General features: G+C 39.0%; 1 pseudogene; it reads right to left on the reverse strand.

The window, feature by feature from the left end:
* Positions 1–25277: 25277 nt before the first annotated feature.
* LOC124975444 (C2 domain-containing protein 2-like) lies at positions 25278–26951 on the reverse strand (annotated as a pseudogene).
* Between the last annotated feature and the right edge of the window lie 45138 nt (positions 26952–72089).

The raw sequence follows: 72089 nt of genomic DNA on the forward strand, positions 1-72089 counted from the left end.
TCCCATTTCTCAACAGAAACCCTAACGTCCAGGAGGCTTGCAACAATGTATTCCAAGGCTTGCAAAACAATAACAATCAACCAAGACCATTGTACTCAATAAACCATCAGAATTGTACTACCAGAATTGAAGAAGAAATAAAAAACCTTTCAAGGTGAGTATAAATGAAATGGATTCATTATTACTATGCCAGCATTGCAAAAGACATTTAGAAGAATTCTACTCATAGAAGAAGATTAAAAAACACCAAGAGATATTGGATGAGAAGGAATTACATTAGAAGTGTGGATGAACATGTAACAATTAGTATAGAAGCAATCATTAAATGTAAATCAATATGACAAGAAGAAACACATTTCTCACTATAATAACACTGAATATAAAAGGTCTCATTTCTCCAAATAATAGACATAGATCAGAAGACTGGACTAAAAAACAAGAACCAAGTATTGTTGCCTGCAAGAAACCCACATATGGTCAAAGATATTCACAAGTAAAAGAATGAAAACTGACATTTCATGTAAATTAAACCTGAAAGCCAGATGAATGCTTATTTATACCTAAGAAACCAATTTCAAGCAAAATTAGTTAGAGGACAAAAAGGTCTCCACGTCCTGATGAAGGGAAAAATCCAACAAGAAACAAAAGGATGATTATTATGTATGCCCCAAACTCTGGTGCACCTAAGGACATAAAACACTATGCAACATAAAGGTTCATATAGTCCACAATACAATTTTGTCAGGTGATTTCAATATAAGTCTCTCACTAATACATAGGTCATCCACACACAAAATCAACAAAGGTAATACAGAGCTAAATCAAACTAAATCAAATGGATTGAACAGATATTACAGAATCTTTCATCCAACAATAGCTGAAAACACATTTTTCAGCTTTCTCCAAAATAGATATTTTAGAAAACAAAGTGTTAGCAACTCTGAAAATGTTGAAATAGTTCCATGTCTTCTATTCCAATGATAATGGGATGAAATTAAAAATCAACAGCAAGGAGAAAACTGCAGACTGCAAACAAAGACATGCATATCGAGAAATACACATTTCGATTTTTTTCAAGATGGCGGATTAGAGGGCGGCTGCATTTCATGTTGCTCCAGGATGCAGGATTCAAAAGAGGAGATAGTGAGAGACTTGGGACCAACTCAAAGCCACCAGGTGAGTCTCTCCCATTGGGGAGGTGTCCCAGATGGGCCGGTAGCCCCGGGATGCAGGGAACTTTGTGAAGGAGAGTTGCCCGGCAACACGCCCCTCCCCTCAATGGAGCAGTAAACATGGACAACTGGGATCATAGTAGAGGAGGCAGCTCAGCACAGCGCTTGGACTCGGAGCAACCACTGGGTCTCCGGGCGGCTGCCTGAGGAGGAGCTGTGGGGCGAGCTGTTTGGACTCAGTGCAATTGCTTCTGAACACCAGGGGGTTACCCAGAGGAAGAGGAGAAGTGCGGTGGGTCGCTTGGTCTAGGAGTGACTGCATCAGAGCCACAGGTGGTTGCCAGAGGAGGAGGCAAGTGGTGAGTTGTTTGGACTCAAAGCGACCGCTCCTGAACACCGGTGGCCTGCCAGGAGGAGGAGCTTGGTGGGTCGCTTGGTCTCTGAGTCACCGCTGCTGAACACCCGGGGAACTACCCCGAGGAGGAGGAGGAACAGGGCGGGTCACTTGGACTCGGAGTGACTGCCTAGGGCTATGGGTAGTTGGTGGGAGGAGGAGACGCGAAGAGAGTTGCTTGGACTCCTAGTGACTACGTCGGAACACTGGGTGGCTGTCTGGAGGAAGAGGTGTGTGGCGGGTCTCTGGGACTTGGAGCTATTGTACGGGGTTCCAGGTGGTGGCTCAGAGGAGAGGCCGCATAACCAGGCGAATACATGCAGAGCAGGGTCTCAGGACTAGCTTCTTGGTGGAAGAGCTGCACAGAGACACGCCTAGGGGCGGAGCGAAGTTTCCAGGACTGCGGGCAGATTCTCTGAGGAGAGGCAGCCTAAGGAGACTCGTCTGTGAAGGGTGAGGCTCCCAGGCCCACGAGGTAGGTCCGGGCATCTGGGAACATTGCAGAGGAAGACAGCCCAGCCCAGGTGGTAATTGTAGGTTGAGGGGAACCTGTAGGAGGGGAACTGACCAGTGAGACCTCCCCACCGGGTGAGTCTTCCCTGCCGGGTGAGGTTTTCCTGCAAGGACGGTAAAACCAGAGACACAGCCACAAACAGGCCTTGCCTCAGCCCCCAGCCTAGTTCTTCTTTGAATGACCATTGGTCAACAAGTGGAGGCACCTCTGCCCACTAGAAGGGAATATACCCCACCTGAGGGTCACCACCCCAAGAGAGGCAGCTTTCTTGTGGAGCACCGCATTATCAACTTCCTCCAAGACTGCAGACTACTGAAGGATAAGAGGGGATATACTAGCAATCTTCATGGACGTTATAAGTCAATAGAGGAAATCTGCAATATCTTAAAGACCCATTGATTCCTGAACAATATGACAAAACAAGGGAAGAAAATGCCCCAAACAAATCTAGATTTTACATCAATAAAATCCAACGACAGCATGGCAGAAGAAATGACAGAAAGGGAGTTCAGAATGCACATAATTAAAATGATCAGGGAAGCAAACGATGAGATGAAAGAGCAAATGCAGGCATTGAATGATGAGATGAAAGAGGAAATGCAGGCGTTGAATGATCGCACCAATCGACAGTTAAAAGTGTAAATACAGGAAGCAAAAGATCATTTCAATAAAGAGATAGAGATATTGAAAAAAAACCAAACAGAAATCCTTGAAATGAAGGAAACAATAAATCAAATTAAGAACTCCATAGAAAGCATAACCAATAGGATAGAACACCTGGAAGACAGAACCTTAGATATTGAAGACAAAATATTTAAACTTGAAAACAAAGTTGAACAAACATAGAAGATGGTAAGAAATCATGAACAGAATCACCAAGAATTATGGGATATCATGAAAAGGCCAAATTTGAGAGTTATTGGGATTGAGGAAGGCTTAGAGAAACAAACCAAAGGAATGAACAATTTTTCAATGAAATAATATCAGAAAATTTCCCAAATCTGAAGAATGAAATGGAAAATCAAGTTCCAGAGGCTTATAGGACTCCAAATACACAAAATTACAACAGACCCACACCAAGGCACATTATAATGAAAATACCTAACATACAAAATAAAGACAGAATTTTAAAGGCTGTGAGAGAAAAGAACCAAATTACATTCAGGGGGAAACCAATACGGATATCAGCAGATTTTTCACTCCAGACCCTAAAAGCTAGAAGGGCCTGGAACAACATTTTTCAAGCTCTGAAAGAAAATGGATGCCAACCAAGAATCTTTTACCCAGCAAAACTACGCTTCATATTTGACGATGAAATAAAATCATTCCATGTCAAACAAAAGCTAAAAGAATTTACAAAAAGAAAGCCAGCTTTACAGAACATTCTCAGCAAAATATTCCATGAGGAAGAGATAAAAAACAAAGAAGCAAATCAGCAAAGGGTGGAATTATCTTAAAGGAACTGTCAAATAAAGGAGGAACCAAGGTGTGTCAAAAAATAAATAAATAAATAAATAAAATTTTAAAAATGAACCAAATGACCGGGAATACAAATCATTTCTCAATAATAACCCTGAATGTTAATGGCCTGAATTCATCAATCAAAAGAAATAGACTGGCAGATTGGATTAAAAGCAATGATCCAACAATATGTTGCCTGCAAGAGACTCACCTCATAGAAAGAGATACCCGTAGACTAAAGGTGAAAGGATGGGGAAAAACATACCATGCACATGGACTCAGCAAAAAAGCTTGAGTATCCATCCTCATTTCAGATAATGTGGACTTCAAGCCAAAGTTAGTCAGAAGGGATAAAGAAGGACATTTCATACTGCTTAAGGGAAGCATAAATCAGCAAGATATAACAATCATAAATATCTATGCCCCAAACAGTGGCTCATCCATGTATGTCAAACAAATCCTTCTCAATTTTAGAAACCATATAGACCATAACACAATATTTCTAGGTGATTTTAACATGCTTCTCTCACCACTGGACTTACCTTCCAAACAAAAATTGAACAAAGAAACCATAGATCTCAATAACACAATCAATAATATAGACTTAACAGACATTTATAGAATATACCATCCAACCAAGAGCGAACACACTTTCTTCTCAGCAGCACATGGATCCTTCTCTAAAATAGACCATATATTATGCCACAAAGCTAATCTTAGCAAATACAAGAAGATAGAGACACTTCCTTGTATTCTATCAGATCATAATGGATTGAAGTTAGAAATAAATGAAAAAGGAAAAAACAGAAACTACTCCAACACCTGGAGATTAAACAATATGCTATTATATGATGAATGGTTAACAGAAGATATTAGGAAGGAAATTAAAAAATTCTTAGAGGTAAATGAGAACAAAGAAACATCATATCAAAATCTCTGGGACGCTATAAAAGCAGTACTTAGAGGAAGATTTATTTCATGGAGCGCATGTAATAAAAGAAGTAAAACTCAACAAATAAACGACCTAACACTACAGCTCAAAGCCCTAGAAAAAGAAAAACAGACCAACACCAAAAGTAGTAGAAGACAGGAAATAGTTAAACTCAGAGCTGAAATCAACGAAATTGAAACAAAAGAAACAATACAAAAAATTGACAAAATAAATAGTTGGTTCTTCGAAAAAATAAACAAAATTGATAAAACTTTCACCACATACGCAAAGAGAAGATGAGAGAAAACCCAAATCACTAAAATTCGAATGAAAAAGGAAATATCACAACAGACACGACTGAAATACAAAACATGATTAGAAGCTATTTTGAAAATCTATACTCCAACAAAATAGAAAATTTCGAAGACATCAACAGGTTTCTAGAGATATAAGAATTGCCTAAACTGAACGAGGAGGACATACAGAATTTAAATAGACCAATTTCAAGTAATGAAATAGAAGAAGTCATCAAAAGCCTTCCAACAAAGAAAAGTCCAGGACCAGATGGGTTCTCAGCCGAGTTCTACAAAACCTTTAAAGAAGAGCTCATTCCAATACTTCTCAAAGTATTCCATAAAATAGAAGCTGAGGGAACCCTCCCAAACCCATTCTATGAAGCCAATATTACCCTGATACCTAAACCAGACAGAGACACATCGAGGAAAGAAAATTTCAGACCAATATCCTTAATGAACATCGACGCAAAAATTCTCAACTCAAGATCACATGATTATTTCAATAGATGCAGAAAAAGCATTTGATAAAATACAGCATCCCTTCATGCTCAAAACACTAGAAAAAATAGAGATAGTGGGAACATTCCTTAACATTGTACAGGCCATCTACGCTAAGGCCATGGCTAATATCATTCTAAATGGTGAAAAACTGAAAGCATTCCGCCAAAAAACTGGAACAAGGCAGGGATGCCCTCTTTCCCCACTTCGTTTCAATATCATCCTTGAAACTCTAGCCAGAGCAATTAAACAGACCAAAAAAATTAAAGGGATACAAATAGGAAAAGAAGAACTCAAACTATCCATATTTGCTGATGATATGATTATATACTTAGAGGAACCAGGAAATTCCAACAGAAAACTTTTAGATCTCATAAGTGAATTCAGAAAAGTAGTGGGATATAAGATCAATGCACACAAATCTAATGCATTTTTATACATAAGTGATGAATCTTCAGAAAGAGAAATTAGGAAAACTACCCCATTCACAATAGCTTCGAAAAAAATAAAATACTTGGAAATCAATCTCACAAAAGAGGTGAAAGACCTCTACAATGAGAACTACAGAACACTAAAGAAAGAAATTCAAGAAAACCTTAGAAGATGGAAAGATCTCCCATGTTCTTGGATAGGAAGAATTAATATTGTCAAAATGGCCATACTACCAAAAGTTCTATACAGATTCAATGCAATTCCAACTAAAATCCCAATGATGTACCTTACAAAAATAGTGCAAGCAATTATGAAATTCATCTGGAAGAATAAAAAACCCAGAATAGCTAAAGCAATCCTTGGCAGAAAGTGTGAAGCAGGGGTATCGCAATACCAGATCTTCAACTCTACTACAAAGCAATAGTAACAAAAACGGCATGGTATTGGTACCAAAATAGAAAGGTGGATCAATGGTACAGAATAGAGGACATGGACACAAACCCAAATAAATACAATTTTCTCATTCTAGACAAAGGAGCCAAAAATATGCAATGGAGAAAAGATAGCCTCTTCAACAAATGGTGCTGGGAGAATTGGAAATCCATATGCAACAGAATGAAACTAAACCCATATCTCTCACCATGCACGAAACTAAACTCAAAATGGGTTAAGGACCTCGGAATCAGACCAGAGACCTTGCATCTTATAGAAGAGAAAATAGGTCCAGAACTTCAACATGTCGTCTTAGGACCTGACTTCCTCAACAGGATTCCAATAACACAAGAAATAAAAGCAAGAATCAATAACCGGGATAGATTCAAACTAAAAAGCTTTCTCTCAGCAAAGGAAACTATCAGCAGTTCGAATAAAGAGCCTGCAGAGTGGGAGAAAATCTTTGCCAATCATACTTCAGATAGAACACTAATCTCCAGAATCTTTAAAGAACTCAAAAAACTCTACACCAAGAATGCAAATAATCCAATCAACAAATGGGCTCAGGAAATGAATAGACACTTCACAGAAGAAGATATACAAGCAATCAACAAACATATGGGAAAATGTTCAACATCTCTAGTAATAAGAGAAATGCAAATCAAAACCACCCTAAGATTCCATCTCACCCCAATTAGAATGGCGATTATCAAGAATACAAGCAACAACAGGTGTTGGCGAGGATGTGGGGAGAAATGTACACTCATACAGTGCTGGTGGGGCTGCAAATTAGTGCAGCCACTCTGGAAAACAGTGTGGAGACTCCTTAGAAAACTTGGAATGCAACCACCATTTGACCCAGCTATCCCACTCCTTGGCCTATACCCAAAGGACTTAAAATCAGCATATTAGAGAGATACAGCCACATCAATGTTCATAGCTGCTCAGTTCACAATAGCCAGATTGTGGAACCAACCTAGATGTCCTTCAATTGACGAATGGATAAAGAAACTGTGGTATATATATACAATGGAATATTACTCAGCCATAAAGAATGATAAAATTATGGTATTTGCAGGCAAATGGATGAAATTGGAGAATACCATGCTAAGTGAGATCAGCCAATCTCAAAAAACCAATGGACGAATGATATCACTAATAAGTGGATGATGACACATAATGGGGGGTGGGAGGGTTAGTGTTAGGGTTAGAGTTAGGGTTAGGGAGGGGGGTAAGAATGGAGGAAGGAAGGGCTGTATAGAGGGAAAAGAGTGGTGGGAGGGTTGGGGGGGAAGGGAAAAATAACAGAATGAATCAAACAACATTACCCTATGTAAATTTATGATTACAAAAATGGTATGCCTTTACGCCATGTACAAACAGAGAAACAACATGTATCTCATTTGTTTACAATAAAAAAAAGAAAAATACACATTTCAATGATGAGTGGATCATTAAGATTCTGAGAAGAAACTGAAAAATTCTAAGAATCAAATAATAGAAATACAACATACCAAAATCTTGAGGACAAAATGAAGGCAGTTGTGAGTGGAAAGTTTATAGCTATGACTGCCCTCGTTTAAAAATTAGAAAGATTCCAAATAACTCAAATACTCATATATATTGTAGTCTTCTATATATAAGAAGAAACCATCCTTAAATTTCAGAGCTGAAATCAAAGAAATACAGAATTTTAAAAGAGGGAATAAAAAATATGACAGAAAAATACAATGAAGAATTGATTCTCTCAAAATGATATGTAAGATTGGTGATTTCTTAGCTAATATAACAAAAGAAAAAGAACACTCAAATGAATAAAATGGGACATAGAAATGGAGTTATTAAGGAAGACACTCAAGACATTCAGAGTATCATTGGAGATTAATTTGAAAGCATATATTCCAATAAATTGGAAATAAATTGAAAAAACCCAGGAAAAGTAGACATTTTTGTCACCTACATCATACCAAAATTGAACCAAGAGGATACAGGAAAACCTAAGCAGAATGACAAGCAATGAGTTTGGCAGAGTAATAAAAAGATTTCCAACAATGAAAAGCCTGGGACCAGATAGATTCTCACTTGAATTCTGCCTGAACTTTAAAGAGCAAATGCCAACATTCCTAAAATTATTACATGAAATAGAAATGGAAAAAGCCCTTCCAAACTCATTTTATGAAACCAGTATAATAACCCTGATACAAAACATATCAGAACACTTCAACCTGTTGGAGATTTGAGCCCACTTTTTCTTCGATTTAGTGACAGGTCTCAGGTCAAATTCCTAGAATCTTGATCCATTTTGAGTTGAGTTTTGTACATGGTAAGAGATGGGGGTTTAATTTCATTTTACTACATGTGAATTTTCAGTTTTGCCAGCATCATTTCTTTTCTTTTCTCCATTGTGTTTTTGGCACCTTTGTATAGTATGAGATAATTGTACTTTTTGTGGGTATGTCTCTGTGTCTTCTCTCCTGTACCATTGGTCCAACTGTCTATTTTGGTGACAATACCATGCCATTTGTGCTACCGTTGCTCTACAGTAGAGTTTAAGGTCTTGTATTGTGATATCTCCTGCATCACTCTTCCTGCCCAGAATTGCTTTTGTTGTTCTGGGTCTTTTGTTCTTTCATTTGAATTTCAGACTTGCTTTCTCTATTTCTATGAGAAACATCATTGGGATTTTAACTGGAATTTCATTAAATCTGTATAGTGTCTTTGGAATTATGTCCATTTTGATAATATTAATTCTGCCAATTCAAGAACACAGGAGACTTTTCATCTTCCAAGTTCTTATTCAATTTCTTTCTTTAATGTTCTGTAGTTTTCATTGTACAAATCTTTCAACTCTTTGAATAGATTGATTTCTAGTTTTTTTTTTTTTTTTGAGGCTATTGTGAATGGAGTTGTTTTCCTCATTCCCTTTTAGATGATTCGATGCTTACGAATAAAACTGCTTTAGATTTATGTGTGTTGATTTTATATACTGCTATTTTGCTGAATTCATTTATTAGGTCTAGAAGTCTTCTGGTGTAATTTTTGGGGTCCTCTAAATATAGAACCATGTCACCAGCAAATAGTGACAGCTTGAGTTTGTCTTTTCCTGTTTGTATTCCTGTAATTTCTTTGATTTAATTGTTCTGGCTAGTATTTCAACAATTATGTTGAAGAGAAGTGGTGAAAGAGGGCATCCCTGGCTCCTTCCAGTTTCTAAAGGGAAGGCTTTCAGTTTTCCTCCAGTAAGAATGATGTTGACCATGGGCTTAGCATAGATAACCATCAAAATACTGAGGGGAGAAAAGAAGAATTAAATAACTTTGGATGGTGTAGAGGAAAAGGGACTGGGAGGGCGTGGATGAATTAAAAATAGTAGAATGAGACAGACAGCATTATTCTATATATATGTAAGATTACAAGAATGGTGTGCATCTGCATTGTGTACAACCATAGAAATGAAAAGTTCTACCACATTTATATACAGTGAATCAAAATACAGTCCATAAAAATTTTTTAAAAAATTTTAAAGAGTACTTCAATGGAAGCAAAAATGGAGATATAACTCAGTTGGTAGAGTGCTTGCCTTGCAAGCACAAGGTCCTGGGTTCAATCCCTATCACTGAAAAAAAGGGAAAAAAAAAGACTTCCAACAATGAAAAACCTGGAACCAAATAGATTCTCAGTTGAACGCCACCTGTACTTAAAGGAACAAATGCCAACATTCCTAAAATTATTACATTAAACAGAAAGAGAAAAAACACTTCCAAATTCATTTCATGAAGACACTATAATAAACCTGATATGAAACCCAAATAAGAACAGTTGAAGGCAAGTAAACTACAAACCTAGATGAATATGGATGCAAAAATTCTTAAAATATCAGAAAGTCAAATCAAACTCATCAACACACTAAGAACATTGTACATTGTGATCAAGATGGTTTCAATTCAAGGGTTCAAGAATGTTTCAACATATGGAAATCAAGAAACATAATCCAACACTTAAAAAGACTCAAGGATAAATCTCAACAGATGCAAAAAAAATCCTTTGACAACATTTAATATGCATTCATGATAAAATTACTGAAGGAACCAGGCAAAGAAAGAACTTGCCTAAACATAATAAAGGTCACATATGAGAAACCCAATGCCAACCTTGAAAGGAACAGTGAATACCTGAAGGGATTTTCTCTAAAATCAGGAGCTAGTCAAGTCTGTCTACTCTCACCACTCCTATTCAATATTGTTCCTCAAATGTTAGCCACAGCAATTAGCCAAGAAAAAGAAACAAAAGGAATCAAATAGAAATGAAAAACAGTTGAATTACCTCTATCTGCAGATGATATTATTCTGAACTTAGAAGATCCAAAAAGTTCCACCAGTAAACTTCTAAAGACAATTAAAAATTTCAGCACATTAGCAGGATGCAAAAATCCACATATAGAAATCAATCACTTTCCTATAACTAGAGATTGGTTCTGCTCAGAAAGAATTTAGGAAAAAAATTATAATAATAATAGCTTCCAAGAACACAAAATATCTAGCAACAAATTTAACCAAAAAGATGAAAGATGGTTATAAGGAAAATTTACAAAACACTGAAAAAATAAATCAAATTGAAGAAGACAGTAACAGATGGAGAGATCTCCCATGTCCATGGTTAGGGAGATTTAATATTTTAAAATGGTCATATTATAAAAATCAATCTGTAGATCCAATGCAATTACCATCAAAATACCAATGATATTCTTTTCAAAACCAGAAAAATAATACTAACATTTATACAGAAGGAAAAAAGATCCTGGATGATCAAAGCAAATCTGAGCAAAAAGATGACAGCTGGAGGTATTCACAATGCCTGACTGTCAATTATACTACAGTCAAATTAATAAAATGGGGCGATCCAAGATGGCGGCCTAGAGGGAGACTGCACCTCCGGTCGCTCCACAACCCAGGAGTTAAGAAGGGGAGGCATTGAGAGACTCGGACTGAAGTGGAGCCACGGGTGAGTCTGCCCACTGGGTAAAGCTCGGCCCGGGTGGCAGGCCCAGATAGAGGTGGCTTATCGGAGCCGGGCAGGGCAGCTAGAGTCATCCACAGGCAGTCCTGCGCACTCCGGCGGTGGGCCCCGCCCACACAGCCAGCTTCTCCAGGTTCTCGGAACGGAACTGGCCCCCTAGTGAGAGCCTGTCTGAACAGAGCACGCTCCGAGTCCCGGAGCCCCTGCAGTGCAGTGTACTCCTGCAAAGAACCAGCGGAGAGCCTCGATCTGCAGTCAGCCTCAGGGATAAGAGCAGAGCAGCCGGAGACCTCTTCAGGCGGCTCTGCCCACTCCGGCTGCGGGCTCTCTTCACGGGGCGATCCAAGATGGCGGCCTAGAGGGAGACTGCACCTCCGGTCGCTCCACAACCCAGGAGTTAAGAAGGGGAGGCATTGAGAGACTCGGACTGAAGTGGAGCCACGGGTGAGTCTGCCCACTGGGTAAAGCTCGGCCCGGGTGGCAGGCCCAGATAGAGGTGGCTTATCGGAGCCGGGCAGGGCAGCTAGAGTCATCCACAGGCAGTCCTGCGCACTCCGGCGGTGGGCCCCGCCCACACAGCCAGCTTCTCCAGGTTCTCGGAACGGAACTGGCCCCCTAGTGAGAGCCTGTCTGAACAGAGCACGCTCCGAGTCCCGGAGCCCCTGCAGTGCAGTGTACTCCTGCAAAGAACCAGCGGAGAGCCTCGATCTGCAGTCAGCCTCAGGGATAAGGGCAGAGCAGCCGGAGACCTCTTCAGGCGGCTCTGCCCACTCCGGCTGCGGGCTCTCTTCACGGGGCGATCCAAGATGGCGGCCTAGAGGGAGACTGCACCTCCGGTCGCTCCACAACCCAGGAGTTAAGAAGGGGAGGCATTGAGAGACTCGGACTGAAGTGGAGCCACGGGTGAGTCTGCCCACTGGGTAAAGCTCGGCCCGGGTGGCAGGCCCAGATAGAGGTGGCTTATCGGAGCCGGGCAGGGCAGCTAGAGTCATCCACAGGCAGTCCTGCGCACTCCGGCGGTGGGCCCCGCCCACACAGCCAGCTTCTCCAGGTTCTCGGAACGGAACTGGCCCGCTAGTGAGAGCCTGTCTGAACAGAGCACGCTCCGAGTCCCGGAGCCCCTGCAGTGCAGTGTACTCCTGCAAAGAACCAGCGGAGAGCCTCGATCTGCAGTCAGCCTCAGGGATAAGGGCAGGGCAGCCGGAGACCTCTTCAGGCGGCTCTGCCCACTCCGGCTGCGGGCTCTCTTCACGGGGCGATCCAAGATGGCGGCCTAGAGGGAGACTGCACCTCCGGTCGCTCCACAACCCAGGAGTTAAGAAGGGGAGGCATTGAGAGACTCGGACTGAAGTGGAGCCACGGGTGAGTCTGCCCACTGGGTAAAGCTCAGCCCGGGTGGCAGGCCCAGATAGAGGTGGCTTAGCAGAGCCGGGCAGGGCAGCTTGAGTCTTCCCAAGGTAGTCTTCCACACTCCGGCAGTGGGCTCTTCCCACACGGCCAGCTACACGGTGCAGGCCCACAGTGAGAGCATTTCCGCACAGAGCCAGTTCCAAAACGTGGAACCAGTAGGGGGCTAGGGGCAGTATTCTTCGAATGAGCTGCTTTATCAGATTCCTCCAAGACATCAGGCTACTGAAGGCTGGGAGGTGATACACTGGAAATCTACTGGGACACTATAAGCCAATAGTGGAAAACTGCAACATCTCAGGGTCCCACTGACAACTGACCATTATGAGAAAACAAGGGAAGAAAATGTCCCAAACAAACCTAGATACTACATCAATAAAACCCAATGACAGCACAGCAGAAGAAATGTCAGAAAGGGAGTTCAGAATGTACGTAATTAAAACGATCAGGGAAGCTAATGAGGAGATGAAAGAGCAAATGCAGGCATTGAAGGAGGAGATGAAAGAGCAAATGCAGGCATTAAATGATCGCACCAATCAACAGTTAAAAGACCAAATACGGGAAGCAAGAGATCATTTCAATAAAGAGTTAGAGATACTGAAAAAAAACCAAACTGAAATCCTTGAAATGAAGGAAACAATAAACCAAGTTAAAAACTCCATAGAAAGCATAACCAATAGGATAGAACACCTGGAAGACAGAACCTCAGACATTGAAGACAAAATATTTAACCTTGAAAACAAAGTGGAACAAACAGAGAAGATGGTAAGAAATCATGAACAGAATCTCCAAGAACTATGGGATATCATGAAAAGGCCAAATTTGAGAATTATTGGGATTGAGGAAGGCTTAGAGAAACAAACCAAAGGAATGAACAATCTATTCAATGAAATAATAACAGAAAATTTCCCAAATCTGAAGAACGAAATGGAAAACCAAGTACAAGAGGCTTATAGAACTCCAAACATACAAAATTACAACAGACCCACACCAAGGCACATTATTATGAAAATACCTAACATACAAAATAAAGACAGAATTTTAAAGGCCGCGAGAGAAAAGAATCAAATTACATTCAGAGGGAAACCAATAAGAATATCAGCAGATTTTTCAATCCAGACCCTAAAAGCTAGAAGGGCCTGGAACAACATATACCAAGCCCTGAAAGAAAATGGATGCCAACCAAGAATCTTATACCCAGCAAAACTTACCTTCAAATTTGACGATGAAATAAGATCCTTCCATGATAAACAAAAGCTAAAGGAATTTACAAAAAGAAAGCCAGCATTACAGAACATTCTCAGCAAAATATTCCATGAGGAAGAGATGAAAAACAACGATGCAAATCAGCAACAGGAGGCGCTAGCCTAAAGGAATAGCCAAATAAAGGAGAAACCAAATCATGTCAAAAACAAATATGAGTCAATTGACTGGGAATACAAATCATATCACAATAATAACCCTGAATGTTAATGGCCTGAATTCATCAATCAAAAGACACAGACTGGCAGATTGGATTAAAAAGAAAAATCCAACAATATGCTGCCTGCAAGAGACACATCTCATAGAAAAAGACACCCATAGACTAAAGGTGAAAGGATGGGGAAAAACATACCATGCACACGGACACAGCAAAAAAGCTGGAGTATCCATCCTCATCTCAGATAATGTGGACTTCAAACCAAAACTAGTCAGAAGGGATAAAGAAGGACATTACATGCTGCTTAAGGGAAGCATAAATCAGCAAGACATAACAATCATAAATATCTATGCCCCGAACATTGGCTCATCCACGTACGTCAAACAAATCCTTCTCAATTCCAGAAATCAAATAGACCACAACACAATAATACTAGGCGATTTTAACACACCTCTCTCATCACTGGATAGATCGTCCAAACAAAAATTGAATAAAGAAACTATAGATCTCAACAACACAATCAGCAATTTAGACTTAACGGACATATATAGAATATACCATCCAACAAAGAATGAATACACTTTCTTCTCAGCAGCACATGGATCCTTCTCTAAAATAGACCATATTTTATGCCACAAAGCTACTGTTAGTAAATACAAGAAGATAGAGATACTACCTTGTACTCTATCAGATCATAATGGATTGAAATTAGAAATAAATGACAGAATAAAAAACAGAAACTTCTCCAATACCTGGAGACTAAATAATACACTATTATATGATGAATGGATAACAGAAGACATCAGGAGGGAAATAAAAAAATTCTTAGAAGTAAATGAGAACAAAGACACATCATATCAAAATCTCTGGGACACTATGAAAGCAGTACTTAGAGGAAGATTTATTTCATGGGGTGCATTCAAAAAAAGAAGTAGAAATCAACAAATAAACGAGTTAACACTACAGCTCAAAGCACTAGAAAAGAAGAGCAGACCAATACCAAAAGTAGTAGAAGACAGGAAATAGTTAAAATCAGAGCCGAAATCAACGAAATCGAAACAAAAGAAACAATCGGAAAAATTAATAAAATAAATAGTTGGTTCTTTGAAAAAATAAATAAAATTGATAAACCCTTAGCCACACTAACAAAGAGAAAGAGGGAGAAAACTCAAATTACTAAAATTCGGAATGAACAAGGAAACATCACAACAGACACGAGTGAAATACAAAACATAATTAGAAGCTATTTCGAAAATCTATACTCCAACAAAACAGAAAACCTTGAAGACATCAACAGGTTTCTAGAGACATATGAACTACCTAAACTGAACGAGGAGGACATACACAACTTAAATAAACCAATTTCAAGCAATGAAATAGAAGAGGTCATCAAAAGCCTACCAACAAAGAAAAGTCCAGGACCAGATGGGTTCTCAGCCGAGTTCTATAAAACCTTTAAAGAAGAGCTCATTCCAATACTCCTCAAACTATTCCATGAGATAGAAGAGGAGGGAACCCTACCAAACTCGTTCTATGAAGCCAATATCACCCTGATACCTAAACCAGACAGAGACACATCAAGGAAAGAAAATTTCAGACCAATATCCTTAATGAACATCGATGCAAAAATTCTCAACAAAATTTTAGCAAATCGCATACAAATATATATTAAAAAGATAGTGCACCACGATCAAGTGGGTTTTATCCCAGGGATGCAAGGTTGGTTCAACATTCGGAAATCAATAAATGTCATTCACCATATCAACAGACTTAAAGTTAAGAATCACATGATTATTTCAATAGATGCAGAAAAAGCATTTGATAAAATACAGCATCCCTTCATGCTCAAAACACTAGAAAAAATTGGGGTAATGGGAACATTCCTAAACATTATAAAGGCCATCTACGCTAAGCCCATGGCTAATATCATTCTAAATGGTGAAAAACTGAAAGCGTTCCCCCTAAAAACTGGAACAAGGCAGGGATGCCCTCTTTCACCGCTTCTATTCAACATCGTCCTTGAGACTCTAGCCAGAGCAATTAGACAAACCAAAGAAATTAAAGGGATACGAATAGGAAAAGAAGAACTCAAACTATCCCTGTTCGCTGATGACATGATTATATATTTAGAGGAACCTGGAAATTCCACCAGAAAACTTTTAGAACTCATAAGTGAATTCAGTAAAGTAGCAGGTTACAAGATCAATGCTCATAAATCCAATGCATTTTTATACATAAGTGATGAATCTTCAGAAAGAGAAATTAGGAAAACTACTCCATTCACAATAGCATCGAAAAAAATAAAATACTTGGGAATCAATCTCACAAAAGAGGTGAAAGACCTCTACAATGAGAACTACAGAACACTAAAGAAAGAAATTCAAGAAAACCTTAGAAGATGGAAAGATCTCCCATGTTCCTGGATAGGCAGAATTAATATCGTCAAAATGGCTATACTACCTAAAGTTCTATACAGATTCAATGCAATTCCAATTAAAATCCCAATGATGTACCTCGCAGAAATAGAGCAAGCAATTATGAAATTCATCTGGAAGAATAAAAAACCTAGAATAGCTAAAGCAATCCTCAGTAGCAAGAGCGAAGCAGGGGGTATTGCAATACCAGATCTTCAACTCTACTACAAAGCAATAGTAACAAAACGGCATGGTATTGGTACCAAAATAGACAGGTAGATCAATGGTACAGAATAGAGGACATGGACACAAACCCAAATAAATACAATTTTCTCATACTAGACAAAGGTTCCAACAATATGCAATGGAGAAAAGATAGCCTCTTCAACAAATGGTGCTGGGAAAACTGGAAAACTATATGCAATAGAATGAAACTAAACCCCTATCTCTCTCCCTACACAAAACTCAACTCAAAATGGATCAAGGACCTCGGAATCAGACCAGAGACCCTGCATCTTATAGAAGAAAAAGTAGGTCCAAATCTTCAACTTGTTGGCTCAGGATCAGATTTCCTTAACAGGACTCCCATAGCACAAGAAATAAAAGCAAGAATAAACAACTGGGATAGATTCAAACTAAAAAGCTTTCTCTCAGCAAAGGAAACTATCAGAAATGTGAAGAGAGAGCCTACAGAGTGGGAGAATATCTTTGCCAACCATACCTCAGATAGAGCGCTAATTTCCAGAATCTATAAAGAACTCAAAAAACTCTACACGAAGAATACAAATAATCCAATCAACAAATGGGCTAAGGAAATGAACAGACACTTCACAGAAGAAGATGTACAAGTAATCACCAGATATATGAAAAAATGTTCAACATCCCTAGTAATAAGGGAAATGCAAATCAAAACTACCCTAAGATTTCATCTCACCCCAATTAGAATGGCGATTATCAAGAATACAAGCAACAATAGGTGTTGGCGAGGATGTGGTGAAAAAGGAACACTCATACATTGCTGGTGGGGTTGCAAATTAGTGCAACCACTCTGGAAAGCAGTGTGGAGATTCCTCAGAAAGCTTGGAATGGAAACACCATTTGACCCAGCTATCCCACTCCTTGGCCTATACCCAAAGGACTTAAAATCAGCATACTACAGAGATACAGCCACATCAATGTTCATTGCTGCTCAATTCACCATAGCCAGATTGTGGAACCAACCTAGATGCCCTTCAGTTGATGAATGGATAAAGAAACTGTGGCATATTTATACAATGGAATATTACTCCGCAATGAAGAATGATAAAATTATGGCATTTGTAGGCAAATGGTCGAAATTGGAGAATATCATGCTAAGTGAGATAAGCCAATCTCAAAAAACTAAAGGACGAATGATCTCGCTGATAAGCGGATGAGGACATATAATGGGGGGTGGGAGGGGCTAGCATTAGGTTTAGGGTTAGGTTTAGAGTTAGGCTAAGGAGAGCAGTAAGAATGAAGGAAAGAAGGACTGTGTAGAGGGAAAAGAGGGGTGGGAGGGGTGGGAGGGGTGGGAGGGGTGGGGGGAGGGGAAAAATATAATAAACATCATTACCCTATGTAAACGTAAAAAAAATAAAATTAAAAAAAAAATTAAAAAAAAAAAAAAAAAAAAAAAAAAAAAAAAAAAAATTAATAAAATGAGCTTATATACTGGCATAAATATAGACATGTAGACAAATGAAACAGAATAAAAGACACAGATACAAACCCACAGGTACAGTTAAGTTGTTGACATAGGTGCCAAAAAGTTATATTGGACAAGCTCCTTAATAAGGAATTCTGGGAAAATTGGACATACATATAAGATTGAAAATAGATACCTATCTCTCACTATGCACAAAAGTCAATTCAATTGAACCAAAGACCTAGGAATAAGATCAGACTCTTCAACTGGTAGAAGAGAAAAAAGGAAAAGCTCCAATATGTAGTGTTGGCAATGACTTTCTTAATAGAACTTCTACAATTCAGTAAACAATAGCAATAAGTTAGATGGCATCAAACTAAAAAGCTTCTTCAAGGAAACTATTCATAGCATGAGGACAAATCTACACAATGGATTAGATCTGTGCCAGCTATTCTTCTGGCAGAGGACTATGTCTAGAATATATAATGAACTCAAAACCTCCATATCAAAAAACCCATTCAATAAATGGGCAAAAAATATTAAACACACATTTCTCAAAATAAGATGTACAAATGGTCAAAAATTCTATTTAAGAAAGGTTTGACAAATATAGTCCTCAGGGAAATGTAAATCAAAATTACACTGAGATTTCATTTCAATACACATAGAAAGACAGTCATCAAAATACAAGTAACAATAAATGCTGGAATAACGGGAGACAAAAGAATACTCAGACACTGTTGGTAGAAAAGTAAATTAGTATAGTCACTAGGAAAATCATTATGGAGATTCCTCACAAGACCACAATATGATTCAGTTATACCACTGAATCCTCAGTGTTTATCCAAAGAACTAAGTTCAGCATACAAGAGTGACACATGCCTGTCCATGATTAGCAGTACAATTCACTATTATGAATTTTGAATTATTGTATGAATTACCAAGTCATGGAACCAGTCTAGGTGTCAGTCAATAGATGAATGGATAAAGAAAATGTGACTAACAGACATGATGGATATTTATTCAGCCATAAAGAATCACACGATTATGTAATTTGCAGGAAAATGTATGGAACAAGAGAACATTGTGTTAGAGAAAATAAGGTAGATTCAGAAAATTAAGAACCATGTTTTGTCTCAAATTAGGAACATAGCAAGAAAAAAAGAGATCTTATGAAAATAGAATGTATAACAGTAAGGTAGAGGAAGGGAATGAGGGGAAGGTAGGAAATGAAGGTACTGAGAATTTAAACTTGTCAAATTATGCAATGTACAAATACACATATCACACAATGAAGCCAATTATTCTGTGTAATTTTTTATGTACCAATAAATAAAAGTCAACAATTAACCAAATTGGTGTCATCTAATACAAAACACAGGAAAACTCCTGAGCGCACAGGATCCTGAACATACCTACAGAGATGCTTTCTGTTATCTTGAAACAATTTCACTTAAAAGACTATTGCTAGCATACATCTGCCTGTGTGCTGACCCTTGATGAAAGGTGTGTGCAGGACATGTCAGTCACACAAATCATCATCCAAGTGTTTCCTTGAGTCCTTTTTTCCAGGATATCAGTCAGGAAAACCTGAACCAAGTACAAATTGAAACATAAATCTTCAGAATTTTCAGTATTATCCATTCCTCATCCCTTTGTGGGATTGTCTACTTCCTTTCCTATTACCTTGGATGCTATGGATTAAATATCTTGTGTTGGTATGGATTAAATATACTGAGCCCTTATGAGCAAGGAAAATTTCTTCCCCTCTCTCTTCACTCTGTGACATATGAGGAAAAGGCTGCCATCTAAAATTTAGGATGAGAATTCTCACAAGAATGCAGCCATGCTAGCCCTCATCTTCCACATACAGCCTCTAGAAGGTGAGAAAGAACTGTCTGTTGCTTAAGTTACTCATGACATAGCATCCTGAGCTGAATAAGTCATAAGGCAAGCAGAGCAAATCAAAGACTAACTGAGGATAACATCAAAAAGCCTCAGCCTGAGCCCACCTGGTTCTAAAGCATGGACATACTCAGAGAGGGAGTAGAAGAGGATGTTAGCCAGGTGTGGATTTCCTGAGCGATCAATGCAAGGGGCAGAAACATGATCTGCAGTGACCCCCTAATTCAGGCCTTACATAAAACTCTCCCTTCAAGAGGCCTTTGGTACCAAGGCACTCATGACTCTTCAAATGTAAATGATTGGGCAAGCCTTAGTCCTCCACAGAGGGGAGGGGAAACCCAAATATGGGTCACCTCCATCATACTGAAGATTTGGAGCACCAGAGCCCTTTGATCTGGGTCCTACTGGAGTTTCTCTTTTGGTGGGGTCAAAACCAAAGAATAATGCAGATGGTTTTACCCTGGAACTCTGTAGTCACCTTTTTCTGTAATCAGTTGCTGCTGCAGGCTTCTTTCTGCTATTTTTTCATCTCCAAATTTTGGGGACTTCCTTAGATGATTTTTGGTCATTGCATCCATTTACTTCTTCCTTCCTCTTCCATTTTTTTTGTAAATCCTTCATGGTGAAATCCATTTCTTCCTTGGCATTCCTACTGTGTGTCCCACTTCAGTCATTCAACCAGACTCCTGCAGTAATCTGTCAATTCATCCCAGTACTTCTAGGCTCCTCAGTACATCCTAAGCATTGCTAAGGCAGACTAACTTCTGCCTAATGTATGGTTTGATTAACTTATTCCCCTGATCTTACACACTTCAGTGCTGAACCCCATCTGTCAGAGCTCTTCTAAATGCCTCTGTGCATGTGTCCTTTACTCCTGTCCATGGTCTCTAATGCTCTTCTCATCCTGGTTCATGGTCATTTAAGAGTGTCACAATAAAGAGTAGGAGGCCATAGCTACCTCAAAAATATATACATTTTTTAATGCTTTCTCAGTTTCTGTTTTAGTTTGTTTCATTTTTCTTTGTTTTCACTCCTGGGAGAAATTTTCAAAGGGTTCTCTAATGCCTTGTGCATTGCCTGATATCAAATAATATTCCCACTTAAGTGTGTCTGTTCACTATATACTCAAACAACTCAAATTCTTGGTGCATTAAGGCAACCAGGGGAGCAACAATGACCTGAAGCATGGTGGAAAATGGGTTGAAAGTACATGGGTGTATATCTGGGGAACAGAACATCAGGTTTAGAGGAAGTCAGGCAGTGAGAAAATGACTGACCCATACAAGGCTTTCCTATAACAAGAAAAATCACAGATTACTACCATAATGTCTGCAGAAATGTTAAGCAAGTAGTGTTACAAGATAGTTACCAGGATAGAGGTATGACAAAAAGCACAGGGAGATACAAGGAAGTATGTAGAGCATTGTGTAAGGTGTGACACAATCTATATAGAAATAAAGATCACTTTGGTGACTGCTACAGTTTGGATCTTAAAAGTCATCCAAAGGTCCATGTGTTAAAATACTGGTCCCCCAGGTTGGCACATTCTGAAAAGCTGGAGCCTAGTATGAAGTTTTGGGGCATTCAATTGTGCCCTGAAAAACAGGGTGGGTGGCATACTGGACCTTCTTCTCATTGGGGTGTGGTCAAAGACACTGTGAGATTCTGGTCTGTCCTTTTATCTCTTTTACATCCATGCCAGGAGGTAAATAGTTTTGTTCTACTGCCTGCTCCTACCTCGTCAAAAGTCCCAAAGCAATGGAATCTCTAAAACTGAGAGCTAAAAAATGTGTCCTCTTCATAAGTTCTATCTTGATATTGGATTCGAAATGGAAAGCTGACTAACACAAAGACTGAGTGTAGAGAACAACTTCTATCTCTCCCTATCAATCTTTTCTCTTTTTTTCTCAACATATTTTCTCAGTCAAGTTTTTTTAGACTGATGCCTTCAGTCCCAGGAACCCTGAAGCATGCCATGAAGTATTGTGGGGAGCAAATGATACAAAATCTTTGCCTCATTCAAATAGAGTAAGTCCATATGTATTTTCTTTTATGTTTTTGAGCTTCATTAAATTCCATGCAAAAAATCTTAAAGCAGATGTGTCAATCCTGGTTGTTGTCATCTATAATCTTTTATCCCAGTTATACAAGTTTGTGGTGATACTGAGGGTCATAAGTACATATCTGTGTTATAAAGAAATATTTCTAATTCTTTACTTCCTCTCAGGTTATTATTTTAATTAGGAATGAGTTAAAGATATAAACAAAGAAGAAGGGGTTAAAAAATTTACTCTCAAGGTGTTTTCCAAATTTATGAATCTGTACTCAGTGATGCCTTCATACTGAATTGCTTTTCTTCATGCCAAACTATTAATTCTACATTTGGGGGCCCAGGACAGAAAGCCAAGGAGAAAGCTCATTCTCCAAAGTAGCCAGTTAGAGTTCTCCATTCATGAAAATCAGTCTCCAAAGCAGATGGTTGATTTTATCTTTGCCAGTGAACCACTGCTTGAACACCATTCACTACTTACTTTTATTTGTGGCAATGGCATAAAGGTTTAACAGATGAGACATACATCTCTCTCTGTGTGTTCTGTGCCTGAGGTAACTCCATATCACTTTATAGGAATAGTATTGAGATTTACTCAACTGCTCAAAAGTATTTTTAAAATCAGTCCACTTCCAGGTACACATTTAAGATGAAGGTCTTTACCGTGACATCATTTGTTCCCTTTCAAATAAATGTTGGAATTCAATATACATATATGAGCACTTAAAATACACAAAGATGTTAGAGTATACAAGATACATCTCTGATTTCAAAAACAAATCATTTAATGTGCAGGTGAAGATTTTTTGAAATAGTTTGAAGTTAAAGTTATGTACATAATTTGCCAGACATTGGCTATATTTTGATTAAGAAAAGTTTGATATTGCTTATGACCTCTTTTAACACAAAATCCTGGGCATTTATACAGAATATACCAAAACAATAAGTAGTTATTATAATAGCAAATGACAATAACAATGAGAGCTCATTTTTATTGAGCAATTATCATGTGCCAGTTGCTGTTCTATGTACCTACACTCAGAAAAAAAAAAAGTCATCAATCAAGGACAGTTTTTCTGCCTGTTTCACAATACAAAGAGACTAAAGCAGAGATTGGATTTTAATTAGATAAATATACACAGTTAATAGGTTATACAGGGTCTCCCAGTGGGGTAGGTATTACTACACATGCCCTTTGTGCTTCTTAAATTCATCTCTTAAGGCTTAGTTTGTGACTTATCTATATCCTTAGAAATGAATTATAGTAAGACTCAAGGACATTGTGGAAAATTTTGACAATATCCTCTTATTTAACAGTGACTGGAAACATTGCTAACAGTTAAACACCACTTGAGTGATTGAGTCAAAGTCAAATGATGTCTTTCTAAATTTCTATTCCATTTAGATCATACACTATGTTACTATTCCTATTAATGATAATTAAATTTTAGAGAATGTTAGTGATACCTTCCCCTAAAACTCAAGTCAATATAAGGAATTCTGCTTCAGTACAGTATTTTTGCCACATGTCCTTCATTCTTTCTTGTTTTTAAAGGGAGGACTAACTTGCTATTAATATATCACAGAACATTACAATGGTTCACATTCAAACACAATCCAGGCACGGTGGTGTAGGCCTGTAATCCCAGTGGATCAGGAGGCTGAGGCAGGAGGATTGAGAAATCAATATAAGTCTCAGGGTCAGTGAGGCTCTAAGCAACTCAGTGAGATCCTGTCTCTACATAAAATAAAAAATAGGGCTGGTGATGTGGCTCAATGGTTTAGTGCCCCTGAGTTCAAACTTTGATACCAGGCCCAAAAAAATGTGTGGCTAAAAATTCATTTTAAAATCACTTGATAATTCCTGGAAGACCTAGGAATTTTTTAATGTGCATTTGAAAGTGAAATTCCCTCTTTAGTTTTTGAATCTCATCCTCAAATCTAGGAATGAAAAAATGTTCTTCAGTTTTGGCTTTCCCAAGGGGTCTTGCCCCTTGATGACTCTTTTACCCTGAAATAAACATTGAAGGGTTAATGAAGTCTCTGGAAGACATGAACCCACTCACCCATCTGCCAGAGATCAGGGTCCCAACTGCCTTTCCAATCATACTGGAAGAATACCAATCTCATTAAAGGGTCAAAACATGTCATTCTAGTGACAGTCACTCTTTAACAAGCATGTCTGCTGGCATTACAATTTCAAGAGGAGTGAAAAAACAAGGGAACTGAATGACCCAGGTATAGGCATACTGGTGAGGGAAGCAATTTTCTAGGTAAGCAGGGGATTAAAAGTATGTGCCAAGTTTATTATTTTTCCCACTGGAAACCAAAAACCAGGATGCCCCAAAATGTGTCCAGGAGCACCAGTCACAGCACAAATCTAAAGAGCCCATTAATAGAATTTCCCATGTTTGAACAATTTGTTAATAAATTCCTATTCCAAAAACAGACACCTGAGATGCAAAATAATTTCTTCCAGTATCTCTACAAGTACTTTCTTTTGGCTGTAGACAATATTTGGCAAAAAACATATGTGCTTGTGTGTGTGTGTGCATGTGTTTACCACTGTCACTAATTGTACCCAATTTCCTGGGATTGGTTACCAGTGTAGACTAGTAAGTGCACCACATGGAGAGGAACTGCACATCAACAATTCCCCTGGTGTTCTGAGCTTCTGATGTGGCAGAGGAAGATGAAAGGACCACATCAGCATTTCCCAAAGCATTTCATTAACTTCTATCATAATTTCTTTACCAAAATTCAAGCCTGTGCTCCACCTCCCTGTCCTCAAGGCCAGGTGTATTTTTTAATTCTAAGCCACAAATTAGGAGATGTGATCCCCTCCATTCTTTTCACAGTGACAGCTCAGAGGGGCATGCCTCCTATTGACATGGTGCAGGGATGGGCCCCAAACACACCATGCTAGAGGGATGCATGGGTAAAATAGAATCTCCAACTATCTCTGCTAGGCCCATTTGGTTAGGGTATTTCTCTTTCAAGGAACTCTTCTCCTAACCATTGCCTCAATGTTTAGTGAGAGATGAAGGTCCCACTGGGATTCTGGTGGCAAACTGGGTTTTGTCAGTTCTCTTTGGTGAATGCTTCCTGGTGGAGACTCACATTGTTCATTCCCATAAAAACACTAGCTTTTGAGGGAAAACCAAGCTGGAAGATTGGGCATATGGAAGCAGCTGGCACTCCTGCTCCATCCTGGTGAGGTTGCATTCCTGTGTGTCCCTCTTCCAGCTGCAGGGAAAGAAGGAGGTGGCCTATGCGCTGGAGTCCAGAGGGGCCCCGTTCTTGGCACTCGTGACATTATTGCCCCAGTGCCTGGACAGCACTTTCTTGTTCAGCAGGGAGTGAGGGTGGCCCAGTTCTTCCAGGTGCTCTTGTGTTGCTGCAGGAACACAATATCAATGTGTGACTGACTCACACCTGGGTCTTCCTGGGGATGCCAACAGCAGAAAAGTATCATGGCGAACCTCTTTAAAATTCCTCCTGCAGCTTCTTGGCAAAACCATGCTGTGAGATGCTCAGGGAGCTCTCAGACAGCTCATCCCCATTGAGCTCAAGCAGTGTTGGCCCACCACATGCTGTGGCCAGGGGATGCTTCTCCAATTCCTTGAGGGTCCAGTTTATTCTTCTGGGTTTCCAGGGCAGATGGGACCCAGACTGGCTCATCTTCCACTGCTGGGACAGAGAGCACAGTTGCCTCTCTGGAACACAGGCCAGAGAGAGCATCCTGGGAGGCATTGCCCATGGAGGATACATACTTCTGCATGAGGGCAGCATCATGGTCCACAGCAAGAGGTCTTGGAGATACCTGAAGTGATGATAGTGCTCTTATTCCATGGTTACTTGAGTTTCAGCTTTGAAGATTCAGTGAGGTACCAGATGGCAATTTCAGTGACCTGATCAAAGGCATTCAGCATGAGCAATTCCATACCTGAAGAAGAGAACGTCTTGCTGACAGGTGTACCATGGCATGAGATGGCCTGGATAGAGATGTCCTTCTCAATGACTTTCACCTAGATGGGCATCTTTAAGGGAGCTTCAGAGCTTAGCTGGGACACCTCCCCACTTCATAGAGAGGCTTGATCTTCACAGCCGTGACAGTATTGGCCACAGTCCCACATGGCATGACTATGCAGTCCTTTTCTATCTTGAGAGCAGCACAGGAGGGGTTTCCCTGAATTTCAATTCACTGGGTTCTATGTAAAAACTCTGCTATGACTCAGAAGAACTTCAAACTGATGATGGTGAGCCCACTGAACAGCGAGAAACTCTGTAGCCCAGAAGGCTGCTTCTTGAACAAGTCCAGAGAGATAGTGGTCATGGCCAGCAGATTTTCTGAGGACTGCTAGTCCTTGGTGTTCAGCTCGAAGGTGAACTCTTTCTCCCAAGTGAGTTGAGTAGTGCTCTTGGTTAGGGTGCTAGTGAACCTCAGGGTAGGATCATTCAGTTGGGCAATGCACATGGGGCTAATACTGCCTAAAGCACCAGGAACATATATCAATCAGGCAGGGATGTTCTTCACCAGTGGTTTTAGTTCATCAGTCCTTGGAGGTTTAGGAGAATCAGATTCCTGAGCAGTAGATGAAGTGCTTTGTAGATTCAGCTTCCTTTATATCCATGGACTTGATGCTCAGATATTGATGGTATTTTTTGACCTGTGGATGTAGGACCACCTAATCTGGATGTCTTCTCTTTATGCTTTCATGTGAAACTCCAACTATAGATGAACCAGTGAGAGCTGTACATCATACAGATGGTGCCCAGAGCCCACAACTTGAGGACACTGCACTGACCACAAACTGAAGGGTTTTGCCCACCATGTGACAGACCACCACCTTCTCCTAGGCTGACTGAAACATGCTGGAGACTTCACCAACTCCCAATACCAGGAGCTGAGACATCGGAGGGAACCCACTTCTTTTGGCCATGTTGTTCAGGGAGATTACCCGAACTACCTGCCATACATTCCTCCAGCTATTCGGACTCAGGATGCAAGAAAGCAGAGCTTCTAACTCCAGGAACTACTCCTCTTCAGGCTTGACTGGTCATGGCTCCAGGAGTCACATCCTGGCCAGTGCCCACTGTGACAGGTACAGGCCCAATGTGACCAGCAACATGATGAAGAGAGACATCAACATGAACCATGGACCTCACCAAGACACCAGTCCAGCTGGGATGGTGGTGGTGCATACCTGGCCCACTTTGACCCACCTTTCTGGAACAGCTCCCATGCCAGGACACAGAGCCTGGGGGTGGCAAGCTCAGGACATCTACTGGTAGCCATGGGCTGGAGGGAATATGTTGGGCCCAAACAGGTTGAGGCACAGATCTCAGAGGCCCAAGGACAGGTTGGGTGAGCAGAAAGGTGATACCCAGCTTGAGCCAAGCAACCATAGACCAGGATTGCACCCGAGGCCAAGCACTCCTGGGAAAAGCAAACACAGAATCACACCTTGTAGCCAGAGTGGCTTACTAGTGCATCTCCCTTCATTCTTTCACCAATCAAACTTTCTGCAATATAATTTTTATTAATAATTCATAACTGAGTTCAATAAATGTATCATCAAACTAACAACATTCTTACAGAACTACAAAAAAAATTCTCAAATGGAAGATCAAAAGACCCAGAACAGCAAAACAGCCCTGAGCAAACAGAGCAATGCTGGAAACTTCACAATACTCAATTCAAAATGCACTGCAGAGCAATAGTAACAAAAACAGCATGGTCCTAGCATAAAAGCAGACAAGTAGACAAATGGAGTGGAATAGATGACACAGAGCATAACCTAAACAACTGCAGCCATCTAATTTCTGACAAAAGTGACAAAGACTCAAGCAGGAGAAAAGACAGCCCCTTTAACAAACAATGCTGGGATAACTCAATATCCGCATGTAGAAGATGGAAACTAGATCCATATCTTTCACCTCTCAACTCAAAATGGATGAAAACCTTTACAAAATACCTGAAACTTTGAAATGACTAGAAGAAAACCTGAGGAAAATATTTCGAGACATTGGAACACACATTGACCTCCCAAATAGAACTCTAGTTTTTGGTCTGGAAATAAAAGCAAGAATCAACTAATGAGGCTGCATTGATTTAAAAAGCTTCTTCACAGACAAGGAAGTAATTTCCACTGACAGACTATAGAAGTGGAAAAGTCATTGTCAGTCACTCTTGAACAGAGAATGAAAATCCAGAATATATATAGAACTCAAAAAAATTAACATCAGAAAATCAAACAACTCAATCAATAAATGGGCAAATCAACTGAACAGATAGTTCTTGAAAGAAACACAAATGGACAATAATTATATGAAAAAGAGTTCAAAAAATGTAGCCATCAGGGAAATGCAAATCAAAATTATACTGAGATTCCATATCACCCAATCAGAATGGCAATCATCAGGAATACAAAAGAAAAATAAAAAACCAAAAACTAATGAATCCTGGTGAGTACATGGAAAAAATGGAACACTCATGCACTGTTCTTGGGAGTTGGAATTAGTACAGCCATACGGAAATCAGGATATTGGTTCCTTAGAATACTACATTTAATACTACCTGTGATCCGGGAATACAATTCCTTGAAAGAATTGAAGTCAGATACTATCCTAGAGTTTATTATTTCTTATGACCTGCAGCTCAATTCACAATAGATGAGTTATGGAATCAGACCTGGTATTTCTCTTTTCTCTTCATGTATAAAGACAATAACACATGTGCAAACACACACACACACACACACACACACACACACAGATACACAAACACATAGATTGGTGTATTATCCAGCCATACAGAACAAAATACTGTGTCATTCATAGGACAGTAGATGAATCGGAGATCATAATATTAAGCAAAATAAGCTAGACACATGAACACAAGTATTATGAAATCTATGGGTTAAAAAAGACATGCAAGTAGCAGTGAGACTTATTAGAGACCACAAAGGAGAATGGGGATGGAAAATCACGATGGTGAATATTATTAAAGTATGTTATTTGAATGTACAAATATGCCACAATGAAAGACACTGCTCAACATAATTAAAATGCAGTGATGATTCTTTAAAAAAAGAATGCACTACTAAGAATCATCCTAAGACTTCACAGACTATACAGGACCAAAAGCCCTATTGCTTTTAATCCTGGCCTTTTCCCTGCTGCTTGAATACTATTTCAACCTCTAAGGATGCCTCCCCACCTGTTAGATGCTAAAGATGTTTCTGTCTTTCTACATCCTCCCACACACCCCTGCCCCACATTTCCCTTATTTTTTGAAATTGGTGAGCAAGTTTTGAGCCAGCTCTGCAAGATCATGACTGCCATCATGGTGGTCCTGCAGGATACCTTGGAGATATGTACATTACTTTTTCCTCTCTCTTATTGTACAGTCAGTACTATAAACTTTGTTTTGAGTTCTGTTACATAGTAGCAGTTTAGATAAGGTTGGGTTTGTACTTTGTTATGTAGTGATAAAAATGTATTGAATAAATCTAGCATGAGAATGCAAATTTTAAAAAAGCCAATACTAGGAATGTATAAGGCAAGTCAGTAACTGGAGGAAATTTCTCACAATACAGATACCTGACAATGAACTCATACCTACATGTACAAAGCAAACTTACCATTTTGAAGAAACAAAAAATTCTAATTAAAAATTAGGTAAATTATTTAAACAGACCTAAATTTAGGAGGGGAGAGTACTTGGGATAGAACTCTGGGGCACATGAACATGAACCACATCCCCAGCCCTATTTTGTATTTTATTTGAAGACAGGGTCTCACTGACTTGATTAGTGTGCCTGGCTCTTGCTTAGGGTGGCTTTGAACTCATGATACTCCTGCCTCCTAAACTGCTGGTATTATAGCATATGCCACTGTGTCCAACTAAATAGACAAACAAATTTTAAAAGAAAACATGTGAATGGTCATTAAGCACATAAAACACAGTCAATAAGTAAACACAAATGAATACCACAATAAAAGATGTCCATATATGGTACTTATTAAAATAGATCAAAATTAAAAGACCTAACAATACAGACTCATGATAAGAATACAGAGGGAATAGAACTCTCACACACTGCTGCCAGATTAAAATGGTACAAATACTTTCAAAACTAGTTCAACAATTTCTCTAAAATGTAAACATGGAACTACCATATTATTCACTATCCTACTCCTAGATAGTTACCATGGAGAAATGAAAGCATGCATTTATACAAAGATGGGTATGGGTAATTATAACAGATAATTAAATACCACTTTTGCTAAAATCACGGACTCTTCACAAGGGACTTTAAATATTTAAAAAGTAACTTCAAGCAGGATAAAGTTTGCCATCTCTACATTCAATTAGGTTTTTATCATCTGAGGCTTTGGACCAGGTCCTCATTCAGTTCTGTACAAAAGCTACAAGGTTTATGAGTCTTAAATTTAGCTAAGGTGTCTTGTCCCACTTGACAACTGAGGACACCAATGTAAGAGTAATTTTCAAGATTTGCAGGGACATTCAACTGCCAGCTTTTATAACCTCCTGTTCCAGACCCATTCAGTGGCTCCTACAAGTCTACTGTCACTCTCCTAAACCTGCACTCAGTTTAGGTTCTAGGAGCAGCATGGCCTCCCAGACAGATCATTGCACTAAATGGGAACAATTACCCTCCATTGTAACTGAGTCTACCACACTAAGCTGGAGCAATTATGCCATGTGTACTGATGATTTCCCTTATGTGAATGTGATAAGGACTTCTCAAGAGGCACCTCATAGAACCAGTTCTGAGATAATGAGCAACCAGAACATAGCCTGACAAGATGAACTACTTTGCCAGCTATGAAAACACCCATTAAATCCCCACACACTTGACTTTGCAGTCTTTACTCTAAAACCTTAAGGTTTCTGTCAATGCCTTGAAGCAGATATTTGGTCAATGTACCTTACCCCTGTTCCTCCTGGTGTGGCCACACTGATTGAAACTCCTTTCCAGCCTTTCACCATTGATTCTCTTTGATTGGCATATTGGGACAGGTGGCCACAGTCATTGAGGTGCCATGAAAATTATGACTGCATCATGCTTGCTGGATGTTTCTCAGTTATCTCACCACCCTGAAATCTGAATACTGATACATGACATATGTCCAAGCTTGAGCATCTCTCAAAGCCTGAGAGGAAGCCTGCATTTCTCTAGAACAGGAAGCTCCTTAGATGCAACTTCTTCCAACTGGAGGTTGAAGAGTGGAGGGTCCCTGATGCCCTCTCCTGCCTCAAACAACCCCATCAAGGGCTGCAAGAGAGAGATGGCTTCTTCATTCTCTAGCTGGAATAGGAAATTCCTGAGGAAGAACTGGCACTTCCAATTCTGTCCTCCAGAGGAGATGCCACCTGAGTCCCTATCAGGGGATTAATGCACTGATTAGATTAAGGTTCTCATAACCCAAACTTTTCCTCTAAATGTTCATTGTCTCACACATGAGTTTTGTAGGACTCCTAATATCTCAACCATGACAGCTTTTTCTTCACATTATTGGTAAATTAAATCATCTTTTTGGTTTTATTTTTCTTGTCTTTTTAGAGATTTATCAGTATTTTGCTATTTTAAAAGAAGTGCCTCTTGGTTGCATTGATATTTCTCTGCTGTTTTCAATTTTACATATCTGTTCTTATCTGTTTCTTTGTTGCTGCTTGTACTGGGCTTTATTATTTTGGTCTTCATTGTCTGTTTTCCTGAAGTGATCTTTTTTGAGTTATCATTTTATTAATTAATTATCTTACTTGTGTTATCTTTATTTTAATTGATTTTCTTTTTTGTAATGTGGGCAATTCAGTGCTACAAATTTTCTTCTAAGCACTGCTTTCATCTGCAATCCTGAGTTTGATATTATATTTACTTCAAAATATTTTCTAAATTTCCATGAGCATTTCTTTTAGACCCATGGAATATGAGAACTGAACTGGTTAACGTGTTTAAGGAATTCAAAGTTATCTTTCTCGTAGTGATTTATACCTTTTTATCAGGCCATATAAGTGTTTTGTGTGATTTCCATTCTTTCAAATCTGCATACATTTGATCTAAGTCCTAAGATGTGATCTGTTGATTTACATGGGAAATGGTGCCATTACCATGCTGGTTTTGTTACTATTGCTCTGTAGTATAATTTAAGGTCTGGTATTGTGATGTCAACTGCTTTGCTCTATCTGCTAAGGAATGCTTTACCTATGCTGGTCTGTTATTCTATCAAATAAATAAAGTAAAGGCAATGTGTCAATACACAACAAAAAATAAATAAATAAAAATGAATCATGAATGAAATGTCATACTAGGAGGCTAAGTTCACTTCCCTGAATGTTTTTATTAACCCATTATGTCATGATCACAAGTCCAGAGCCTAACAAGTCCACCAGGGATCAAGTTATGAGGGCTGAAGATTCCTCAAATTGTGCCAAGAAATAGCCAACTCATCTCTGGGGAGCAAATCACCTGAACCTGCAATAAATTGCCCCTCTCCTGAATTTAATGCTTACTGAGTTCAAAACAGCAATGCTATTTGTCTTTGAATCAACTCTGGAAGTTTGCCACCTGGATGCATACTTTTGACATGCATGGTTGGGGCAGGGGTCACATTTCCCAGGTGCTCATTGAACAAGCACCCCAGACTTATGACCATTTACATTTAATAACATTTCTTTTGTTATTTGTTCTTTTGAGATATACATGACAGTAAAGTATATTTTGGTATGTTATACATATAGTTCTCTAAAAAATCCAGTCCAGTTGGCCTAGGTGGGTTTTCATAATATGGTCAATATCCAATGCTTAAAGAAGAATTTCTCTCTCTACCAAACATGCTTTCTACCTTACGGTTATATGGCAAAAGGAAGTTTCATTACGCATCATGTCCTTGGGACCAATGCTGATCACATGATCTGGGAAATGGGGGTCTGGACACTGACAACATAGGATGCATACCCATATATTACATTAGTATCTCAAGACCTTTGAAAGTGGTGGATGAATAACTCTCTTCCTAGGGAAAGCTACACAGGTTAAGGCATATTTGTGTCCATTATTAGCAGGCAAAAGGACAATATGATCTATCTACCAATCCCACACTAGTTGGAGAGTTCAGTGTATTTGTTCCTGAATGTTCCTTAGAGGACAGGGCTGAGGGCAGGAGCACACCTGTCACTGAGGTGTGACAAAGAGCAAGTCATGATATTTTAGAAAAAATTATGTCCCTTTAGCCCTGTTCCATTCTAATTTTACACTTTATAAAATGCTTATTCTGTACCTTTTTGATCTGGTTCAATGCCTGGGTCTGTGTCAGAGCCTGCACATAGTCAAAGCATTCAGCTTCACACTTCCAGGGACAAAGGTGAGGGTGCCAATCATTTTTTCTGTTTCATGTCACATTTTTTGTCACATGTTGGCTTCCAAGGAAGGTTCTCCTAGGACAGACCAATTCCACTTGCGACTGCGCCATCTACAATGTAATGTCATGGTAAAACATCCAATTGTTAGTACAAATATCCAGTGACCAGCTCACAGGTGCTACAAGCCATACTGCATAATTCTGTCTTCTGTCTGCTTATATTTTCTCCTGTCTCATGCCAGATAATATGGATAACATATTGTATTTCAAAATGAGTACATATACTTGGCTTCACCTATGCTCAACCCATCTCTCTCACCAACAATCTTCAGGTAGGGAGATATTCCTCCTTAGGATTGGGAGATCAATGGCACTGGGGCAGCCTCCTGGGGTGATGAGGAATATGTAAAGGCACCTGTTCAACAAGCTGTAATACACATGCCATTTATTTAGGACTCTGTGCTATAGGAAACTGATGGTGCTGAAAAAAGTTGTCAACTCACCTATGTAAGTATGCCAGTTCACCTTATGTTCAGAAAAGTTTTGGACAGTGGCTCAACCATGTTAGGTCATTTCACACTCCTAAGAACTAATGTGACAAAGGGCTGTATCTACTAGTTTCAGTTCCTTTCCATACCTATGGAAAAAATTCTTGGAGTACATTTTACATTCTTGTTCTTCTTTTCAGAAAGCTAAGTTCATGTCATTGCTGGACAGGTGACATTTATCCACATTTGAGGCCCTGGTAGAAAGGTACCCAGAGATTGTACCTGGGCTATCAAATCTGCTTTTTCAAACACACTCTACTGGGGAACATCCTAGTTCCATTTAGCTCCCTTCTTCATCAGCCCAGTAGTGGGCATGGATATTGAGTGGAATGAGGAGTGAAAGGCTGCTAATAATCCAGAGGCCTGAAGACCCTTCTACATTCTTCACAACATGGGTGATATTAAAGCTGTTAACTTTATCTATTGACATGCGTGGAATCAAATGTTTCTTATCTGACCTGACCACCTCACGAATTTCATGGTGCCCTGGATTCTGCTTAGGTTGAACACCCATTTCCTAGTATGTAAATGAGTTGTTCTACTGCATCCTATAAACAGGATGATCTTCTCCTGTTAGCAGAATATCATTGATACAGTGGAACCAGATAACATTAGTAGAGAATGAGAACAGATCAAGGTTCCATGTCACCATGCCATGACACATAATAGAACTGTGCAGATATCCCAGAGGCCAAACCTGGAATGTCCACTGCCTTTCCAAACAATTGAATGTGAACTTGCTTTGCAAGCCCAGTTTCAAAAAGTTGTAGAAAAAATATTAGCTAAGTAAAGAGAACCATGCACAGAGTCAAGGGAGGGTGTATTTCATGAGAAAGTTTTTAATTTTCAAGATGAAAATGTTCAGAAGATCCATTACACATTTTGAATATACTTAACATGGTGGAACTGTATATTGAGAAGTGCTTAAGAGGTAATATAAAACAATAAAAAAACAGATTTAATAACTTAAATATGTTCAGCATTTTCAATTTATGGCAAGTCAAATATACCTAATGAACCAGTTAAAAGTAAAATTAAATAAATAAAGAAGGCAATCAACAGAATGAGAGGAAATATTTGCAATTCAAATTTGATGAAAAATTATTATTGAGTTTCTATATCTCAACAAGGAAGCATCCCAATTTGAAAATGGACAAAGAACAACAAGCAATAGACATTTTCCATAGAAGATGTACAAACAGTCAATAATCATAGATAAAACAACACTCTAATGAGGAAAAGCAAATCATCCCCTCTGTGGTATCACCTTACATGCATTACAATAGTTATTTTAAGATAAATGTGAAAAAAATGTTGATATGGAGGAAATGAAACCCTAAAAATTTTTTGGTGGGAATTTATGCAACTCCTATGCAAAATAGTATGATAGTTCCTCCAAACATTGAATGTGGAATTATTACATGATTGGGGAAATCCACTTCTAGGTATATTCCCAAGAGAATTGGAAGGAGAGTCTAAAACCAACACATGCACACTGATGTTCATGGCACCTTTATTCACATTAGCCATGTGGTGTAAACAACCCAAAATTCCCTAGATAAACAAATGAAAAATTATGCAACATGTTGCACATCCATGCCAATTTGTTGTTTCACTCTTGAAAATTAATGAAGCTCTTAAAAGTGCAATAATGTGGGTGAAAAGGGAAATATTCCAAGTGTTAAACCAGAAAAAAGTTATGATTCCATATAGCAGTTCCTTACAATAGGCAATTCAATAGAGATAGTAAGTGGAGTAGAGCTTACCAGCAGTTCAAGAAGAGGAGGAATGGGACATTCTTGTTTAATAGTACGCAAATTCTGTTGGGCAAACTGTAAAAGTTCAGGAAATGGAGAATATCCATAGTGTGTAACATTGTGAAACTATTTAATGCCATTTAATTATATACTATGAACAGTGAAAAGGATAAGTTTTATTTTATGTACACAGTGCAATAAAACCCAATTGTGATATGCTTGAAACAGTTCAAGAGAAAATTATTGAACATTAATTTGATAGTATTCAAGATGATTGCATTCAGGCACACAAAGTAGATGTTCCATGTGAGAAATGGCTCTGGTGTGTACAGAGCTGAGTTGAATTATTAAAATACATGAATTCAGCCAGGTGCACTGGCGGTACAGCACTCTTGTAATCCCAGTGACTACATAGAATGAGGCTAGGGGATCACAAGTTTGAAGTCAGCCTCAGAAAAGTAACAAGGCCCTCGGGAGTTTAGCAGGACATTTCTCAATACAAAATATAAAAGGACTAAAAAGAACAGAGCATGTAGTTCAACAGGTCAACTGTAAGTGGTTCAATACACCAATCATAAATATATATATGCATGTGTGTGTGTGTTTTTGTGTGTTTGTACACATTTGTTTAGACTTATATATAAATATATAACACATTTTTAAATCCCCCCCAAATTCACCATCTAGGAGAAACTCAGTCATATACAAAGACAACTCAACCAGTAAAATGATCCTGAATGACAAAGAATTTGCAGGAGATCAGTGAAGAAGAATTAGGACAGATTGTTTTTCAGGTCTCTCAGAAGACTATTTTTTTTTTAAAAAATGTTCTTTTTAGTTATACATGACAGTAGAATGAATTTTGACATATTATTCTTGTGGTTGTACAGGGTATGGAGTTATATTGGTCATGTATTCACAAATTAATATAAGAAAGTAATGTCTGATTCACTTACTGTCTTTACCATTCCCATCCATTCTCACTTTCTTTCATTCCTTTTGTCCAATCCAAAGAACTTCTCTCCCCTCCCCTTAATGTGTTAGTATTCACCTATAAGAGAGAACATTCAGCCTTTGGTTTCTGGTATTGGTTTATTTCACCTAGCATGATAATCTACAGTTTAATCCATTTACCAGCAAATGACATAATTTTATTCTTCTTTATGGCCAAGTAATATTCCATTGTGTCAATATATGACATTTTTAGGAGGTCTCTTAAAATACTATTTCCCATGCACCATGGTTAAGGCATTAAGGAGCTGGCAGACAGGTCTGGAGAAAGGGAAGGAGTGACTGCATCCAAGCTGGGGTAAAATGAGTGACACTCTTATAAAAGCAGGAGACACAGTAAACATATTGGTGAAAGTGTTATATACCAGGAACTCACTAGTGACAACTCTCAATCAGATCTCAGAATGTTCATACCTTTAGCAGTGAAAGCAGTAGACATGAGGAGCAGCAGGAAAAGAAAGAAACAGAGACAGAAAGACAAAGTCATAATGAAAACTGGAGAAAGACAGAGGGGACAAAACAAGTCAAAGCACCTAGAATAGAACTATCTTCAGTTCAGAACCTAGGACAACCAACTCTAGTGCATGAGGAAGAACTATCACAGGACACTGAGACATCTGAGAGTGAACACTATGGGCTATTGAGAAAGATCTGTTTTGACATTTCTAAAGTGAATGTTATCAGTACCCAAAGATTACATAATAATGAAAATTCACATATGTGTATCCTATATCCTATACCTCTTTATAACAAATGACTATTCATCAGCTAGGATAACACATACAGTAAGTTCTTATTACTTCTTATCACTATTCCTTCCTATTGAAATGGATGGCTCTTGGAATAACAGATTTGGGGCATTCATATCAACATGGTGGGGATGTGGCTTCTCCTCGTGTACTGGGCTCCTTATGGTACCTAAGAGGAGGCTGCAGAGCTTTGTATCTATCCCTTACTCTCAATACTGAGGTCCCTAGTAACTCCAGAGCAGGGTAAAAAGAGTTGGAAGATGTTCTACTCACTGAACCAGAAATGTTAATTTATGATAAAAATCATCTCCATAATTTACATGGAAATCTAATATTTAGTTATAACACAATGCAAATAACGCAACTTATTTTTCAAAAGAATTTAAGTGATTAAAATCTTAACATGAGAATACATGAACAATCATAAGTATTTTAGTATTACTTATGACTATTTTAAATCCTACTAAAATTATCAATATTGGAGGCATCAGTTGACTGTTGCTGCATATCTAACACAGTTATCTCAACACCATATTTTAGAACTCCTGGTTCTTGGATTTGTTGGTTGTTTCTGGAGCTAGTTTTGCCTGAGCCATCCATGAATCTACAATTGATAAGTTTACTGAAACTGGAGTGTCTAAAATAGCTTCACACACATATCTGTGACTTTGCAAGGGTAAGTAGAGTGGTGTCTTGGAAGGTAGAGACCTGAGGATTACTCATCCTTCACTGCATCAGACCAAGCTTCCATAGATGACAGCTGTATCAAGAAGATCAAGGTCAATGTGCAATGTGCATTCTAGCATCTCTTACATTAACTCAATAAAGGCCCATTTCAGAAACAAATCATATTTCCAAGCTTGAACCAATTGTAACAAGGACCCACACAAGGGTCTGGATATTTTTTGGGACAGTTCATTGGAGTCATCAGTGTAGCAGTCTACTACCCTACTCTCACATGTACCAGATATGCCTAAGAGGATCAGAAGATGGAATAAACAATGCACAAATCAGGTTGGGGGACCTCTTTCAGGTCTACCATGTAAGCATCTTAGAAATCACTCTCTTTGCATACTGTATGAAAAACTAAACAAACTGAAAAATCAACAATTCTTGGATTCATCAAAAAATCCCAGGACAAACCCCCTATTCCCTCAAATTGGTGAAAAAGAAAGGCATACAGAGATTTATAACTTCTTGGAGTGGAAACCCACTAGCAGAAAAATCTTTGGGAAGCAGTATTGAGCTAGAAACACCTGAATTAAAATTGAACAATAGCTGGAAGCTCAGTGTGGATAAGGCTGACCCAGTCACACAGGGCTCCTTAGACATTGGTGAGTTTTACCTCCAGGATATCAACTAGTTTCTATAGGGTAAGCAAAACATTCCAATCTTCTTGAAAAGTTTCAAGCTTAGAAGAAACTATTTTACAAAAGCATACTCTGCTGAAATTTTGTCACACCCTAAAAGACCCAACATAAGTGAACTACCAGACTCAAGCCTGCTCTAGCCCTCAAAAAGGAAGGAGGGACACTCAACACCAGCACCTACTACTCTTCCACGTGAGAGGGAAAAATATCCAGTTATAGCTGCCTCCAGACTCCTGTCCCACCAGAGTGGGGAAAATGAGGAAACTGATGATTCTCCTTTTAGGAGCCCAGACTCACTAAAACATTGAATTCTAATCAAAGGGCGAGTGACATCTTCCTTTACCAAGTAGGGTAAATGCAAAGTACACTAAGCAGCACTAACAAAGAACATGCACATATTATATTCAAATGGAGGAAATAACAGGATGGGGAAGTCATTTTTAAAAGTCCAGTATAGAATGGTGGTTATTGTGGTCTGGATCTACGAATGTTCCTCCAAAAGCAAATGTGTTTGGTAATGCAGATATATTGAGGGGTGAGAAAACTGGATTATGAAATATGCAAACTTATATTTGGACTACTCTTTTAGATGAATTAGTAATTTGAATGGACCACAGTCTAACCACAGACAGGTGGATGTGGCTAGAGAAAGTAGGTCACTGGAGGTGTACTTTTGAGGGCATAATGTAACAGTAAAAAACATTGTGTCTGGATGTGGGTGTGCAGTTATGTGTGTCTCTCTCTTTCTCTATCTCTCTCTCTTTTTCTCTCTGTCTCTCTCCTCTCTGTCTCCCTCTCTTTGCATTTATTTTTGTGTGTATATTTTTGTAGCAGGGATTGAACCCAGGGGCACTTAGTCACTGAACTACATCCTCAGAACTACTATATTTTATTTTGAGACAGAACCTCACTAAGCTACTTAGGACCCTGGTAAGTTTCTGAGGCTGGCTTTGAACTTGCAGTCCTTCTATCCTACTGCCTCATCCTGTGGAGCCACTGGGATGACAGGTGTGTGCCATCTTGCCTGTCTCTCTATGATATTTGTCTGCCATGAGTTGAGCTGCTTTCCTTTGTGATGCCCTTCCAATGATGTTCTACCTCACCTGGACCCAGAATGGAGATGACAGAACCTAAAAAAATCTTTCTTCTTCAAAGTTGTTCTTGTCAGGTGTTCCATTCACAGAGACAAAATGCTGATAAATATAGGTATGATACTTACTATTGTATTGTATATTACAAAACTGCTAAAATGTAGACAAATTTTCTAACAAAGAAAGAGTATGTTAATCAATAGATAGTATATAGTAATTGATCTGACATAATGTATCAAAACATTACATTAGGCCTATTATGGCATATAAATATCATAGATTATTTGTCACTTAAAAATTATGGATGTGGATGTAGCTCAGTGGTAGAACACTTGCCTAGCAAGTGTGAGTCACTGGGTTTAATGCTCAGCACTGCATAAATGAATAAAATATGAATACTTTCACAATCACTATAATCCATGACTCTCTAGACAATATATCAAAAAACATATATAAATGATGAAGAGTGGAAATTAAAAGGGTGTCATCAATACTGATTCCATGGACATTACAAAGATAGTCAAGGAATACCACAAACAATTCAATGTTCTTAAATTTAAGAAATGGCATGAAATCTATTGATTTCTTGCAAAACAAGTATGGAAGATTTAACACAAAAAAATCAATCTGAATAAAACTGTAACATAGCAAAGATAATGAAACAATATGTCCATCTCACCAGTTCAAGAATGAATCCTAGTTAATCTCTTCTAAAGGATAAAAACAAAGGAGCTACTTTCTAACTCATTGTTTTGGGCCAGCACTAAAAAATAACAAAAACACACAAAGATTACAAGACAAATACAAATGTAAATCTGTCAGAAAAGTAGATAAGAAATGCAATGAAGTATTATCAAATATTATCCAGAAACATACCTCCATTATTTTAGCCAACTGGCCTATAATAAAGGAATAGAGCCAACACAGCAGCATAGAACAGAGATATTTCCAGTAAGTGGTGCTGTTGACCTGGACTTCCCCATCAGGAAGACTACCTAACGCATGGAAGAAGAGACTCAGAGAGAAAGGAAGGGAAAAGAAAACCTCTTGAAAGATAAGGGATAGAAAATTACAAAATTTGACATAAAACAAACTGTGGGCTGGGGAGATAGCTCAGTTGGTAGAGTGCTTTTGCCTTGCAAGCACAATGCCCTGGGTTTGATCCCCAGCACCACAAAAAAAAAAAAAAAAAAAAAAACAGAAACCGCCAGATTCAAGTTTTCCCCTTTGTTAAATCAAAACAGTCATTACTACACACATCATACACACATCATAGGATACCTATTTGATATGCATATCATACATGAATAAATGAGTTTGTATTCATGTGTGTGTGTGTACACAGAAAATTCAAAAAATTTCTCCAATTGTAAAATCAGTGATGTTGGAGAAAATATACTAGATACATTCACAATTTTCCTTGAAGTTTCTTTCATTTTCTATACCTGTTCTTCTGGATTTGGAATAATGGTATATTTAATTTAGCTATTCTTGTTTTGTTGTTCAGACCCAGAGACATGAAGATAATAAAATCAACTAGAAAACAATCATGAAGAAATTTTATTCTCCTGTTACATCCCATTCTACTTCCCATCCTCTTTCTCCTGGCCCATTCCTTTCTCCTGTGCAATGGTGTCCTCCTGTCACATCATCTCCTCCTGTCCCATGGCCTCCTCCTGTCCCAATTCCTTCTCTTGTCCCATTGCCTTTTTCTCTCCCTGCAATCTCAGGCCATGCCTCCTCCACCTATCCCATCTCATCCCTCTCATGGTGGTAGATGGCTGCCACAGTCTGTTGTCTCTCCCATGACACAAAAACTGAGCCCAGAGAGACCATGTTTCCCACCCACCAGATGACTCATGCTCCCAAACCACCTACTCTCAGAGGCAGAGACTAAAAGGTACATCTTTCATTAAACCTGATATCTGAAAATGGCTGGAAATACTGATCAGCAAGACAAAAGAACAGAATATTTGTAAAGGGAAGACAAAAGATGAATCAGACCACTCCCCAAATTCTCTGGGAGCCACAGTAAATTCACAGGACAGGGAGCAGGACATCATCATCCCACAACCATAGGACACACAAGCCAATCCAGAGCATCTTTCTTTTCCTTAGAACCTTTTACACCAAGGGCCTGGGGGACTATTTACAGAAGAGATGCAGTCAGCTCTTTAAGGGCCTCCACATTATGCACAGCGAGTCCCTTGTGGCTACTCTCAGCGTGTCTGGACCCTCTGCAGACATTTCTGCAGACTTCCTAATTCCATTCCAGTTTAGTGGCTGGCTACATCCAGAAGACTCTATTCCTCACAGTTTTTGCTTCACCCTGCTGTCCAATTCCAGTCTGTGACTCTAAAATTGACCTGGTCCCTGTACTCATCACTGGCTCAGATGCAGAATCAGAACCATCTCACATCCTCTCTCCCAAATGTGCCATTCCACCTTCCCCTGAACACTGCCTGTGAATTTTCAGGACCTCCAAGTCAACAGGGGACCCATTTGCTTTCCTCTTTTGCTTGTCAACACTAGAATATCACTTTTTGAGGAAACACTGCAACATAGGGAGGTTTTTCCTTATTTGGTTCAAAAGTCTCAGAAAACCTTCAGTCATCTCACTCTTTAGAATGGCCTCCTGTAACCATAAGCCCATCAACAAGACCCCAGGAGAATTCAAGAGCCTCGAGCTCCAAGAGAAACTGGATTGGCACCTTCAAAGGAACTTCATGCAGTGCCCATTTGGACTACCACACAACATCTATGCATATCTGAATCTGAAGGAGTCCTGGGACAGAGTCCCAAAAACAGATCAGGCAAAGAATAATTGTGGGTCTTCCTGGACCCCATGTTTACAGATGACAGCAGCCCTGCTGTACAGGAGAATGGTTCACAGAGTCCAGAAGTGTTCCAAGAGGGCATGATTCCTGTTGGTATTCATCATTCCAGGCATAGAAATTATCATGCCTCTGCCCCACCTGGAAATTCAAGCATCCACAAAGAAACTGGGGACGGACCATCCTTAAAAGGTAAGGAAGGAAGCCTTCAGGAACACCTCCCAGGAGCTCTCCCTCATTGATGCTGACACTTGGCAGATGCTGCAGGAACATGTTACAAGTCAAAGAGTGAGGCACAGGTGAGGCCTACCACTCAAGGTACTCAAGCACATGAATCTGTTCAAGATGAATCACTCTGAGGCTTCACCACTTCCACAGTTTCCCCTTCCCTCCTCAGCCTCCTGTAACTCCAGGGTGACTCCATTGCCCATGATACCAATGCCCTGGGAAAATCCATTCAGAAAGGTTCAGGATTCCAGGAGGTTGCAAAAATGTCAGTTCCCACCCTGGTCGCTCACTTGAGTCCCTGAGAACCAATCCATGTGTTGATATATGTGGGTTCTCAGATGCTCCATCAACTATACAAGAGTACAGCCTGACCTCTCAGCCTCACAGTTACATTCTTGTGGGAAGAAGCTGGCACAGGCATGCTCTCCTGGGTTCTGGAAGAGATACCCTGGAACCAAGACTTAGCTTAGAAATGGGTAGACATGAGCCACTTTGGAGTGGAGGTGTGAGCTCCCAATGCTTAGGTCATGGTCTGTCATCACTTGGGGTAGAGTCCCAGTTTTTAAAAGATGAAGATATCAGAAAGATAGAGGATGATGAGGAGTGTTCTGACTGGGAAGTCTCCATGGAAATCAGGAAGACACCAAACTCCCCAAATGTTAATATTTATCTGGGGAATTTAGAATCCTGGGGGACAAGTAAGAGCCCCTTCCCCTTTAGAAGTTCTATTTCCCAGGGCCATGGATACTCATGCCAGAAAGCACACACTGAGTCACAGAACCAGCCTCAAGTTCTGGCTGCTGGTGTCATTCTGCAAGACTATGCCACTCACATGTTTCATCAGGACTCTGCCTCTGAGGTGCTCTTGGCTGCAGTCATCCTAGATTCCTAGGAGAGACTGACCACCTCCCTATGCATGTCCAGTAGCAGTGTACCAACCACCTCCTGGTAGCCCAAGTCCTAGACCACTGCCCATATGCTCCTCCTTCCCTGTCCTGCTCCAGTCAGTGGAAAAAGTGTTATGATGACCTGGATTCTTCTGTGCCTTGAGTTCTCTTTCTCTGACACCAGCTCTGCCATAGCACATAATCTATCAGGGGCTCAGTATGCTCAACTGCACTGTTCTTTCCCCAGTGGCCTGAGACTCAAAAGTTAGTACCCAAGGGATTGTGAATGAGGACACAGACACAGGATGTGGAATGGTGACTCAGTAGAGTTCCTGCCTTATAGAACTCAGCAGAAGAAGCTGAAATTAAGTAACTACCACCAGTAACTAATGCTTCATTGAGTTTGTTTCCTACTTCTTTCCATTTAATGGTGTATTTCAAGGAAATGACTTCAGAGTCATAGCTGCAGCAGGTGCTAACCTTCCAAGCAAAGACTTCATTTCAAACAAAGGTCTTGGACAATGGAGATAAGCTGTGATATATGATCAGGACAAGTTCTTTAAATATCAGCCAAGCTGCTCCACTGCAACTGAGCACACATACTACCAGATGGGAAGTTCATTTTTCAGATGATTCTTATGCATTTGAGCAACCAAAACTAGGAGTACAGATTAACATGTATAAGAATCATTCCAATGCTGTGCATGATGTCTGTTTCATTTAATATCAGAAATAAATATTGTAACAATTTCTGCTTCTTTCCTCACTGTCCTTTGCATCATTAAAGAAAGTTATTTCCATGGAATTATGGATAAAAATATTGATTTAAATAATGAGAAAAAAAACTGGAATGGAAAAAAATGCTGAACTAATTGAAGACTTAACTAGAAGCATTTAAGATACTTTATAAAATACAAGGATTACTATTTCAGTCTGATTTCTCACTGCTGTGCCTAAAGGAACAAATCAGAACAATTGTGAAGAAGAAAAATGCTTACGTTAGGGTTCATAGTTTCAGAGGTCTTAGTCCATAAAAGGTCTGGCTCTATTCTTCAAGGCTTGAGGTGAGACAGACAATCATGGTGGAAGAGTTTTCCAGAGGGATGCAGCTCACATAGTGAGCAGGAAGTAGAGAGTCTATTCCTCAGATACAAAATATATACTCCATTGTCATGCCACCAATGAATCCCTCCTTACAGTCACACCCTACCACTTCACTTATCATTTATTCCTTTAGTCCCTATCAGGCAATTAATTAACTGATTGGGATAGGAATATCACAGCCCAATCATTTCTCCTCTGAACCTTCATGCACTTGTTCACACATGAGGTTTTGGGGGACAACTCACATACAAACAACAACATTTTCCTATCATCATTTTTTGTCCCAACACCTTCTCCTATCCCATCACCATTCTGCTGTTCCATAAATTTCTCCTGTTTCATCACCTTCTTCTATTCCATCACCATCTTCTGTCTCATTGCCTTCTCTCCCAGAAATCTCAGGCCATGTTCTCTCCACCTATCCCCACCAACAAAGGATTCATTCTGGATAAACAATCCATGATTGCAGGTAGAGGCTGAAGGTACCCTCATTAACTCTGCTGTCCAGAAACTGCTGTAGGCACTGGTCAGCAAGAGAGAAGAACTGAAAATTTGTAAATTGAGAATAAAAAAGAAATCAGCCCCCTCATTCACTGGAGAGCACAGAAAAGCCATTTGGCAGGGAGCAGGACACTACCACCCCACAAGCCTTCTAGAACAAGAGAGGCAAGTAACAGCAGGTTTATATTCCTCAGCAGCTTTCTTAAAAGAAAAAAAAAAAAAAAAAACAAGGTCTTGGAAGACCACTTACAGAAAAATGTAGCCAGCTTTCGTGGGCCTTCTAAAGAGCAATGCTCTGGCGACTTCTATAGGAATCACCACTAGGCATCCCAATTCATGCAATGGACTCTCTAATTCCATACCAGTACAAGCTCAGACTAAAGTGCATGACAGTTTTCTCCCAGTGCTTGCTGCAGTATGTTGTCAAACCTCAATATTTGACTCCAACCTTATCCTGGTCTCAGTCCCCAGCACTGGTTCAGATTCAAAACCAAGGCCACCAAGCACTGTCTCTTTACATACTGTCAGCCATTCCCCCTGGATAGTATCTGTTGCATTTTATGCCCTACAACCCAAGATGGATATACAATGTTCTATTCTAACTGCTTTTAAACACTTAGAACACCATCTTTTTAAAAAAATCAACTAAAAAGCATGAGGGATTTTCCCTATGTGATCAAAACAACCCAGGAAATCTTTATATAATTCACAGCCAGCACATGGCCTCCCAGAATCTCAAGTCCACTACCAGACTGCCAAGGCATTTTATCAGCAATGAACAATTGTAAAAACTGAAGTAACACCCATGAGAATAGGATCACTCAGCACTAGTGTGGAGTATTCCACAAGATCCAGCTATCTTCAGACCCAGGGGAGCCCAGGATAAAACTGCCAACCGCTGATATGACAAAGGACAATAATGGATCTTTCTAGAGCTCCACAATCCAGATGACAGCACCCAGAAGAGTGGGGAACCCAGAAATACTCCAGGTGGGGAAATACTCAAGCAATGATCTGGGGTACAGTCTAAGATGATCCTAGAAGAGTTTCCCAATGAACTTTCCAAGGGTCATCTCAGACAAATTCAGGAAGGGACTTAATGAGACCCTCAAGAAATACACAGGAAATGATTCACCAAGAGATCCAGACAAGAAGCATACACATATCTTGCATGTAAATTTAAGAATGAAGTTGGGGCAGACCAAAGAGGGCCTAATTTCTGTGGGAAGTTGTAATTAAAGGATTGCAACATACCATCTGTCTGTTCTGCCTGAAAATTCAAACACATGGAACCTGGGGATGGACAATTTATGAAAATTGGGAAACCTTCAGGAACACCTCCCAGGAGCTCTACCTCCTGAATGCTGAAACTCAGCAGGTACCAAAGGCACAAATTAAAAGTCTCTGTGTGAGGCACTGGTGGGACCTAAATCTCAAGGTCCTCAAGTACATAAACCTCTTCAAGTTCAGAAAGTATAAGTCTCAATCCTTCTATAGTCTGCCCTTCCCTCATCAGCCTCCTGTAATTCCAGGGCTAACACCTTTGTCCACAATGTCAGTGTCCTGTGAAAACACACTCAGAAAGGTTTCACCCTGCATAATCCTCTCCCTGGACCCTCAATTGAGTTCCTCAGCAGAACTACATCTGATGAAAACTGTGGACCCTCAGAGGTCTTTCAACTGCATAGGGAGATAGCCTGCCCTTTCAGGGCCCCAACATAGGTCCTTGTGGACAAAACCTGGCACAGAAATATTGTACTGAGATCTGGAAGGGGCACCTGGGAGCCAAATCCAAGCCCAGAAGAGAGAGTCATGAGCCACTGGAGAGTAGGGTGTGGGCTCACAAGACCCATGTCACAGCATGACAACACTAGGTCAATGAAGACTTCCAAACTTCAAAGCAAGAAGACACCAGGGAGATAGAGAAAGCTGAGAATTCCCTGACAAGGTAGTCACTATGAGAACCAGTAGGATGTCCAACTCTTAAAGTGTTCATGTGTCTCTGGGAAGTTCTGGGAAAAGTAAAATCCCCTCCCCCTTAGCAGAAAACTCCTGCCTGAGAACAGATTCTGAATGAGACAACCAGTCTCAAGATATGGCCACTGGCATCATCCTTCAAGGTTGTGCCACTGATGTGTTCCATCAAGACTGTAACCCTGGCATCCTGGCTTCCCAGGAAACTCTGTCCACCATCCTGAACATATCCAGCAGCATCCTGTCAACATACCAGGGGATGTGTGATCTCTTTAGCCATCAAAAAGAGCAGCCAGGAACTGCAGAAGCCCAAGATCCCAAAATGGTAGAACCCATAGAAGAACAATAGCAATAACTTTGGTCCAACTGACAAGAGAGAGGGCTGTGTGTAGCCCAGGTCAGGTATCCAAGTATGATGGTTTTCAGGAGGGAAGCCTTGCCATGCTGTAGCATGTACCCCCTGCACAGGTAGGAAAATAGGAGACACTATAGGGACATGTCCTCCAAGGCTCCCACTAGACAAAGAACAGGCTCCTTCAGAGGCACTTTAGGAACAGGATAAGTAAATTTTTGAAGAGTATATTCCCCAATAAAGGTAAAGGGAAGAGACATTACTAGAAAAAGGTAAATTTATCTTTGGCCATTTTCCAATCCTCATGTCAGTAGCAAGCACAAAGTTTATAGAAGGCAGTGGGGGTGGGGGTAATTGCTGATGTTCAGATACTCATAACCATTGTTGCATGAATCCAAGAGCTGAAAGTTGGGCTTCAGCATGAACTTTCTACCTCAAATGATAATTTGCACAAACAGGAACTCCAGACCCTGCTTGGTAGATATTCCTATTACCACAAGAGTTCCTACCCCTAGAGCATAGGAGAGTCATGTGTAATTTGGCCTGTGGTCACTGAGCTAACCCTAAGGGACACAGTCTTCCTATCAAGAAGAGATGGATGAGTGACAGGAACAGCAATCAGACCTTGCCTCCTAGGGTGTCTACACCACTCACAGCCCCTGCCAGCATAGGCCTAGGAAAGCAGGCCACCATCTCACTGTCACAGACACTGTTGTCATCAGAGAAGTTTATTGTCTGATGAATACTATCATGCTTCTCATTTCTTTCCTCTTGGCAATCTTTTCCCCAACAAATATCTCATTCCATGTGGAGGAAAAAATTTTGTCATAACCATATCGTGGTGTGCTGAGAGCATCTTTCTACTGAGAAGTCTGTTTCTTTCTGAACACATGCTCTTTCTCATCTGAGGTACTGTCTTCTGTCTGTGCCATGTTGAGACATTGGGAAGGGGTCGGAATCTGCTATTCCTCACAGTGGTGTCTAGAAGGGAGAGGACAGGCTGAGAAATAAAAGTGACATTGAAGATCACCCTCACCCCAGATTCCCTCAATGTATTATGTATTCATCATTTGGTCATCACATATACAAATAATAGAAAACTCTTGAGAATTGCCAGTACGAGGCCACCCTAGAAAGACCACATCGTAATATCTGTCTCATCCTGCCTTCCCATTTCTTTCCCTCTCCCTTGAAATTTCAGCAACTGCAGGATCCGATGTATAGAGGCACTTTGGGATCTGGTGGATTCACATATGAGAAGATGGGCACAGAAATTTGGGGAGGGGTTTAGTGTTCTGGTCCTCAGTTCAGAGGTAGGAGAGTCTAACCCTTCATATATGTGGGGAGGTTGCTGGGGATTGAACTGATGACTCTTTATCATGGAGATATAGGGTATTACACCAATGCTGTTAGTTGTTTACTTTGAAACAAGGTCTCAAAAAGATGCTGAGACTGGCCTCAAACTTGAGACCATCCTGCCTCAGCCTCCTGAGGATTTGAGATCAAAGATCTGCCTGGGTGTCTTGAGGGGGAAGAGAGGACCCCTGATTTAGAGTCCCTGCATTGCCTGATGGAGGCTGGTATGGGCATGGGCCACACAAGTGCCTCTCAGTTCAGTACTTATGACATACCATGTCACCTGCCTCTGCCTCTGTATCCTTCATACTCAAGAACAGTGACTATGATGGAAATTGGAGCACCATATGTGTGGATGTGGGAGGCTCAAGCTGAATGCAGAGGGCCACATGTTTATATCACCCCTGTCCATGGTCCATTGTTTGCCCTATGGACACAAGTGTGCATGCAATAACCATCTACACATTCACATGGTGGTACACACATGTGATCCCAGCTGAGGCAGGAGGACTACAGTTCAAAATCATCTTTGGAAACTTATCAAGGCCCTAAGCAGCTTAGAGAGACCCTGTCTCTAAATAAAAAATATTTAAAAGGGCTGGAATTGTGACTCAGTGGTTAAGTGCCACTCACCCTGGCACCATTCCAGGGACCCTCTCTGCCCTGTTTTTTTCCTGATGGAGAGCCCTATGCTGGAGGTGCAGCATGATGGTGGCATGATGGCAGCTTGAAGGCAGATGACATGGGTATGGCCCTGCTCTCATATGTGACAGTACTGCATACGTGGGTTGACACAGTCACTCCTGCTGTAGGCACAGGACCTTTAGGTCACTCCTTACCCAGGACATGTCCCTTCATTGATCAGAGTTGACACCAGAGTGCTCCAAGCATCAAGAATATACCAGGAAACAAGATGGACTAGAAGAGGGTTATGTCCTTGAGTCTGGTCTTTTTGGGTCCTCCCAGATTCAGAGAGGCAGGCTCCCACTGCAGAAGAACCAGACATGGAACACAGGGAGCCTGCAGAGATAATACCACAGACAGAGACACTGATGGACAACCAGAAGCATGAGTGAGGAAGTCACTGTGCCCTCTGTTCTGTCACTTCTGTCATCTATGAGGGACATAGAAGGTGCATGTACAATGACCCTTCTACCACATTCTGTTGGTTACACATGAGTCATTAAAAATAGTCAAGCATACCTCTTAAGTCAGAAATGTCAGTATTTGCAAGTAAATCTTTAAATCACTACATCCAATTATGTGTAGGTATAAGAAGTTAAGGAGAAGGATGACAGAAATCAAAGTCTGCTTTGCTTCTTTATGCATCCAGTGTCCTTAATATGGGAAGAAGCTCTCTTTCATGTTGTGTCTATTGTGCAGGAAGAAATCTACCAGATTTGGTGGAGCCTCTTACATGACTACACCCAGTAGCAAGTCCCTTTCTACCTTCCTTTCTGGTCAAAATGTCAAATTCATTTTATTTCCACACCATAAACCTATTGGACTACCTGTGCACTGAGAAATCACTGTGATGTTGAATTGTAGTTACACAGTATTATAAATTGAATGGCAACACTCACTTTGTGGTTCCTTTTGTACCAAGTGGTTGTATGCAGAGTAAAAGTTTGCCTGAATGCAGATTCAGAATTCACACCAAAAAGAGCCACAAAGAGATGTTCCCCAGGGAGGTGGGAATGGGCTCCCACACCTAAGCTTCTCTCTTAGCATTAATGGTCGGCTATACTCAGCAACTCTTGAATCACATCATTTTTGTAGGGAATCAGGGTGCTTTTCTGTACTGTAAGAAAAAGGCATCAGAGGGGCCAAGATGGCGGACTAGAGGGCGGCTGCATTTCACGCTGCTCCAGGACGCAAGATTCAAAAGAGGAGATAGTGAGAGACTTGGGACCAACTCAAAGCTGCCGGGTGAGTCTCTCCTGTTGGGGAGGCATCCCGGATGGGGCGGTAGCCCCGGAACGCAGGGAATTTGTGAAGTGGAGTTGCTCGGCGAGACGCCCCTCCCCCCGCTGGAGCGGTAAACACGGACAACTGGGATCATCGTAGAGGAGGCGGCTCAGCATAGCGCTTGGACTCGAGCAGCCGCTGGGGCTCCGGGTGGCTGCCTGGGGAGGAGCTGCGTGGCGAGCTGTTTGGACCCAGAGTGACCGCTTCCGAACACCGGGGGACTGCCCGGAGGAAGAGGAGGAGCGCGGCGGGACGCTTGGTCTGGGAGTGACTGCATCAGAACCACAGGCGGTTGCCAGAAGAGGAGCTGCGTGGTAAACTGTTTGAACCCAGAGCGAGCGCTCCTGAGTGCCGGGAGGTTGCCCGGAGAAGGAGGAGGAGCGCGGCGTGTTGCTTGACCTGGGAGTGACTGCATCAGAGCTGCGGGCGGTTGCCAGAGGAGGAGCTGCGTGACGAGCTGTTTGAACTCGGAGCAGCTGCTCCAGAACACTGGTGGCCTACCTGGAGGAGGAGAGCGGTGGGACGCTTAGCCTGGGAGTGACTGCATCAGAGCCACAGGCGGTTGCCAGAGGAGGAGGCGAGTGGTGAGCTGATTGGACTAAAAGCAACCGCTCCTGAACACCGGTGGCCTGCCTGGAGGAGGAGCGTGGTGAGTCACCTGGTCTCGGAGCCACCGTTCCTGAACACCTGGGGGGCTACCCCAAGGAGGAGGAGGAGGAACAGGGCGGGTCACTTGGACTTGGAGTAACTGCCTAGGGCTACGGGTGGTTGGCGGGAGGAGGAGACCCGAAGTGAGTTGTTTGGACTCCTAGTGACTGCGTCGGAAACCAGGTGGCTGTCTGGAGGAGGAGGTGTGTGGCAGGTCTCTGTGTCTCGGAGCTATTGTACGGGGCTCCAGGTGGTGGCTCAGGGGAGGGGCTGCATAGCCAGGTGAATGGAGCAGAGCAGGGTCCCAGGAGCTAGGTGGCTTCTTGCTGGAAGAGCCGCACAGAGACACGCCTAGGGGCGGAGCGAAGTTTCCAGGGCGGTGGGCAGATTCTCTGGGAGAGGCAGCCTAAGGAGACTCGCCTGCAAAGGGTGAGGCTCCCAGGTCCAGGACGTAGGTCCGGGCCCCTGGGATCGTTGCAGATGAAGACAGCCCAGCCCAGGTGGTAGTTGTAGATTGAGGGGAACCTCTAGGAGGGCAACTGACTAGCGAGACGTCCCCACCGAGTGAGTCTTCACGGCCGGGGGAGGTTTTCCCACAGCGATGGTAAAGCCAGAGACATAGGCACAAACAGGCCTTGCCTCAGCCCACAGTCTACTTCCCCATTGGATGACCATTGGTCAACAAGTGGAGGCACCTCCGCCCACTAGCAGGGAATATACGCCACCTGAGGGTTACCACACCTAGAGAGGCAGCTTCTTCGTGGAGCTCTGCATTATCAACCTCCTCCAAGACTTCAGGCTACTGAAGGATAAGAGGGGATATACTAGCAATCTTCAGGGACATTATAAGTTGATAGAGGAAATCTGCAATATCTTAATGACCCACTGATCCCTGAACAATATGAGAAAACAAGGGAAGAAAATGCCCCAAACAAATCTAGATGTTACATCAATAAAATCCAACGACAGCATGGCAGAAGAAATGACAGAAAGGGAGTTCAGAATGTACATAATTAAAATGATTAGGGAAGCAAACGATGAGATGAAAGAGCAAATGCAGGCATTGAACGATCGCACCAATCGACAGTTAACAGAGCAAATTCAGGAAGCAAAAGATCATTTCAATAAAGAGTTAGAGATATTGAAAAAAAAACAAACAGAAATCCTTGAAATGAAGGAAACAATAAAGCAAATTAAGAACTCCATAGAAAGCATAACCAATAGGATAGAACAGCTGGAAGACAGAACTTCAGATATTGAAGACAAAATATTTAACCTCGAAAACAAAGTTGAACAAACAGAGAAGATGGTGAGAAATCATGAACAGAATCTCCAAGAACTATGGGATATCATGAAAAGGCCAAATTTGAGAATTATTGGGATTGAGGAAGGCTTAGAGAAACAAACCAAAGGAATGAACAATCTATTTGAAGAAATAATATCAGAAAATTTCCCAAATCTGAAGAATGAAATGGAAAATCAAGTCCAAGAGGCTTATAGGACTCCAAATACACAAAATTACAACAGACCCACACCAAGGCACATTATAATGAAAATACCTAACATACAAAATAAAGACAGAATTTTAAAGGCTGTGAGAGAAAAGAACCAAATTACATTCAGCGGGAAGCCAATACGGATATCAGCAGATTTTTCAATCCAGACCCTAAAAGCTAGAAGGGCCTGGAACAACATTTTTCAAGCTCTGAAAGAAAATGGATGCCAACCAAGAATCTTATACCCAGCAAAACTTATCTTCAAATTTGACGATGAAATAAGATCATTCCACGATAAACAAAAGCTAAAAGAATTTACAAAAAGAAAGCCAGCATTACAGAACATTCTCAGCAAAATATTTCATGAGGAAGAGATAAAAAACAAAGAAGCAAATCAGCAAAGGGAGGAATTATCCTAAAGGAACTGTCAAATAAAGGAGGAACCAAGATGTGTCAAAAATTTTAAATATGAACCAAATGACTGGGAATACAAATCATATCTCAATAATAATCCTGAATGTTAATGGCCTGAATTCATCAATCAAAAGACATAGACTGTCAGATTGGATTAAAAAGAAAGATCCAACAATATGTTGCCTGCAAGAGACTCACCTCATAGAAAGAGATACCCATAGACTAAAGGTGAAAGGATGGGGAAAAACATGCCATGCACATGGACTCAGCAAAAAAGCTGGAGTATCCATCCTCATTTCAGATAATGTGGACTTCAAGCCAATGTTAGTCAGAAGGGATAAAGAAGGACATTTCATACTGCTGAAGGGAAGCATAAATCAGCAAGATATAACAATCATAAACATCTATGCCCCAAACAGTGGCTCATCCATGTATGTTAAACAAATCCTTCTCAATTTTAGAAACCAAATAGACCATAACACAATAATACTAGGTGATTTTAACACGCCTCTTTCACCACTGGACAGATCTTCCAAACAAAAATTGAACAAAGAAACCATAGATCTCAATAACACAATAAATAATTTAGACTTAACAGACATTTATAGAATATACCATCCAACCAAGAGTGAATACACTTTCTTCTCAGCAGCACATGGATCCTTCTCTAAAACAGACCATATATTATGCCACAAAGCTAATGTCAGCAAATACAAGAAGATAGAGACACTACCTTGTATTCTATCAGATCATAATGGATTGAAGTTACAAATTAATGAAAGAGTAAAAAACAGAAACTACTCCAACACCTGGAGATTAAACAATATGCTACTATATGATGAATGGATAACAGAAGATATTAGGAAGGAAATTAAAAAATTCTTAGAGGTAATCGAGAACAAAGAAACAACATATCAAAATCTCTGGGACACTATGAAAGCGGTACTTAGAGGAAGATTTATTTCATGGAGCGCATTTAATAAAAGAAGTAAAACTCAAAAAATAAATGACCTAACACTACAGCTCAAAGCCCTAGAAAAAGAACAGACCAACACCAAAAGTAGTAGAAGACAGGAAATAGTTAAACTGAGAGCTGAAATCAAGGAAATTGAAACGAAAGAAACAATACAAAAAATTGACAAAATAAATAGTTGGTTCTTCGAAAAAATAAAGAAAATTGATAAACCTTTAGCCACACTAACAAAGAGAAGACGAGAGAAAACCCAAATCACTAAAATTCGGAATGAACAAGGAAATATCACAACAGACACAACCGAAATACAAAACATAATTAGAAGCTATTTTGAAAATCTGTACTCCAACAAAATAGAAAATTTCGAAGACATCAACAGGTTTCTAGAGACATATGAATTGCCTAAACTGAACGAGGAGGACATACACAATTTAAATAGACCAATTTCAAGTAATGAAATAGAAGAAGTCATCAAAAGCCTACCAACAAAGAAAAGTCCAGGACCAGATGGGTTCTCAGCGGAGTTCTACAAAACTTTTAAAGAAGAACTCATTCCAATACTTCTCAAAGTATTCCAGAAAATAGAAGAGGAGGGAACTCTCCCAAACTCATTCTATGAAGCCAATATTACCCTGATTCCTAAACCAGACAGAGACACATTGAGGAAAGAAAATTTCAGACCAATATCCTTAATGAACATCGACGCAAAAATTCTACACAAAATTTTAGCAAATCACATACAAAAACATATTAAAAAGATAGTGCACCATGATCAAGTGGGTTTCATCCCAGGGATGCAAGGTTGGTTCCACATCAGAAAATCAATAAATGTCATTCACCATATCAATAGACTTAAAGTCAAGAATCACATGATTATTTCGATAGATGCAGAAAAAGCATTTGATAAAATACAGCACCCCTTCATGCTCAAAACACTAGAAAAAATAGGGATAGTGGGAACATTCCTTAACATTGTAAAGGCCATCTACGCTAAACCCATTGCTAATATCATTCTAAATGGTGAAAAACTGAAACCATTCCCTCTAAAAACTGGAACAAGGCAGGGATGCCCTCTTTCACCACTTCTATTCAATATCGTCCTTGAAACTCTAGCCAGAGCAATTAGACAGACCAAAGAAATTAAAGGGATACGAATAGGAAAAGAAGAACTCAAACTATCCCTATTTGCTGATGATATGATGGTATACTTAGAGGAACCAGGAAATTCCACCAGAAAATGTTTAGATCTCATAAGTGAATTCAGTAAAGTAGCGGGATATAAGATCAATGCACATAAATCTAAGGCATTTTTATATATAAGCGATGAATCTTCAGAAAGAGAAATTAGGAAAACTACCCCATTCACAATAGCTTCGAAAAAAATAAAGTATTTGGGAATCAATCTCACAAAAGAGGTGAAAGACCTCTACAATGAGAACTACAGAACACTAAAGAAAGAAATTAAAGAAAACCTTAGAAGATGGAAAGATCTCCCATGTTCTTGGATAGGAAGAATTAATATTGTCAAAATGGCCATACTACCAAAAGTGCTATACAGATTCAATGCAATTCCAACTAAAATCCCAATGATGTACCTTACAGAAATAGAGCAAGAAATTATGAAATTCATCTGGAAGAATAAAAAACCCAGAATAGCTAAAGCAATCCTTGGCAGAAAGAGGGAAGCAGGGGGTATCGCAATACCAGATCTTCAACTCTACTACAAAGCAATAGTAACAAAAATGGCATGGTATTGGTACCAAAATAGAAAGGTGGATCAATGGTACAGAATAGAGGACACGGACACAAACCCAAATAAATACAATTTTCTCATACTAGACAAAGGTTCCAACAATATGCAATGGAGAAAAGATAGCCTCTTCAACAAATGGTGCTGGAAGAATTGGAAATCCATATGCAACAGAATGAAACTAAACACATATCTCTCACCATGCACGAAACTAAACTCAAAATGGATTAAGGATCTCGGAATCAGACCAGAGACCTTGCATCTTATAGAAGAAAAAGTAGGTCCAGAGCTTCAACATGTTGGCTTAGGACCAGACTTCCTCAACAGGACTCCCATAGCACAAGAAATAAAAGCAAGAATTAATAACTGGGATAGATTCAAACTAAAAAGCTTTCTCTCAGCAAAGGAAACTATCAGCAATGCGAAGAAAGATGTCCATCTAGGATCTTGGAACTGCAGCTCATTGCCTGTGCTTGAGATCAGGACTTTTGAAATATTGCATTATTTTATTCCACTTAAACTTAGAGTCTGAAATATAAATCTAGTCCCAAGGTGCCTAATTTATAATGCTTTGTGTTTAACATTACAGTGGAAAGTTTTGAAATCACCTTCATACATGCATTCTCATTTATTTATTCACCACTAATGTAATCTTTCATGTACGCTTGTCCATAATTTCCCAATATTTTTTCTTTGCATTATTTTCCAGCTGTACTGTAACACAGCACAGTAGTTCTACTCTTATTATTAGGATGAAATAAATGTGTGTATTTGGAGATGTGTGGACTTATTGGGGTCACTCAACAAATAGTCTGTGGGTCAAAGCTTGATCCCAAGCATTCCAACTCCTACCCCAGGGTTTCTTTCACTGTGTTTTATGGTTTTTCACCCAGTAGAAACTCTGACCAGTTATACTATTGTGTAGTTTGAGCTTCTGACCTCCCCTTTATTAGAATTGAGTCATTGCCCAATATACTGTGAAAAAATGAACTATTTCTCATCATGCTGATTCAGATAGTTAAGTAATTATATAAATAACACACTAGTAAATTTGGAAACCTGACAAGTTTGCTATTTCCACAATAGATTGAATTAGATGATGACTTGGATCATTTTTTTCCATCAGCTAGATTTCATCAATATTGTAATTTGTTTTTCAATTCACCAAAGAATGATTAGGCAGTCAAATGACCTGATTGACTAAATATTCCCCACTCATATTTTCTGAGTCATTTGCAAACATTTACACAGGAACAAATCCAATCCATATAACATCTTTGAGGGAAATTTGGAAGCAGATTTTAAGATATGGTGCCTAATGCTGTAATTTCTGTTTCATAAAATAATAATATAGTAGGAAATCTTGGGAGATAATGTCCCTCCAGGTTAAAAAAACCCCATTTTGTGCTATTTTGTGAAGTTCTACATGAACAGATTCAGCATTTCCCCCCTTTTCAGCACAGCATAATGTTTCACAACTTTATAATGAGAAAAATTTCCATTCTTTATACTAAAAATTGTTTTTGCATCACAGGAGGCTGTCTATCTTCACTCTTGTAAACATTGAAATAGGTAGATTTAATAACTCTATTAGTACCATGCAATAAAAATGTTTGAAATTTAAGAGTTAACACATCCTGTGTGTTTTGCCATATATTGCTGAGAATATGGTGGCTTAACTGAGTTTTCAGATATTGAACTGTTTTCCTAAACCACTTTTCCTAAAGTGCAAAAATTTCAGTGTTCTCGTGAAACAAATAACTTTATAGAGAAAGTATGGAGGTAGATTTGTTTTCATAAAGAAATAGTTTGTAATTTCAAGTAAGGGTCTGTCAAAAGCATAGGAATAATGTAACTATTTATAATTATTTATAATTATTAAATATAACTATTTATAATTTTAAAGTTATGGCTATTTTCATCATATTCCAAAGATACATTTTGACACTCATCATCTCAAACATAATCTCATGGAAAACCTATGTGTTATTACATATCTTCATGTTTGGAGGATTGACTATGATTTTATGTATCCTCCTTTAATTTGTATGTCTAGATGAGATACATCTGACCACAATGTGTTGACCTTAGACAAAGTCATCACAGAATGTTCTCTTTTGAGTTAAAAGAAGAAGATGGTATACAGTAGGGTATGAGTGTTTGGATGTCATCCTCCCAATTTAATTCATACCATCGAGTGGCTACAAAAGCTTTTAACTATTCTTAGATTCTCCAAAATTTTTTAAAAATTAAGTTCACATTTTTATAGCTGAATACTTTTAATGACCATTTGGTGCAACTCTTTCTTAGTAATCACCTTATGTGTTTTCTTTAACTTTTATATAAATTATGGCTACCTTACAGTAACTGTTTGGGTGGAAACTCTTTTTATTTGAATTTTGGAAGATTTAATGGATGGCCAACTCTAAACTGAAAAGTTATGTGTAAAAATCAAAGTCTGTCTTATTGGTAAATTAGATCCTTTGTATTGTGAGGCATAGTGATTCTAATTGTAATGACAATTTAAACTATATACATTGGGGGCTAGGGAGATAGTTCAGTCAGTAGAGTGCTTGCCTTGCAAGCATGAGGCCCTGGGTTTGATCACCAGAACTGCCAAAAAAATCTGAACTATATATATTAATCATCTATAAGATAATATTTTCCATAATATGCCACCTATGTCTCTCCTTGACAGTGTAACCATTGATGGTTTCCTCTTATCTGCTTATTTTAAAATTTATTTAAATGCTTACTGTTGGTTAGGCATAGATTAATCTGTAAGAATTCCAAGTACATATATATATAAAATATCAACTTTTGAAGATTTTGAGTTGATGAAAGTTTGGAGTTTTTTTTTGTTTGTTTGCTTGTTTCTTTGTTGTTTTTGATATGCAGGGGGAAGGGATCCTATCTTCAATTTGTTCTTTTCTTGCTACGATTTGGCTAACAGCAGTGTAGCTAGAAGTCAGAAGAAAATCTACATGTAAACACATGCTACATTTAAAAAAAATAAGAAATGTCAGATTACAAACCTTACCATGAAAACAGGTTACTCTTTCCATGTTATATTTACTTTAGCATAAATTTTATGAAAAAAAAAAAAACTTTAAGCTTAGTATTTTATTTTTCTCAAATTTGTATTGAGGGGGGAATATGCTATGCTGGAAAACCTTGATGAAATTTTGAAGGATTTCTATTGTTCTGATAAAATTTCTACTCATATTCAGAAATCTGAATGTTTCTTTTTTTTAATCACTAGTCTATTGGAGAAGTTTCTCCAGATTGTTTTCCTTTTCACGCTTTTGTTCTAAGGACATCATTTCTAGGCCATAACACTACATAATAGAAGTGTACCGATAAAAGAACTGAAAAGAATATTGAAATGAAAGCTAATTAAGATTTCTTTAAATTACTCATATTCAATGCCCAAGGAAACAAATTATATAGTAAGGCCACTCATATATGCTGATCTGGTATATCTTAAGCTGTAAATTTAGAAATGGGAACAGGTACATGCAGCATTCAGGATTTCATGGAGAAACATTTTTTTCTTTTCTTCAAAAGTTGGCATAATGTATATCAGGAGTATGTTAAGACACCCTGAGAGGTTCCTAAAAAGAAGAGTTCTATGCCACCCACATGTATTTGACCCAAACTTGTTTTTCAAAGAATACCAGGATCTTGCAAAACAGAGTTCAGTAAATGCCAACTCAGTTAATTCCAAAAGATCCCACTACATGCAACTGAAATGGCACTTCAGATATGTGACCTGTTCAATGCATTATTTACTCTTCCATGCACAGTTCCATATCTAAGAAGACCCTAAATGTATCACCATCAAATGCTGTCTTCAAAATATGACTGAAATCTCTGACTTTATTTTGTAAATTTATGCTACTCTCTTTTGTAATATATTCTTATTGATAGTTCTAGGAAAAATTAGTACATTTTATGTCAATGACCACATAATAACTATTTTTTTAAGAGTGATGTACAAAGTCTGAGGGTCACTACCTAGCACAGCAAAAATAAATAAATAAATAAATAAATAAGACATTGTATTCATAGACTCTTTGTCAGAACTACTGAGTTCTGCCTTACTAAACAAATCAGTCATAAGCAACAACTAAATAATTAACTCTAGACTTGTTCTAATATTTTTTTCCTCCAGACTGGTGATGGAGTCCAGGGGCACTCTACCATAGAGCTACATCCCCAGCCCTTTTTATTTTTATTTTGAGATAGGGTCTTGATAACTGGCTCAAACTTTAGATTTGATGGCCTTTGCCTTCCAAGTTAGTGGAATTTACAGGCATTTATCACTGCACCTGGTCCAATAAAACTTCATTTGTAAAAGCAAGAGGTGGACCTACTGACTCATTTTAAATTAATTTATAATGCAATCAAGCATTTTGGTTGAACCAAAAACAATATTTGCAAATAAACACTTTACAAAGAGGAATGTAGAGATTACATAAAGATTCTTCCTAACACATTGTAATGTTTAGCCTTGGAATGTGGTTTAAGTTCTATATAATTTGTGGATGCCTGGCTGACCACCATAGTGGTTTTCAAATAACTTTTTGTTCATATCATTTACCTTTTTGGATGATAGAAAAGAGCCCTGTTTTTCAATAAAACATCATTTTACTCAAAAGTAGAATAGATCAGATCTTTCTGTAAGTAATACATACATGAGGAGTATGAGTTGAACAACAACAATCTGTGACCAAGCAAAAATATTATGAGTACAGACCTTGGAATTGATCCCAACTTTGTAACAAGTCTTAGAAAACATTTTTCCAAGTGCAAAGTGTATCCATATGCAAAATTGCAGTGTATGTTATCTCTAGAAAATCATCTTGGTAATGCATTTGGAACTCTCTAATCTATGATGAAACAGTTTGTTCATCTCACTTAGCAAAACTAGAATGGATTCATTAATAACAAGCAAAAGACTTATCTCACAGTCTCACCATTTTTAAACTCAATTGCTGCACTTGTGTAGTTATAAGAAGCAACACTGTTTGAATGATGCAGAGGGATATTTCCAAAAATTATACAACAGCAGTTTTGGGTTTGTCTGCAGATGGTAGATGAGCTATTTTCCTTACTTGCTGCCACATTTTTAATAGTGCCTGGGCATTCCCATGTAAATGAGTAATCTTTCACGTAAGCTTGTCCATAATTTCCCAATATTTTTCTTTGCATTATTTTCCAGCTGTATCATGTTAGAACTAACATTTTAATTTCCTGTGTTTTCAGTATCTGTGTGTCATTAATTTTAACCACTTATACACAACTATAGAGGTGTGCAGGTAAATCAAGAAGCCAGCACAGTTCACTTGGAAAATCTCAATCATTTCTTCAGTCTCATGTTAACCATGACAGTTATAGCAAAGGCAATTAGTAATTTCTATTTTGTCTTTAACCAATACTTTGAGATACATTCTTTATTCTCTTAATGTGAAAAAACAAAATTTCCTAAATTGAAATCTGCATACAATGTAGTTATCAGAAAATTTTCTCTATATAAAAACATTTTTAGTGAAATTGGAAAATACTCTTCACAAAGGTGATTTAAGCAAGAAGAGAAAATATTGTGACTAAAGGCACACATTTTAAATAACCTCATAAATTAAAAGCCTGATGTTTGGATCATCAGAATTAGCAATAAATCTCTCAACATCACAGTGGGTTGCAGTTGGAAACAGTTTAGTTTTTAGCTTAATATAAGACTATTTGTTTTACTTTTTTCTTCAGTTGATCTATCAAAGATCTCAGCCAAAATTTGGAACTGTGTCAGTTCGAAATCTTACTGCCTGCCTAGCACTTGTTTAAAAGAATTCAGAATATGCAACATCTTGCTATGGTTTTTTTCCATTTTTTTTCTTTTCATTTTATTGTTCTTAGAACAAAGTTGAGATGATTTGATATATTGATGGGGATTCTTCTTGGCTTTCTTTTTCCCTTCATGCATGCTGACCTGGAAAACTTCCTTTGCCTTAGCTGTGATAATCATGACTAAACTTACAACTTACATTCACATCATCCCTGCTGTGGTCTGTCAACCAACTAACAGGTCAGATGAATTATAGATGCTTCATCATGCCCACTTCCTGCTTATTTTTCTCAGCTTTGTTTCCCCTCTACATTTCCACCTTTGCTTAAGGCCCGTTTATAATGTTTCAGACCTGTGATACTGACCTGTGCTTACATTAAATTAAGTGATATGCTTGACCTTTTCCATGTGCACATTTATATTCATGCATTAAGTACAACTCCACTGCATATTTTCATTGTGTGTTTGGTCTGTTGGTATGTTCCTTCCTAGCCTAATGTGATATAGAAGTGAAATTTGCTGGACTTGCAATAGCAATGACATCAATTGACAGGACTTCAAAGTTCATAAAGATATATTTCCAGTTTTCCTAATTAATCTAAAAAGGTACTCTTAAAATGAAACTTGAGTAGGCTTTGGTTTCATAGTGAGACCTGTGGGATGGAGAAGGTACCCATATTTCTTCCTAGCAATTTAGGATGAGCTTTTGACCCTGCCATCTTTTGACTTCAGTTTTCTCATTTGTAAATCAGTATTTACAAACTTCATGTTATATTATATGAAAGTTCCATAAGATTCTTAGCATATGATAGGTGTTCAAAAAGACCAGCTTTCTTCCTTCCTAAGTAAGCATTTAGAAAATTGATCAGCATACTTTAAATGCCTTTATAATTGATAGTATCATTCAGTCAGTGTATTCTGAGTCTAATCATAAGCTAGACTTTGATTCCACCAGGTTTGCTTCTTAACTGTGAAGAAGGGCCTTTTCAAATAGTGCAATGGTAGTAATTACCTAACTGACAAAGCACAATATTATTATATCAAGAGGTCTTTTAAAAATAATAGCTGAGAAAATTTATCCCCTTTTTTGCCATAGTTGGAAAAACTTCAACAGAGATATTTAGGAGCAATGCCTCTATGTTTGTGTTTCTCTTCATGTTGTGTAGGGAATCACCTAAGATGTTAGATATGAATTCCTCACACGTAACCCAGATCTTTGATCTGGAATTGGTTGGGAACCTACTCATGTGTCTGTTTCAGTACCTCCCCAAATGATTCTTATAATCAGTGACTCTATATCCCAGAATATATTAAACAGAATGCCACAATTCATATAAGCTTTATTTATTAAGGAACTTCATTGAGGAAATATTGCGTGTTTACTAAATGAGAACCTGAAGATATCAGGATCACTACTCTCTCTTAAGCCCCCTCCACCAGTCTTCATTACATATCAGGGGCCACATGTGTATAGCTCTTAGGCCACATGAACATCATCTCCCATATCCAAATACAGTTTGCTGGACTCCTTGCTCATTGTTGGAGCCTTAGAAATATTGACACTTCAAGCAAGCATGTGGAATTTATTATGTATTCTTACTTTTTCATAAGAGAATTAATGGCAAATTTGAGGGCTTAGAAAAGATTCTAAGGAGGTTTTCAAGCAGTTAGTACTTTCTTCAGTTTTCATATACTTTCTCCCACTCAATTAGTTTTTAGAAGCTGAGCATGCCCTAGACTGTGATCTAAAGCACAAATTCTGGAAGAAAATTTGAGGGACAGCAGATAGTGATTTTAATACTTCAAAGTTTAGTTTCAGACAAATTGTTGGGAATGTCCACTCTTAACTGTGTCATTCTCAAAAATCAGCAATTTTAGAAGCAGCTGCCCAGATTCCCTTTACTGATTATCCCCTTTATAGGAAAGGTGCACACAGTTGATAACTTAGTATTGACAATTTCTTTCCTCATTTTATTACTTGACAATGATTGAGAAACTCAAATGGAAAGGAAAGTCATTCATCAGTATAGTAATAGCAGTAATAATTCTCTTGGAATTTTGATGTCTAAATAGCATGTGATGTCTTTGATAGATCATCTTGTTTATGGGTATCAGCCAAATCAATAAATAAGAAAAATAAATGGCATGAAATCAGAACAAAAACAAAATAGTAGATTCATTTTTAGAGGTGATATGTTTATATATCTCAAACAATTCAAATAATTCAGTCTTTCAGTGTTATATGAGTAATTATATTTCTGATAAGTACTTGTAAGCCAAGCATGGCTCTGTATGCCCTATAGTAGAAATGGGAGACAAAGGAAGAGTTATAAATTTAAAAGTATAATCAAGTTACAAATAATACATAAAGTGTGAATGTAGATTATTCCAGGAGTAGTGATTAACTTTACATTCCCAGGAAGAAAAACAGTGATGTGTAATTTAAAATCTTGAAGATCATCTGTGATTATGTGTAATGTTAAGGTACAGCTGAAAAAAACTAAATAAACTGTAAGGAATTCTACATCTCTAAGTAACAAGATGTGAATGAATTGTCTCATAATCTCTAAAACCATAAGACTGCTGTTTATAAGATAAATAAGAGAAAGACCTCTGCAAAAGTAAAGGATAAAAGTAAAATTATGAAAATTAATTAAAATAGATGACCAACCCCATAATTTCATAAAAATGCTGTGACAAGTGACTGAGGTCTGCTCAGTTAAAATTTTAGAGTATCTGTAGGGGCCAGTGCTATTTGAAACACACCTGGAGAATCTGAATTCTTCCATATGTCCACAGTTTCCCTTTTATTCTCCGCTTTTGTCTGTTCTTTCATCCTCTCACCAGGTTTCTCAGTCTCAGTTGTTGTTTTTTTCAGTGGTTCCCTTTCTGTTACCCCAACTCTTTCTGTCTTTCTCCCTCAAGCACCAGGAGTGGTAGTATGACACCTGGTTTGTCATTTCCTTAGGCATATAGTGAGAACCGTGCAATTTGTTGCTTGGGTTTAATTCAAACACTGAAAACAAACATGCTTATTCCCAGAATGAGGCCAGGCACATGGTCCCACAAATAGCACTACCTTTGCCTGAGTCCCTGACTACACTGTAAGACCCAAGTAGCATGTATGGGTGTCATTAACTATATATATCTCTTTGTGCTCCAGGAAGTCTGTGTCGTTTTAGTCCCAGGCACTCTCTCGCCTTAGAAGTTAGAGGCTCTGGCCTGACAGGGCAGTTGCCTTCCCAGTACTTCCTGAATTCCCTTCTTATGCTTCCTCAGTGAGCCTGTGGATTCTCCTCAAGGAATGACCCCATTATTTTTTGTGGTTCCTCATATATTAAATTTAATATAGGATGTTCTATCAAGCGGGTAAAAGCCATCACACCACTAAGTCCAAGTTCCAAGTCTGCTTCTCCACTACTCCCAGACCTGTACCCAGGCTCCAGAAAGCAAAGCTAGTATATGATTACAAACACTTCTCTATATGGTCTTATGGGGCATCTTTTCCACCATTCTTTGGAAATCCTTCAGGTCAGCTCATTGCAACCTCTGACAAGAAGCCTTTCCAAATTTTCTCTCATGTTTCCCCAGTCTGGCTCTGTAGCTCACCTTTGGTGTACTTGCATGCCTTCTTATATTGTGTTTGTTGGCAAGCTGCCTGCAGGATAAAGGTGCAGTCTTCTTTCCCCCTAATTGCTCTGCAGAGCCTAGTTATGATACCTTGAGCATGCAAGGAACTTAATACAGGGTGCTCCTTTGAAGACTGTGTCATATGAACAGGATTTTTCTGTGTAAGTTCAGTACTGTGACCAATGTATGTAGATGGTAATGGGTAACATCTGGATGTTTCATGAAATGGCCACTGGTCAAATCCCTCTCACCAAAAAATACAATTTCAAGTAGGTCTCTCACTCTGCCTTTTTTTCTCTCTTCATTCTCTCCTTCACCCTGATTACAAGTCATGAATACATGTCAAAGAGCTTCCTGGACAGGCCAGGGCCCCTGTCCCCAACCCTTATATCTCTCTGTCATTGTCAACTTTGAGGACATCAAGACAGACCTCACTGTGCACTTAAGAGCCAATAGCCCAATAGCCCAGCTCTTATTTTCTGCCATCTGTCTGTTCCCTTACCACCCATCATCAAAAGATATCTCAAGTTGGACCTCATCTCCCCAACTCAACTGCCACCATTATGTTCCAGCCATCCTAGATTTGTGCTTGAGTTATTGTTATATTCTTAAAATTAATGTCCATGTTACCTCCCTACAGTCTGCTGTGCCACCTTGTGCCAGGGTGAACCTCTTGAATATAAGCTAGATCACCTTCCTCCTCTACTGAGAATCTTCCTGTAGCTCCCATGTCAAGCAGAGAAAAATTAGAATCCTTGCTGCAATCTGCACAGGTCACCCCCAGCATCATGTCCTACCACTTTCCCAGATCTCTCCACTCCAGTTCCTTCTCAGTGTTTCAGCCTCATCTTTCACCTCAGAACTATTTCTTACCATTGCCTCTGAGTCTTCATCCTGGGTCACCCTTTTTCTCTTTCAGGTCTCAGTCCAGTGCTATTTTCTCAGTGATTCTTTCTCTGATTCTCATCTTACCAACCACTGCATCCCAGTCCACCTAGTGTCTCTCTTCAGTCAAGGAGAGTGAAGAGAATCAGTTCACATACTGTCTACACTATTTGTTTACATTTGTATCTGTCTTTCTCCATAAGAACATAAGTTCCAGGAGAACACAGGGCTTTGTTTTGTCCATTTGCTCACTGCTATATTCCCCAAATCATGCATGACACATTTTTAGGTCCTCAGAAAATACTTATCAAATAAGTGAACTTCATTACTGATATTTTCTTCCACATTCAGGGTCAGACTGGAATTAATCAGTGTTATGCAAGGGTTCCCACTGGTACCCTGTTGCTAGTCTGTCCACTTGACTCTTCTGACATTACCTCTGAGAATATGTCTTCTCTCTCCAGGTAAGACCACACAGAATAATATGGGTCACATTGTCAGCAGTTCCAGGTACCAGTCGTGACCCTTATGGCCTTCTGAACTTGTCCCATTCAGACTTCTGGGAGAATTTGTGCAGATAATTTAGCAGTCAACAACAGGTCTAGACTTCAAGTCAGTGCCTGAGTATATCTTGTTCTAGGCCCAGCTTGCTGCCATTGTTTAACATTGAGCACTGGGCCAAAACTGACTTTTTCCAGCCATTTTGAAAACCAACCTAATTCTATATTAGATAATCATTTCCTTTCTTCTGAACTTTTAAATTTCATACTAGATATCATAACTGAAACTTTAAATGATAGAGTTGATTGAACTCCATTGCTTGGTCATTAAAACAAGTGCCCAGAGCTGGTACTATGAGTCAAGATTGGGCATCTGCAAGGAATGTGCACCATATCTCAATAGCCTCATCTCTAGTTTCTGTAATATTTTAACATGTTCATCATCTTTGTTAATGTGGTCAAGCTTATTAGTCAATGTTTACTCTTAAATGCACATATTGATGTTTGTTCACTATAAGTGAAAGTATGCACAGTGTTCTCTAAACAAAACACATGCAAAAGGAAAAAATTGTCTTTGCATAAAAAAATTAGAATTTATACAGAAAAAAGTATAAAAGTTTACACCATTAGAAACCTAGCAAGAGAATAACAAGGTAGAGGGAAAATATTACAAAACAACTCTTTTGCTAAGGAGTTTGTAAATTGTTCTGTTAAATTCATAGATGTGGATGAGGAAAGAAAAAAAGGAATGACTATCAGTTAAGATTGTACTTTGTCACAGATTGTTCAAAGCTTATTGACAGCTCCTAACCACTGGCACATGTTTCCAAAGAAATGAAGGACATGACCATTTTAGGAAGGGTAAGAGGTGCAGAGCACACATGCAAAAGGCGAGCACTATTTGTATCCAGAGGGAGCCCAGAGCCAAGGACATGCTCACCCATTGTCTGAGACATGTGTCTTATTTCACATCAACTTTGTGGTTATGTTGCTGTTTTTCCAGAGAAAGCCTAACCCCAAACACCCAAACCCACCAGAAGGTTGGTCATGGGCAAGCTTCCTCATTTTTTTGAATCACTGTGCCATTTTCAAATGATTGCTACCAACCATGTTGAAATTGAGCAATGCAGAGAGAGAACATCTTATTTACTTGTCTTGCAAAGAAAAATGAGTTAAAAGTAAGTACTAAAGAATGATAATATGGAGCTTACAATGGCTGCCTAACAATATGCTTTCCTGTGTCCCAACAGGGAACAAAAAGGCAAGGGTGACCACCTCTCTTTTTCTCCAAAGTAGGAGAGTCATGAGCATAGGTACAATGTTGAATAGAGATAACCAGTTATTCACTCAACAGAAGCAAATGTGACTATTAACAGTACATACTCACTGTTACTAGGTATTTATGATGTACAGGTTGTATCTTACTATTTTTTAATGTTTAAAATTTTTTAACTAAATCTTTTCTAAACATTTTCTTTCCCAACCTTTGCATTTCCTAAAATAATTTAGTTATCAGAAAAAGAGAAAACAAAATTTAAAAATCTTAAATCATTTATTTATTAAAATATGTTTTGAGAACTGATAAATGCTAACTTAGTGAGATAAATGAAATGACTTCCAGTATGTGAACATTTGGAAGAATAAAACCCATGTTATTTTTACAAAAATGTAAGCTCTTAAATTGGATGCAAAATTAAATTTGAAAATCATTTGACTTTTTCCATTTCTAAATTCAAAATATTTCTTTTACCTGATTCCTTTAAATTTTTAATTCTTTTTTGATCACATACCCATTTCACTCTTTGATATTTTTTAGCAATTTATTCAACATAATTGTTTCATCCAAGATGGCCATGTGGTCCTATATTCCCATGATTTGTTGGATATTTCAGGTGTATAATGGCAATAAAAATAATTAACATTAATACTTTCAACATCTCACTAGACAACTAGTTAAGAGATATTTATTCAATCAAAGTAGCAGGACATCTCTTCGACTCGTCAGCAATAAAAGTGACATATAAAGTTTATCCAGAAGGGTTTTTACTTAAGTTTTGCTGTCATTATGACTATCCCTTCTTTTAAGTGTGCCTCTGTGGTGGAATTTCAGATGAACATGACCTTGGATCTTTCACTTGGTAGGTCCCTCACCTGATCTTGACCAGTTTTCTCAGTTCAGGCCAGAGCCATGTTTAGGATGCAAGGTTTCTTGCAAAAAATCTTAATATGAGTGTGTTCTGGAAGAAATGTGATTCCATGTTCCCAAAGGAATGAAGACCCACATGGACAGTTGTAGCTAGACACCCCCTATTTCTCAGCCATGACTCACATTAGAATTTGTCCAGTTTGCTGTGCACAAAGGCATAGATGTGGTGAGAGTTCAGTTGTCAGGAATGAAGAATTCCTAAGTGGAAATCCCCATAGAAGGAGAGAAAAACTGATTCAACCTTTTTCTTAAAAAACTTTATATATATTTTTACTTGTTGATGGACCATTAGCTATATGTGGTGCTGAGAATCAAACCCAGTGCCTCACACATTCTAGGCAATTGCTCTACCACTGAACCACCCCTTATTCAATCTTATTTTTTTTACCAACAAAATCCCAAAGAAAAGTCTAAGGTGAGAAGTTTGTACATGAAAGAGTTTTGTCTACCTAGTATCATGTAGCATGGTAGCTCAGGCAACAAGCACTATCCCATCCTGGTTCAACAAGGAGAGGCCCTAAAAAAATGATTTCTGTTTAGTAAATTGAACATTGCATTCCTAATATTTTCATGGTGAACCCATTTAGCAGAGGAAATGGATGTTTTCTCAAACATGGATTTAACATTCCAGCGCATTGTACCTTAAACAGGACAAATGATGTGTTGGAAATGGGAAGCCAGGGAAGCTGAGATGTGGTGCCACTCTTAATTCCTTGGTTATCTCATTTGAACAGATGTGAAATGTGGGTCCCAATGGTGTGATCACCAACTGCTTCCCACTTTGTGAATGAATTGCTTAGAAGGAGTCTTTTGCCTACCAGATGTGACCTAGATTTTGATTTCCAAAGGCAAGGGGGAAATTATTGCTGGTAAAATGCATATAAATGAGCTCATCTTTCTTTTCCACATGTTTGGGCTCATATATTATGGAATTATTGCTTCATTTATGAAAAATAATTGAGGAAAATATTCCAGCAAATCAAATGCAGATAAAGACTTAGGAATAGCTATTGTGTTGTTAGCAAGTTTTTAAATGGAAAAGCAGGATCCAAGACAAATAATAAAAATATTTGAAAACTATGTTTGAGAAAAGTCTCTTATAAAAGGATCAGACATGGGTGTGCTGTGATTTAGTAAAATATTGAAGGACAATGTGAACAATTACAGTTCTTTCAGTGCATATGAAAGCTGTAGTTTTAAAAAATCAAGCTCATTCCTCTGCTGGCTCTGATAAGTCTTATTACTCTGTAAAATACAGAAAAAAATAAATGTAACATCTTCATTCCCTTACCCACTCTCTCTCCTGTTTCATTTTCTTTCACCTTTAGGAGCTACCACTCCAAAACCAGTCCCAGAACATGAGAAACAAATAGACCACATGGTTAAAATCGCCAGAACCTTGCTGTTCATTGTTATATTTCTTGGAGTTGTGTTGCTAATGAAGAAAAGGTGAGTCCCCAGCTGTTACCAAAAATGTAGTTTTCTTCCATTGTTTGTGAGGTTGCTTTATGTGGGAAAATATTCAGTTACTGAGTTGGTGTTGATGACCAGGACACATCTGTGACTCTGTCATTGCTAACATTTTTCATAATATAGTATTCAAGGTTATGGGACAGAAATTTAGGAGTAAATGGCTCTGGCTTTGTATGAATATACAAAATATATTATTCCCAAATACTGCAAGAATTATATACCTTATAATATATAAAACTCTAAAAATCTTAGAAGTAATTTCCTTGCTGGGGAATCAGTAGTAATTATTACAACATGCTAGCATATTTGGGGTTCTCAAGTGTATAATAAGCACTTTCCTCATTATTTATAAGGAAGACTAGTCCATGTTTTGTGTAGGTCTCATGACAGCATGTTTGACAATCAGCACAGTACCTCTTGAGAAAAGAGAATCTCAAAGAACAGCCCCAAAGAAAAGCAGCAGAGCATCAACACGTACAAGGACAAGTTATAGTGCAAGTTAAATGTTATAATATGACCTTGTCTACCCAAGGGGTAATTTGGGGGAATTGATAAATAGATCTGGCTATACTAAGCAATTCTTACTTTCCATACTTGGAAATTTTTGTTCTGAAAAACAAGTAAAACCATACTTAGCAACAAAATCTTTAATCTATATAAAAATGACCAATTTAAAAATACAGATGATACAAAAATGATAGGATAATCTCCAAAATAGAGGAAATACATGGGTCTTGTTAATTTTTTCTGTGGTTTTGAAACAAATGCTGGCATGAAGTGGGAGTGAGGTCATGGATGGTAGACAGTGAAGGAGGAGAGATTGCCCAGGAAGGTCTTGAAAGTCATACCTTGTCATGAGGAGAGGCTGGACTGGGTCCTGAAATCTGCTGGTGTCCTTTAAGCAGGTAGGAACATGATCCAGACTTTATGGTAGGAAGTTGAGCTGAGTGAGGAGAGCAAGTCCTCTAGTCAGGAAGACCAGTTGAGTCAAGAGAGGGGGAAATCTGAGAAATAGTTGAAAAGTAAATTTTATTAGACATTTGGAGGGAGAACAAACAATAGAGAGAGAGCCTGGCTCCTGTGGTGGGCAAGTTAGTGGAGATAGCACCTTTCACCAAAATGTGGAGTGGAGGAGGAAAT

This window comes from Sciurus carolinensis, unplaced genomic scaffold (genome assembly GCF_902686445.1).
Source record: "Sciurus carolinensis unplaced genomic scaffold, mSciCar1.2, whole genome shotgun sequence".
In the NCBI taxonomy this organism is placed as follows: Eukaryota; Metazoa; Chordata; class Mammalia; order Rodentia; family Sciuridae; genus Sciurus; species Sciurus carolinensis.